At 47.9% G+C, this 60,948-nt stretch overlaps 12 protein-coding genes and 2 non-coding genes across 18 annotated transcripts; 3 read left to right on the forward strand and 11 right to left on the reverse strand.

Annotated features, from left to right (window-relative positions):
• Positions 1-14,430: 14,430 nt before the first annotated feature.
• On the reverse strand, positions 14,431-15,289 carry LOC108165303. The gene is made up of 3 exons (XM_017301337.1): positions 15,131-15,289; positions 14,668-15,071; positions 14,431-14,611 (listed from the first exon to the last, which is right to left on the reverse strand). The coding sequence occupies exons 1-3, from the start codon at positions 15,287-15,289 to the stop codon at positions 14,431-14,433; spliced, it is 744 nt and encodes a 247-aa protein (XP_017156826.1).
• Positions 15,290-15,650: 361 nt separating this feature from the next.
• LOC108150862 lies at positions 15,651-16,991 on the reverse strand. The gene is made up of 3 exons (XM_017279164.2): positions 16,400-16,991; positions 15,905-16,329; positions 15,651-15,838 (listed from the first exon to the last, which is right to left on the reverse strand). Exons 1-3 carry the CDS (start codon positions 16,568-16,570, stop codon positions 15,667-15,669), a joined length of 768 nt encoding a protein of 255 aa, XP_017134653.1. The 5' UTR covers positions 16,571-16,991; the 3' UTR covers positions 15,651-15,666.
• Positions 16,992-17,003: 12 nt separating this feature from the next.
• Positions 17,004-18,056, forward strand: LOC108150884. The gene is made up of 4 exons (XM_017279193.2): positions 17,004-17,125; positions 17,176-17,295; positions 17,352-17,635; positions 17,724-18,056. Exons 1-4 carry the CDS (start codon positions 17,021-17,023, stop codon positions 17,872-17,874), a joined length of 660 nt encoding a protein of 219 aa, XP_017134682.1. The 5' UTR covers positions 17,004-17,020; the 3' UTR covers positions 17,875-18,056.
• A 10,618-nt stretch (positions 18,057-28,674) lies between these two features.
• LOC108151983 lies at positions 28,675-29,243 on the reverse strand. Its single transcript, XM_017280947.2, has 2 exons — positions 29,051-29,243; positions 28,675-28,990 (listed from the first exon to the last, which is right to left on the reverse strand). Exons 1-2 carry the CDS (start codon positions 29,136-29,138, stop codon positions 28,755-28,757), a joined length of 324 nt encoding a protein of 107 aa, XP_017136436.1. The 5' UTR covers positions 29,139-29,243; the 3' UTR covers positions 28,675-28,754.
• Positions 29,244-29,386: 143 nt separating this feature from the next.
• On the reverse strand, positions 29,387-31,352 carry LOC108151981 (syntaxin-12). Its single transcript, XM_017280945.2, has 3 exons — positions 31,244-31,352; positions 30,167-30,919; positions 29,387-30,092 (listed from the first exon to the last, which is right to left on the reverse strand). The coding sequence occupies exons 2-3, from the start codon at positions 30,831-30,833 to the stop codon at positions 29,914-29,916; spliced, it is 846 nt and encodes a 281-aa protein (XP_017136434.1). The 5' UTR covers positions 30,834-30,919; positions 31,244-31,352; the 3' UTR covers positions 29,387-29,913.
• Positions 31,353-32,125: 773 nt separating this feature from the next.
• On the reverse strand, positions 32,126-34,010 carry LOC108151982 (40S ribosomal protein S4). The gene is made up of 6 exons (XM_017280946.2): positions 33,941-34,010; positions 33,673-33,707; positions 33,286-33,544; positions 33,121-33,218; positions 32,719-32,890; positions 32,126-32,485 (listed from the first exon to the last, which is right to left on the reverse strand). Exons 2-6 carry the CDS (start codon positions 33,673-33,675, stop codon positions 32,232-32,234), a joined length of 786 nt encoding a protein of 261 aa, XP_017136435.1. The 5' UTR covers positions 33,676-33,707; positions 33,941-34,010; the 3' UTR covers positions 32,126-32,231.
• Positions 32,547-32,689, reverse strand: LOC117186864. Its single transcript, XR_004471737.1, has one exon. It is a non-coding gene; the product is annotated as a small nucleolar RNA psi28S-3327 (small nucleolar RNA).
• Positions 32,952-33,095, reverse strand: LOC117186863. Its single transcript, XR_004471736.1, has one exon. It is a non-coding gene; the product is annotated as a small nucleolar RNA psi28S-3327 (small nucleolar RNA).
• Positions 34,011-34,620: 610 nt separating the features above from the next.
• Positions 34,621-38,901, reverse strand: LOC108151979 (serine/arginine repetitive matrix protein 1). Its single transcript, XM_017280944.2, has 4 exons — positions 38,466-38,901; positions 37,062-38,326; positions 36,324-36,958; positions 34,621-36,257 (listed from the first exon to the last, which is right to left on the reverse strand). The coding sequence occupies exons 1-4, from the start codon at positions 38,475-38,477 to the stop codon at positions 35,191-35,193; spliced, it is 2,979 nt and encodes a 992-aa protein (XP_017136433.1). The 5' UTR covers positions 38,478-38,901; the 3' UTR covers positions 34,621-35,190.
• A 684-nt stretch (positions 38,902-39,585) lies between these two features.
• On the reverse strand, positions 39,586-46,730 carry LOC108153520. Its single transcript, XM_017283578.2, has 5 exons — positions 46,390-46,730; positions 40,811-41,001; positions 40,521-40,678; positions 40,209-40,392; positions 39,586-40,144 (listed from the first exon to the last, which is right to left on the reverse strand). Exons 1-5 carry the CDS (start codon positions 46,423-46,425, stop codon positions 39,961-39,963), a joined length of 753 nt encoding a protein of 250 aa, XP_017139067.1. The 5' UTR covers positions 46,426-46,730; the 3' UTR covers positions 39,586-39,960.
• A 2,060-nt stretch (positions 46,731-48,790) lies between these two features.
• LOC108152832 (eukaryotic translation initiation factor 2A) lies at positions 48,791-51,892 on the forward strand. Its single transcript, XM_017282437.2, has 4 exons — positions 48,791-49,056; positions 49,268-50,432; positions 50,500-50,774; positions 51,115-51,892. Exons 1-4 carry the CDS (start codon positions 49,017-49,019, stop codon positions 51,570-51,572), a joined length of 1,938 nt encoding a protein of 645 aa, XP_017137926.1. The 5' UTR covers positions 48,791-49,016; the 3' UTR covers positions 51,573-51,892.
• Positions 51,814-52,329, reverse strand: LOC108152833 (small integral membrane protein 8). Its single transcript, XM_017282438.2, has 2 exons — positions 52,115-52,329; positions 51,814-52,048 (listed from the first exon to the last, which is right to left on the reverse strand). The coding sequence occupies exons 1-2, from the start codon at positions 52,211-52,213 to the stop codon at positions 51,890-51,892; spliced, it is 258 nt and encodes an 85-aa protein (XP_017137927.1). The 5' UTR covers positions 52,214-52,329; the 3' UTR covers positions 51,814-51,889.
• Positions 52,330-52,549: 220 nt separating this feature from the next.
• Positions 52,550-54,530, reverse strand: LOC108153263. 2 transcript variants are annotated; one of them, XM_033387882.1, is made up of 5 exons: positions 54,438-54,530; positions 54,009-54,375; positions 53,577-53,942; positions 52,822-53,515; positions 52,550-52,758 (listed from the first exon to the last, which is right to left on the reverse strand). In XM_033387882.1, the coding sequence occupies exons 2-5, from the start codon at positions 54,221-54,223 to the stop codon at positions 52,642-52,644; spliced, it is 1,392 nt and encodes a 463-aa protein (XP_033243773.1). In that variant the 5' UTR covers positions 54,224-54,375; positions 54,438-54,530; the 3' UTR covers positions 52,550-52,641. The 2 variants fall into 2 exon arrangements, with proteins under 2 accessions (XP_033243773.1, XP_017138614.1); XM_017283125.2 differs by lacking the exon at positions 54,438-54,530 and having other exon boundaries at positions 54,009-54,383.
• A 394-nt stretch (positions 54,531-54,924) lies between these two features.
• On the forward strand, positions 54,925-58,375 carry LOC108152827 (nucleolar protein dao-5). 4 transcript variants are annotated; one of them, XM_017282427.2, is made up of 4 exons: positions 54,925-55,124; positions 55,354-56,766; positions 56,850-57,023; positions 57,300-57,885. In XM_017282427.2, exons 1-4 carry the CDS (start codon positions 55,026-55,028, stop codon positions 57,801-57,803), a joined length of 2,190 nt encoding a protein of 729 aa, XP_017137916.1. In that variant the 5' UTR covers positions 54,925-55,025; the 3' UTR covers positions 57,804-57,885. The 4 variants fall into 4 exon arrangements, with proteins under 4 accessions (XP_017137916.1, XP_017137915.1, XP_033243771.1 ...); XM_033387880.1 differs by lacking the exon at positions 57,300-57,885 and adding an exon at positions 57,948-58,375 and having other exon boundaries at positions 54,928-55,124; XM_033387881.1 differs by lacking the exon at positions 57,300-57,885 and adding an exon at positions 57,948-58,375 and having other exon boundaries at positions 54,928-55,124; positions 56,853-57,023.
• Positions 58,376-60,948: the final 2,573 nt, after the last annotated feature.

Raw genomic sequence — 60,948 nt, forward strand, 5'->3', positions numbered from 1 at the left:
TGATGTTTATATGTACAAAAGGGGGGGGGGGGGGGGGGGGGGGGGCGCGGTGCCTCCTCCTTGGGGCTTCTCCTTGGGACGTGTGGGGCTGCCACTGCGCCTTCCTTTCGCCTGGAGAAAAGGGCACTGAATTTCGAACACTTACTCTTTGCTTTTTGAGTTGTAGATTTGCCTTTGGAGAAAGTATTTCATATTTCAGTCTAGCAGCTGCCGGCATTGGCAGTGGAGTGGGAGAATCGCCAGTGGACACCCAGAAGCTGATCAAGGAGGAGAAGCCCATCTCCCAGCGAAGATCTGCCGGCAGCCCTGAGCAGGAAGGACGTCAGCCCCAGTCCCAGAGCGCCGTCAGCCCCAGTCCCAGAGCGCCGTTTGCCTTTCCGATCGACCAGAGCCCGGACAGAGTGTGGCACAGGATGATCAGGAACCACTCTGGCTGGCTGAGTGAGATAGCCGGCTGCGACCCGCACAGCACACCTCCTCCCTCCATCGATGGGCGGCTGGAGGGCTCCAACCCGCAGATGTCCGGCCCCCAAGCGAGGACACCCAAGCGCTCCGCAGTCCCTCGATAGCACGAAGGTCCTCTTCACCGTTTACTGCTACTGCGATTCGAGGGACTGGTGGGGTTTGGAAAGTGCTTTCACTTGAATTTTGGCACTGAAGATGATGGAAATAAATTTACTTTGTATATAAAAGGAGAACTTGGGCAGGGAGCCTTTTCCACCGATGAAGTACTCGGCGCTATAGACGCTGTCGAGCCTGGAACCAAATATTTCATTCACAATCTGAGACGACTTGTAGCGCACACAACTATTCCGAAAATTCCAAATTTTACTAGTCGAAAAATCACACACAGGCGACAATATGAAATCCGTTCTTTGCTGCTTTCGCGCGTACCTCCATCCATCATGGCTGGCATGGGCGTGCATTTTGTAATATAATTTGTTTTGCTTGATGGATCCTGGGCTACACTTTTATGATACTCGTACGCCCCCGGCATAATCAACATTATCCTCAGAGTCAAAGGAGCAGAGGAGCACAGGAGCAGGCCCAGGGGAGGGGGGTGGGGGGACTCCACGCAGAGAAAGCCCCGGTCGCATTATCATCTCATTGCACAGGACTTAATCCTGCGGCAGGTTATTAAAGCGTAACGCGTTTCGGTCTTGTCCTTCGGCTCGAGCTCCTCCTTCCCCCCCCCCCCCCTTTTATTGTTCGCATTGAGGGAGCGAGGGTGGAGGGTTGAGGGTTTTCTGGCGACGAGGACGACGACGACGACGACGGTGCCGCCTTAATGCTAAATGATCCAATATCCTGTTTCCTGCATTTGTGTTCTGCAGCGTTAAAAGGTCCTTTGTGGCCTCGGCTCGCTATTATTTGCCTTGGCCAACTCCCCCTCCCCCACCCGCTCCCCCTGCCGCTCCTCGTCCTTTTTTTTTTGCCTCAATTATTTGCTCGGCAAAGAAGCGAAAGGCAGTAGAGAACCCGAAAAGGAACGACAAGTGGCGGACGGGAACATCATTTTTGTATCTTTTCTTTGCGCACAGCAACTCAAATAACGGAATGTAAAGTTTTTAATTATGCAACTCCAACGGATCCAGCGATGACGTTGTCGCATTGTGCCCCAGTACCCCCCCCCCCCCCCCCCCCCGCTCCCCCCACCCGCCCCACGCTTCAGCCAGAAACTTAAAATACACATAATTAGCCATAGTACTAGTACTTTCTGGTAGTCGCAGTTTTAGGCACTGCCGCGCTCGGGCCCCGCTTTTTTGTGTATCTTTGGGATATCTTTTGGGCTTTGGGCTTTGGGCTTTCGGCTTAGTCCCTCGCTGGAGCAAACTAGGCCAGTTTCGTTGCCAAAAGTTTTCTGTTTAGTTTGGACTGACAAAGGCCTCGGCTAATTAAATGAAAATATTAATTGTGATCCAAATGAAAATGGGCCCCGTGGACCAAGGGCCGGATTGAAGGCAGTGCCGGGAAAGAGTCCGCCAGAGAGCTGTCCAAGGGAGCGTCTGAGGTGCAGTCCCTAGGATAAGACCTGGCAGAGTGTCCTCCTGGATCAGGAGGGAACCAGGAGATTCCTCTCTTTAGACGCAGGCAGGCGTCTCATCAATCAGCTTATCATATCCAGTCTGGCGGAGAGAAGACAGTTTAAATGTCAATTAGAGGTAGGGCCAGAGCCGAACACAGATCGGCCGGATCATTAAATATAAATTATGAGGGTCTTGGCCAGTAACCAGTAGCCAGTGGGGGCCACTGGGGGCCTCTGGGGGCCTCTGGGGCCTGGGGAAATCAATCAGAATTATGTTAAGCAGTTACAGAAAACCTTTCCAGAGGTGGTTCTGCGCCCGGGTGTGGCCCTGGGAAAGCATTTTCAGCATCAAGGACGCAGACGACGCGACAAATCGTTGCCAATTCGAGCGTTCCACCAAAAATCCAAATCACAGCACACACAGAGGGGGAGTGGGGGGTGGTTCTGACGTTAATAAATGACCGGAAGGACATTGTATGGCATGCCATGGCGTGGCAATAAACAAACAAAAGAAGGACGAACCAACGGACGAGCCTGGAGCCTGGAACCTGGAACCTGTTCCTGGAGGTCGAGGTCCTGTTGCATTTCTGGCCAACCGGAAGTTTACTGCAGCGTCTCGCACCCTTTTCATTCTTGCTGGTGTTTGTTTGTTCCTCCCCCACACCCCCCACTCCCCCCTCCGTTCCGTCTCTGTTCATTCTCGTCTTTTATTGCCTTTTGCCGATGCAGAAATTTCATTTCTTTGGCGAATTTTTCACAGACTCTGCGCCCAAGTGCCGCAGCTGCCGTCCAGGATGTGGCAACCGATTCTGTTGGCAAAAATCAATCGCAGCTAGTCGGAAGTACTTGCGCACAAAAATCCTATGCAATGATTAATTGGCATCCTGGCTGTCGAAAGGAAATTGCCCTCTGGTCGAAGGGGGCAAAGAGGATTTCGTAGGACTTAAAGCTCCTGCAGGGAACATGGAGCATGTAGGCTACTCGAATATTGATAAAGGAAAATAATTCGACGTCGAATCGTTTCAAATATGCCAGTATTTGAGGCACTGCGGCGAACGGTGCCGGTGGTTGGGGCACGCCCGGCGCACATCCTGTTAATGGCAACAAACTACGTAATAATAATTGTCAATTGCCAACACGTACGATGATTACACATGTTGCAAGGCGACCAGCTGGGCTGGGCTGGCTGGCTGGAGGAGCCATTTAATGTAATATGGGTAATATGTGAGACAGGCCCCTAAGTAGCCTTAAGGCAGGGGATAACACTGGCATTACAAAGCGACACAGACACCAGGCAGGACACCAGGCAGGCAGGCAGGACACCAGGCAGGGAGGACACCAGGCAGGGAGGACACCAGGCAAAAGGAGTTTCCTGCTCCGGTAATCCCCAATTAAATTTTATTCTAAAGCAATTTGCCAAAATAGTTTTCCTTTTTGGCCGAAAGATAAGCAAACAGAGATCCGAGAACAGTATCCCTGTGCCCTTTTCGATTGTCATGGGCGCGCTGCTGTAAATAGTCTCGTAAACATGAGGATTAGCCCCTCGGAGTTTTGGCTTCTTTCTTTTCCACCGACACCGACACAGACACAAAGTCCTGGCCAAAAGTGTCACTCACTCGCAAGACAAATATTGCCTTTGGCCCGAAGGAAGCGGATGTGTCGCAAGATTTGCCAATGGCCAAAGGAGGGACGGAAAAGGGACGGAGCAGAGCTGGACCAATCTTTATGTGTCATTCACAATTGTATGCATGACATTGATGGGCCACCACTCCCCCCTGCCACTGCCTCTCCCTGTCCCTCCCTTGCAACATATCCGATTGCACAGCTGCCTCGTCCAAGTAAATATGAAACAAATGTACGATTTCTGACTTTTGCCCGGAGGAGATCCCCCGGAGACATGGCTGCTGCTGCTGCTGCTGAAAAATTGTCATGAAATTGGCCAACAATGAGCAACGAATGCCCTGTCATCCGGCGGATTGCAAGGGAGCAGGTAGTCAATGGGTGTTGCATCCGGTAGGTAGCCGGATTGTGTCATGGCCTAATAAGCGTCGCTAATGTCTTGCGGAAGACTTTTGTGGTCCGAAGATGACACAGGAAGTTGGCTGAGACAAATTGTTGGGATTTATAGCCACCGTTGTACTCCTTTGAATGGGGTTTTCCCTGGCCGGACCCTGCAGTCGCTGCAGCCTCTAGACTAGAGCTAACCACGTTCTTAGGACCTTCTAGCCCCAGATCTGGGTTTTCTAAGGCCACAACTCATCAAAATCAGCGAAATTCTAACAATGAGAGAAAAAATCACGACCCAACGCCGAGGAGAACCCGTCTGGGAGCCGCATTTTGCTTTAATTAAGAGAAGATCCATCAAAGACAATGTCTCAAGATGATGATGAGTGGACGACAGGTAAGCGGGTAGTCCCTGGGCCTACCTTTAAGGATAAGACACGCCTCGAAATCCAAACTTGAAGTCCGTTATTAAAAAAAAAAAGGTATTGAGAACCTGTTTCAATGGCCGTCAAGAGCACACGCAAGCGATTATAGAAATTATGGGGTCCCAGGTCCCAGGACAATGCGTGAAGGTATTTCCTTCAGTGCCAGTCCCAGTCCCAGATCCTTATCAATTTGTTCAGCCTTGACGTTTGCAGGTGCAGGTTTTGGGAAAGTGTTTTTCCTCTCAGTGCCGCCCAAGATTATATACAATTAAAATTGCCAAAATAGTTGGCTATTTCGCTCCCCACTGATCCACTGATAGACAGTGGCCAGTGGCTGGCCAATTGCCAATTGCTTCGGTTGAAACGTGGCCTGGCCCAGAGTCCAAGACAGCCACCATTCGGCTGATAACGGCATGAATAATGTGTCGATGCATTGCTGCATTTGTTGGAGCCATTGGAGCCGGGCCAAGACCATATGCGGGTCATTGGCACAGACCCGAGTGCCTGGGTGCCCGTGCCCGGGTCTGGTCTTTGTTTTGGGTTGCTTTGCTTTTAATTAAAAGAAACTTCAGTTTAGATAAGCCCCACTAGATAGGCCAAGCGATTGACATTTATCGACAGTCGGTCGGTCGTCGGTCGTCGGTCGTTGGGGAATATTTAATAAACTTTATCATTGAATTACGGCCCTGATTCGAACCGAAAAACCTTAATTTCCACCGGCAAAAGACATTCATAATGTGATTGTTGATAGCAGCAAACAGGTTGTTCTAGACATGGGATGGCCGGGAAGACCAGTGAAAACCGTGTGCCACAAAGAAAGTTTCCGAGACACGTGAGGGGTGTGGGGGAAATAGCCTGATCGGTAGTCCAAGAGATCATTGTTCTAGCCATCCTCTGGAACCCTCCTTTCACCTGCCTGTGGTGGTGGTGGTGGGGGGTAAGTGCAATTAAACTAATTGAATGCCTGGCATTTGAAATTCAAATCACAAGAAACATCTTTCGGCAATCATTTTGTGATGGATGATGATACCCGAACGGCTGCAATGTCAAAGGATATCCATCCATCCATCCAAGAGGGCCGAGCCATGCCCACAAAAAACAAATATCGGCCTGTCTGTGTCTGAGTCTGAGTCTGAGTCTGAGTCTGTGTCTGGGTACCCGAAAAGAAGAGAAGAAAGCCAGGCAAAGGCAAAGAACAAACGAGGAAATCCAGGTGCATTTACAAATTTGACGCCGCTGGCTTTTTCTGTAAAACCCAAAACGAGTGAGGGCCAAAACACACACCGAGACCGAGAGTGAGAGAGAGATGCAGAGGGCCAGATAAATGCCACGATGATGATGTTGGTCGGTCGACCACGAATGCGGTTCCAGCAGAATGCACCTTGCCGACCAGAGGCCCAGAACCAGTTCGAAGCCAGGCCCCGAAAACCCGGCTAATGATTTCAAATGCTAATCGAAGGAGACACCAAACCGGGTCTGGGCACGCGTTTTTGTACCTGCTGCTCCATCAGAAGGGCTGCCCCGTTCGATTCCTTCGAAAGGGATGCAGGTGGAAAGTGATTTTTCGAAGCGTCTTCTTTGTTTGTCGAAGGCGTGTGTGAACCACTGATGGGCCTGCTCTCAGGAAACTCTTGGAAACTTCTTCCTTTGATCGCTAATTGTCAGGATCGCTCAACGAACTGAAGTTCGCATTTCAATTGCAGCTTTCTTTGGCCATTTCGAATGGCATTTGTGTGAATTTATGCATAAAATATGAATATGTCTAGGCGAAAAGTTTATTGAAAACGTGTCTCCATTACCCTGCCCCACTCCACTCCACTCCCCCGCCCCCCCTCTTGGCCCGTCTTTGCATGCGTTATAAATCACGCAAAAGTTTCCCAAAAAGAGCCAACTTTACTTTACGCAGCCCCAGCAGAAGCCCCAGCAGAAGTTTTATGTCATCAAGTTTGGCAGGCACTGCCTCCCCCCCCCACACATCCTTCCCCGCCCCCCTACTTTCACAGTGTGGCAGGGGGTGGGGGGGATCATAGTTCAATGAGCAAATTGCACGTTGATTTGTTAGACTTGAATGCAGGCGACGACTTGCCCCCCGGAACTCTGATATTTGCCCTCTTCCTCGTGGGTTCTCCTCGGACCCGGTGGCTGCCTTTGTGCCTTGTGATTAATGAGCTAAGACCGCCGAAAAAGAATAAAGTTTACCTTGAGTCGGGGCAGAAACTTTTAACTTTTCCTTCAGGACTTTCCTTTTTTTGCGCCCCCCCGCTGAAAGTTATTAAAATCAACGAACCGTTGTCGGATAGGGTAGGGTAGGGTAGGGTAGGGTAGGATAGGGTCCTTCGTCGTATAATTAAGCTCTCCTCGCAAGAAGTTCAATACGAAATCAAAGTTAATCGGCCTCGTCTGCATTTGACTCGGTTTAAAACCAAAAAAAAAAAGAAGGTTGGATGGTTGCGTGACAAATGTCATTTGACTTTGAGTTGCCTCGAAATGCCACCAAGTGGAGTCGAAACTTTGGTTTTCGGTGCAGGGGTATAATTTACCAGCACGCACCCCCTCCCCCAACCCCTCCCCCGCCTCTGTCCCGCTCTCATAATCGTCGGTGAGACAATTGTTGGTAATTACGGGTTATTCACAAAACAAGAAGAAACAAAATCAAAATCAAATAGCATTTCATGGCATTTAAATGTAATTGGAGTTTGATGCGACCCCCAGCAGAAACAGTGATTAGCTAGTAGACTCTCAGAGCATAGGGCAGACCATGGCAGGATGGGTCCTGGAATAAGGCAAGGTCATGGCTAAGAAGCCGATTGGGTGGTAGAGAGACTTAGAGACATGTGTTCTTAGTCCCAGGAAGGGTTGGGCCAGGGATTCAGTGATTCAGTGATATGCAAAGACTGCACTGGATCCCAGGCGGATGCCACGCAGCCTTCCTCCTGCCTGACCGGCCAAAGGGCGCTGCTGCATGACGCGTACTTGCTGTATTCGGGGAAAATGAGAGCTAAACCGAACTAAAGTGACAAATACTTATACCAATGAGGAGAACGGCATGTAAGTATGACTAATTCTAGATGAGGAATGGAATAAGAGGTAGATATAATACGGTAGAGATAGCTATTCAATCTACAAAGCGAAAGAATCTCATAGAAATCGTAACCAGTCTGAATTTACCCAGAAATACCTTTGATACTGAAACTTTTCAGATCTCTCCCCCAAAGATCTTGAGTACTTCCAAGAAAACCCCATGATTGCTGCTCTCTAAGCATACGATCTTCCTTGGAACTCAGCTTTCTTTCAATTTAGTGCCGATGGGCTTACAGTTTGTCTCCCATTCCCTGCTGATCTAACAAATCAAAGGGAATCAATGGAAATCGAATGAAACCCTAGCTGCAGCACAAATATTTAGACCACAAGAAAGAGATCTTTTATGTTTCATGGCTCTTATCGTTTGCCCAAAAGCCGGAAATTGTAGAGTGCACGAATAATTTATGCGATTTGATACGAGAGACGAGAGACGAGAGACGAGAGACCGAGTGGTGCCCGATGGCCTCGCCTGCTTAGCATTTAAATGGTGGTCACATTTCCGTCCTCAAAGGTCTTCGTGGGGCCCCCGCCACGGGGACAGAGTGATTGAAATAGTCTTGAAATAGGAGGTACACAATCTTCGAGTGCGATTCGAAGAGTGCCAAAGAGTTGGACTTATTAACATTTAATTCGAAATCAAAGTACGAGTAGCTCCGGCCGGGCAGGCCACTGGCCGGGCACTGGCACGGCCCCAAGTCAAACTCATTACGAATGCATGTGCATTGTGTCCTGGTCCTGGTCTTGGTCTGGCCTTTGTCGGCAAAGCGGAAGGTGACAGAAGTTGGCAGGTGACCAGGTAGTAGCCAGGGTCCCCAAAGACATTCATTCATTAGCATTTCCAATGGGTTCGGCTACGGCTTCGGCAACGGGACACTACTCTCTGGCACTCTCTAATGAAATTTAAACAGCTCTGAGCCGGGATCAACTCTTTCTCTTGCCTTTCGCCTGCCCCGGGGTTCAATAGGTCGTCAGATTGTCTGGGGTTTGGCTTTCGACGGTGCCCCGCTGGCAGAATTCGTCGTTTTATGGTCTTATGCAAATGCCGCCAGAGTACGGCCGAACAAAGGAATTATTTAATTTACACTCCCCCCCCAAAAGGGTAAGGAACAGGGCTGGGGATCGCCTGGGTTGTGCTGGGGATTGTGCCCCTTCTCAGACACTTTACTCGATTCGCATTATAATTTACACGCATGTTAGGCGCTCGTCTTTTGATGGCATTTCTTGTGGTTTTTACATAAATATCATTCCCTTTTTTTTTGTCGTTTGGGGAACTCCTTTGTCTGGGTCTCACAAAAGGGGGGATTGTTGGGGATTTGTTGTTTGTGCCGTGATAGAAAAGTTGTGAAAAATTGTTATTGATTGGAGGCGACGCTGGGCGATCTTTATGATCTTTTGGGAAGCTTAAGAAACTAACACCTTCTGTGGCAAGGGAGGGGACTTCGTTTTAATGGATCTCTCGCCCAACACAAAAGTTGGCTTAAATGAGCTGCGAGACCGGTGGACCTACGGCTATCATCAGCTGCCTGATGTCGTCCTGTGACACATCAAAATAATCCTCGACAGCTTAATTATGTACGCTCCTGCATCGCCCTGTCTGCGGGAACAATAACCCAAGAGAAAACACATCCTTTCTTTCATTGTATGGCCACAGTCCGTGTGTGTGTGTGCTCCGAACCCAACGGAATGAAAGGATTTATGCGCAAAATGCCACCCGCTAGTGCCCGGAATATAGCCCAAAAAAAAAAAAACCCCCCGTCGGAGGTTGGTCGTTGGATATTATGAATTTTCACAACGCTCGGCTGAGTGGCTTAAACGTCCTGGTAATTATTTGCCAGCAGCACAATGAGGACACACATGGACGGGGAAGGGGCGGGGTCTGGGCAGCGGGAAAAAAAATGCCTTAAATGACAACAATTTTCACTGGCGGCCACAACTTTTAATGAGAAAAATTACCGCGTGAAGAACGAGCTGTGGTTTCTGCGGCACAACGAGACACAAAAATGCAAATAATTCTTATCATTCGGGACTGTCAAATATCACACCCGAGCAGAGGAGCAAAAGAGCCGCAGTGCCGCAGGCGATTGGCCTAACACCTCTCGCCGCGCATCCTCTTATCAACCGGGGGGTGATAAAAACAAATTGCCGGGATCTCAGGACCAACAGCATCGCAGGAGGTGTCTCTTATCACCAACCAAATACGAGGACTGTCTGCATACATCTGGCTCTGGGTCTTGGGCTGGGGCTGGGGCTGGGTTTTTGGGCTGGGTTCTTGGATTCGTGGGTGTTTGGTGCGTAGGTGTTGGACAAATGTTTGACGAAGATTTACAGAGACGGAGCGGAAGTTTTCTTTCTCCTTCCTGCTGCCTGCTGCCTGCTGCCGGGCTGGCGGCGTGTCTTAAGTGTTCTTCCAGCTAATCCCAAGTGTGATAATTTTCTGTGTGTGACATTGACATTGTGCGCACAGTGTGTGTGTGTGTGTGTGTGTGTGTCTGGAGATAAGTTTCGGGTAACATATGTTGCCAATGATTACACCGAGTCTGAGGCTGAGTCTGAGGCTGATGGATGTCGAAGGGAAGCCCCCAGAGCCCTAGTGGTTACCGCATCTAATGGCGGGGAGGGTGTGGGCCAAAGTTTTGAAACCTGCCTGGAATGAACTATGACTGGAGTCTGCATTACCATCCGCATTAATCTGTTGCCAATGTCAAAGGCAATCTGCATCGAGCTAAAAAGACGTTAATAATCGAAAGACATCCCATTCGTTAGGGGCTGGATCGATGGCGGCGTTATCACCTTTTAGGGACAAACACAACCCAGGAGGTCCTGCAGGACTCGTTAAAATATCATTCGTTTGCCCTTTCATTAGCAAAGCTGTGATAATTTTTACCCAGAAGACGCCGAAGAAAGAGTAAGAGAGAGGCAGAGCGTCGGCGAATGGAACTGATCTCATCTGATCTGGTTTAAATATTACAGTGGCTGCTGGCGGCAGTTCAAAAGGATCCGCCGGCCAGAGATAGAGACAGAGAGAGAGAGAGAGAGAAAGAGGGGCGCTGCCCTACAACACATTTTGATTAAGCATGAAGTCGTGTCGGTCCTAGGTCTATGGGTCTCTCGCTCCCTTTTGTTTTTTTCCGCATTAAAATTCTTAATTTATTTCAGTCAGAGCATCGGTTGAACTTGAGCAAACAGTGTGCTCAAGTGCAGGGCCGCATTAGGCACAGTCATTCCCATCCCATCCCATCCCATCCAGCCCCGAAACCATTCCCCGAATCATGCTCTCCAACTCGGAGATCATTCTCTATGGTTCTGGATATCTGGGATATCTGCGATATCTGGGTGTGAAGTGCGGCACATTTTCCGTTCAAAGGTGTGGGCCCGATGCGTGAAGTGGGCGTGCCGGCGCCCTCTCTGCCACACGGAGGAACACAGAGGAACACGAAGGAACACTTGTGATTGTGCAATAAAAATGCGGCAAGGGCATTGCAAATCGTTCGCCCGCCACAGCTGTGGCCCATTCGATTCGCTTTTCATTTTCGATTATTTATTTATGTTTCCTTGGGAAGTTCTTTGGGAAGGTGCCAAGTCATCCGGCGATCGCTCAATTTGCCAAGCATCTGACGCCAGATGGCGCCCGGGCTAATGCCTAACAAGACAATAACAGATTTCTTGTAAATGATGCCCTCGTAAAAATGAGATGCGGGGCGAGAGTCGCCCCCATATCGAAAGCATTTCCCCCCGAATTCTAAGGAAATCTTTCCGATTTAATTAAAATTCCTGTAACCCTGGGGGATCTGTGGGGGGGGGGTGTGGGGTGTGGCTTGTCAAAGGAAAACCTGGCTTGAATGCCACAGCCACAGCCATAGCCATGAAAAGCCCAGACAAATGTTTGCCCAAGCCCGTGCTCGAGATGACGGAAGACGGAAGGCAAACTGAATGCCAATGACAAATTTATGTATAAACTTTAGCGCTAAAGTGCCACTAACTAACCTCTTCACACACACACACACACACCCGCACACTCGCACACACAGGAAGGACCCGTGCATTCCCTTGAGAAGAGATGAGTGCAATGGCACGGCGCCTCGATGTGGACTTTATGAATGGGGCAGCAGGCGAGGCTCTGAATAGATGCACCTCGGGCAGGGACCCACAATGAGCACTCCCCACGTTGATTACTATTAAAAGAGCGCGGCCTTATGAAAGGGGCCTCTAGTCCTAAGGGGTGGGAGGAGGGGGATGGGGGATGGGTGATGGAGGGGGCTCTGTGAGTGGGTGAAAAGCTTCTGACAATGTCAATGTGCCTCCGCTGCGCAGCTTTTAATGATTTATTTGAGAAAATTTACACGTGAGCGCCGGGGACAAGGAGGAGGGGGTGAAGGAGGGGGAGGGGGAGGGGTAGGGGGAGGTGAAAACAAACACTAGCACAGACGCGGGCAAACAGAAGATGAATGGAAATGAAACCCGCATGAGGCACACATGGTAGGGGCAACATATGCCAGGCAGGCAGGGAGGAGGAGGAGGGTGTGGGGTTGGGTGTGGGGTTGGGTGTGGGGCTGGGTGTGGGACTGGCATCCTGCTGAATTAAGTTGCCAGACCATGAAATGCTTTGGCACGTACGTAGCGCCAATTTCGCGAAGCTTTTTGCATAAACAAAAGGTATCCCTGGTGCGGGGGGGTGTCTAAGGGGGAGTTGCCCTTGCTATCTACCCTTCTCCATCGCCATCGCCATCGCCATCGCCATCTCCATCTTTTTGTATGTTATTTCAGTTACAATTCGCGAGTTTTTCATATTCCTTTAACGATTTATCATGCGAAAATTGTCTGGGGCCCAAAGCTGCGCTCACTTTGCATATGGCCAGCCCCACACACACACACACACACACACACACACACATACATATATGTACAGTGGTTCACACCGAAAACCGCCCTCCCTGAATTCATGGCTCGATGGTGGAGCTCCTGGGGGCTACCACTGTGCAAACGTTTACTATTATTGTTTTACCACCTGCGGGTGTTTTTTTTTTTTTTGTCAGCCCAGTTTTTTGGCTCCTTTTGCACTACGTAAATTTAGTCACGTTGTTTAAATAATAAACTGCAGTTCACAGAGGAAATTATGCAAAGGCAAGGAAAAAGATTTAGTGTCTGAGAGCCACAATCAGAGACAATGGCCAAAGTTATGATGACAATGTGCATACGTCATGGTCTCAGAGGGGTCTCAGGGGGGTATCAGAGGGGTCTCAGAGGGGTCTCAGGGGGGTCTTAGAGGTTGTGGGCTCCCGTCCCACGGTCTTGATTTGGTTTATTTCAACCAAAACCACCTGAAACTGATTCCACAGATATGTAGATACAGATACAACTCAATCAGGGACAGGTTAAGGGGTTGGGGGGGGGAGAGGAAAAATAACCACAATTAATTATTGTTTATCGCTAAACAAATATCTTTTAATTAGCATGAAATATACGGAATACCCGATAAGATCTTTGTAATTTGATGGCTCCCCGAAAAGAGTGGGGGGGGGGGGGGGAAGTGCCATCAAAAGTCATTTGGTATTGAGCGATAAACCACCTAATGGTCCACCGATGATGAGCTGAAATGGTTTGACTTTTTTCCAGAGTGGAGTGAACTTTAACCCCACCCCCCTTCACCCCTTCGCTGGAGTGGATTTGCATTCCCTTCAGGTACAACAATTTGTTACATTGTGTGGACCAAGAATTATTACAGAGCATAAATTCCAGGAGCCAACCCCCTCCCGCCCGGAGGTTACCAAAAATAGCAAAAAGCCAGGCCATATACAGAGAGGGAGAGAGGGAGAGAGGGAGAGCATCCTCCTTGGTCTCACATAAGGCCATAAAATAGTTGTCGCTGCCAGCCAGTCATCGGATAAGCATCTGGCCCCCGCTTTTTGGGGGGCTGGCCTCTGATCACTTCGTTAAGTTGCATGTTCCTACAAATTGTGTTCCAAAGAAAGGCAATGAAACTACAAAATGATTGTCCTCTAGCCAAAGGCAGGAGGGGGTCAAAGGTAATCACAGCACAACATGAAATGTTGTGAAAGGTGCCTCTCGAGGGGATCCCGTATGATCTTGTTCGCAGAGTCGCAGACACATTCATTCCAGTGTCCGTCCGGGGTCTCCTGTCAAAATATATTCCTCTCCGGCACGCTTATCAGAGTCTTGTCATCACAGAAACACAGGCACAGGCAGAGAGACGACGACCTAAAAGTGCCTCTCCAGTCTGGGAACTGGAAATGGGAACTTCATTAGAGAAAGTCCCCCCCAAGAGACCGGGGGACCCTTGTGCTACTAATTTTTAGTAGCTTTGTCTTTTGTCAAAGCTAATTAGTACGTAAAGGCATTAACAATGCAGTCCAGCCCCCAGCACAGTGATGAATATATGACTGAACCCGAAACCCAAACTCCGACTCGAACCCCGAGCTGCATTTCGAGCTGTGAAAAGCATATTTTGTCTGGTTTCCCCAAGTCATTATGACATTGGCATTAGCATAATACGCGTATTATATGCGTATTAATTACAGCGCAGACATTTGCATTTAAACGCCTATTTGTTGGCCAGGCACAAGGGAGCCCAAACGGAGATGGTGGTGGTGGGTCCCGGTAGCCGAAGCTCGAGCTGTAATTATTGAATTAGAAGACAATAGACCCTAAACAGGGAGCAGCGCTGGAGACCAGAAGACCACCCGAGCGTAGAGAAAAACCCACCCAAAGATGCTACCAGACGAACAAAAAGAGTTATTATGTTTGGATATTTGCATAAATTTCACGGCCCAAAACAAATGAAATGAACCCGAGAGGAAGTCCAGCAAGTTCTCAGATTGTTTGGGGAAGCTGAGAGAATCTTAATGTAATCTTTAGAGCTATACCTAGGACTTGGAATCAGCGCAGCATTTTCAGGAACTCGCTGCCCAAATGATGGACATCGCTAAAGTGCTGCAGCAATGATTTGGGGCACCTCTGGAATACCTGATCGCAATCAGTGCCGGCTTCGCCGAGGCGCTCCGCCTGCAGATAATCATTGTCCGAATGCTCCGACAGGGGATCCACTGAGCTGGAGGGTCTGCAAGGAAACGGGGGTATAAGGAGGCCAGCTTTGGCATTCAATAGAGAACTCACGTGAGCAGAATGTGGAGCAGCTCGCCCAGCAGGCCATTCCTTTCATCGAACGGAGCCGCCGCACTCTCGCAGATGCTCTTCAGTACGCACTCGCGGCCAGTGAGGTTCATGCGAATGGCCAGGGCCTGGAAGGCCTCGTACACCGACCAGCGATAGGTGGCCAGGGCCTGGGCATTCTCCTCCATGTCCCACGAGGACACGCCCAGCTCTTCGTCCGTTTTCTGCATGATCTTCTGGAAGATGGTGGCGTTCGCCGGCAGCCTGCGGGCAGTGATGTCATGGACATCCTTGATCCTCAACTGTTGGGCCGAATAGGGCAAATAGTACTGCGCCTTGAACACATAGCCCGTGAGCACAGATTCTATCTGGAGGTCCTCCACGGGTATGCCAAAGCCAACGATCATCTGTGAGGAGTAGGTGAGTGATATATCCCTGGATCGATCCGGGATGTGTGGTCGCTTACTTGCATTCTTGTGGGGTTGGCTCGCGGAAAGATCAGCGGCAGCCAACGGGCCTTGCGCACCAGGAGCTCGCTCTCTGTGTGCTGGCTGTGGGTGCCACCATTACCGCACACATACAGGACACCCACAACCACTAGAAATACCGAACAGATGGTGTACATTCTGGGATCCTTGGCAGCCTAGCATAGACCTCACAGCAGCAAAGGCAAACTGTGACTAGACGCGGGACTGGCGAATCTTTTCCACTTTAATAACCAAACGAATCGAGCTTCTTACTTTCTTTGATTGGAAAAACGAAAGTGCCACTGGACACTGGACACTGGACAATGTGGAACACTTGAGTCACGATCTAGACGCCATTGATCTGACCAATATATGGGACGTCACTGCGGCCCCAGAGAACTACACGTTCTGCCAATTAGCACCCGAGCCGAAGAGCTCCACATTTGGTCTCTTTGTTTCTAATCTGCGTTTCCAAGAAGAACACTGAACGACAGTTTTGGTTTTGGTTTTGGCTTGGACTTTTGGTTTATTACCCTCAAAACAAGACCTTATTCAAGTTGTGGTGGAGCTCGCTGAAGTGATGCAGCAGGCTGAGGCGGCACTCCTTGAACACCCGATCGCAGCCGGCGCCGGACTGGCCCATCTTCTCCGCATAGTAGTACTCGTTATCCGCATGCTCCGACAGCTTGTCCACCGAAGAGGAGGGACTGTAAGGCAGGGAAAGCCCCGATTAGAATGGGTTCTGGCTGCAGCCCGCCCTCTACGTCACTTACGACAGCAGAATGTGAAAGAGATCGGCCAGGAGGCCGTTGGCAAAGTGGAAGGGCTCCTCGGCGGCCTCGCAAATGCTCTTGAGGACACAGATCCTGCCCTGATAGCCCAGGCGATCGGCCAGACCCTCCAGTCCCTTGTAGACAGTCCAGCGGTAGCTGCTCAGCACCCTGTTCGTTCTCGTCAGGATCTTCCTGGTGCTCTTGCCCAGCTCGTCCACCCCGACCAGGAAGTTCTCGAACATGGGCCTCCGCTGCCTGCGCGCCCCGGTGACGCCTGGCGTCGCCACCTGCGTGATGGGCAGAGCTGTGGGTGTCCTCAAATCGTCCGGCGTGATGGGCAGCCAGTACTCCACTTTGAGTACATAGCCCGTGGTCACGGCCTCATAGTTGAGATCCTCCAAGGGCAAGCCAATGCCGCCAATGAACTGAAATCAATAGAATTAGATCGGGATCGGTATCGGAATCGGTATCGGTATCGGGATGAGCTCTACGAACCATGACACGTGTGGGCGATGTTGTGGGAAAGATCAGCCAGGGTATGGGCGATCTCTTGCTCCGCTCGTGCTTCGAAAGGCTGCCCAGGGGGGCCAAGGCCATGGCCATGTGCAGCATCTGGCAGAGGCAGAGGAGGCCGCCCACCGTAACGGTAGCTATTCTGTATTTCATTTGATTCCTTTTATATTTTGTATTTTTTTTTTTTCTTTGATTTTCCTAGAGCGATTCCCCCAGGGCGTTGTTACTGCCAGCTCTGGCAGGTCGATACTAAATAGTGTTCTTTTTCTAACTCACGAATTTTCTTTTTGATTTCGCAATAAAACGGCTCGATCCCAGAGCTAGAAGCCATCTACTTTCTCGAGAGAAGAAGAATGTTACACATTCTATCAATTAGCACCTCTCCGATTGTGGGTCTCAGAGATAGAGACTTTCAGAGACGTCCAGAGACGGGGTCATGTGGTAACTGTGTAAATCTTGCACATTCCGGTTTGGTTTTAGCCGCCGTTTCTCACTCGTTCAGGGGAGGGGGAGTCCGAGCTGCCATTTCTGACGCCCATTTCTTTGGCCTTTTGTGCAACGTTCAATTTGCAACTGCCACCTAGTTCGCTGAGAGCTTGCCACATGATGGGTTCGTCGCGCCGGCTGCTTTGCTTGGGTCTCCTGATGGTCCTCGCTGCGAGGCTCTCGCAGGGATTTCTCTTCTTTCCGCGCCAGGGATCGTTTGGGGTAAGGCAAGTGCAGTCTCGTGACCGAATTAACCACTGACTTGTCCGCAGTTGCTGGCTGCTGTGGCCATACCCTTGGACTTGTCGCCCAAAAACGTGTACATGGCCTTCAACTTTGAGTCGAACTATGCGCTGCCCTCGAACGACTCCTACAACCAGTGGATCGATAGGGTGAGTGGAGTCGCAGAGGCAGTGGGGAGCAGCAGCAGCTCTGACGTTTCTTTCAGTGGGATCTGGACGATCACTTCCTCGGCGTGCCCGGGAATGTGACACCGATCAATGCCCGGGATGGAGGCGCCTCCGACAACGATGATAACGAGGTGAGACGCCGCTCGATGCGATCCCCGCCGCCGTTCAGGCGCCACGACTTCTATCGGAGCATTATCAACTACCTGACCCACTACGGGTACAATGGCTCCTCCTGCCTGCTGCGAACCATTTGCGAGGTCAACGAATCGCCTCTGGATGCCCACAATGGGGTGCTGGGCAGCCTATTCCAGATTCTATTCATGTGAGTGGCCGTTGGCCGTTGGCCGTTGCCTCTGACCCACCGTGGGGTCGCCGCTAATCACCTTTCGGTTCATCCTCTGCTCCGCCAGGCCGACGACGAGTGCCGCAGAGCGGCAACTGCAGCACGTGGACGAGCTCTATGAGGCCTCCGATGCGGGCACGCGCGGCCTGGGCTGCTCCAAATACGTGTCCCACTGTGGCCACAGTTTGCTCGACCTGATAAGCACTGTGGTGTTGTGAATAATGAATAATAACAAACTGAAAAGTCTACGTGTGAAGCTAAAGCCAGGCCCGCTCCCCCTCCATACGATGTAGAACGAACTTTATTCCAGCTTAAAGATGTGAAGAGTAATCAATAAAGTTCCTTAAAATGTGAACCCCAGTCCCCCGTCCTGTCTGATGTTGCCTCCTGCGGCGTGAAATGTTTTAATTTCGCTTAAAGCGCTTAAAGACGACGACGAGGACGACGCAGTGCCACTGCCACAAAGCAGATGATGAGCTCAGAAAAAAAAGAAAAGGAGTCCTAAGCTGGCCGCATGGATATGGTTTGGGTTCGGGGTTTCGGTTTTGAGGTTTGCTTAATGTTGGACATGTGTTGAGAGTCCCTGCTTTATATTTTGAGATGCCGATTCTGTTCTTTCCGCTCCGCTCCTTTCTTGGGCCTCTTTGATCGCTTTTTCCGCTTCTTTTGTGCGAATTGTACTCCCCTCCGGCCTTTGTCTGGTTCGGGTCCGTGTTTTGTGGTCTGCGGCTCTTCAGGAGCCTGTCTCTCTACAATGCCCGTTGGTGAGAGGAGTCTCTTTCATTTTTTTGTTTTTTTGTTTTTTCTTTTTTGTTGTTTATTTGTTTGTTTGTTTGCTATTTCTTTGATTCGATTTGCCGCCTTTAGGGAGCCTTTCGTCGCTGTCCGCTCATCCGTCCGTGCGGAGATGGTGAGAGCGAATTACGCCTTCTTTGATTTTGGCAATCCATTGAAATCATAATTAGAAGACAAATGATTCGGTTCCATTCGGATCCACTCCTTTCTTGAGCTCCACGAACAATGCCAAGGCATCGAAGCTGAAGTGCTTATGAACGCCAGAGTTTTGAGAAAGGTCTACAGAAACTTGAGCACTAATAAGCTAAGGCGAGGTGGAAGGGGAAGGGGAAGGGGAAAATATCTTAAAAGAGTAGAGGAACTCGTGTTGGGGGTACTCCCCGAGGAGGGCAGGAGGGAAAAGTCGGGGTTTAATGCAAGCTGCGCCCACAAGCTGGTCTGCTAACTCTCCTTCGGGTCTTATTTTACGCTTAGCTCTACGGAGAGCGCTTGGACGCCATGTTTGATGCGAACGAGAGAGAGGAACGAAGCTTGCTGTTGTCTTGGAGCAAATAAGACCTGAAAAGAGAGCGCGTTGCATGAGCCCGCTGAAGAGCCGTGGGGATGGTGAGAGCAAGCTCGTCGCTAGCTCGCTCTTAGAGCGCTCTCAGAGAGCGGTTACGAAGGGCGCTACGCGGGATCGGTAACAGGCTGTTAGATCTAGATCTCCATACGTCTTCTTTTTTTGAACATTTCTGATCCTGCTAATCCGTCTTGCCATATCTTCCCATCAAAGATCCTTAACAACTCTCGAATGGCTCACTCATCAAAAGTGATCCATCTCTTCCGCCATAAATATCACTCTCGTATCTATATGACCCCTCCATGCCAGCCCAGCTAGTTCTGGTTGTGTCTCATCTTCTGTACATCTCAATTGCTGTGGGGATGGATCATAAACCTCACGCACACACCCATCAAATGTGATCCATCTCATCCAGTTTCCAGATTCCAACAGTTTTATGAGGTTTCTCCTCTGCTCTTTTCGTCACTTGAACATGGGAGGATGTCAAACGTTGTCTCCTCCACTGATTTACGGCCAGGGCGAGTTGTCAGCTCATTTGGTCTGTTTTTAAACTTGGCATTGACATTGGCTCCATAACATTTTAATAGGGTGCTGGCAGGTGCTAAGGAGGTTCTTTCCTGTCGCTTCCTGTTGCGGTTAGTCCCAGCCGCAGTCTAGGGGGAATTGGCTCTGGTTTTGGTTTCCCTTTTGCCGTTGCCTTTGCCTTTGGGGGCTGGTACAAATTGATTTGTAATTAGTTGCAGTTGCAGTCAACAATGTGATTATCTCTCGGGCTCTCGACCACAAAAAGGAGCCTGGAGCCTCCAGGGTGGAGGTGGAGCCGCGGCAGCTGGGGGGCGGAGTGCGGAGTGCGGGTCTAGGGTTACACAGATGTGCGCAGGCGTGGCCCAGGCCTCAGCCACTTGAGGCTCGGCTGTGCATAAATTACATACATATATCCAGGCAATTGACAGCTCCCTTAAGTAGTCATCTATCCATGACACATGGAGTGGATGGATGGAGTGGTTGGGAGGGCTCTGAGTGTTGTAAACGCATCTGTGGCCAGGGATCCTGTGGACAGCCGATCCTCTGCCATGTGTCAGCAACTGTGGCCATCCATAGCCGTTGACAGTCGTCGGGGTCGGGTTTGGGTTCGGTTTTTGTGGTGTAAATCAATGAATGGTATTTTGTCAACCATTTTGCGGTTTCCATTTAATGAATACTTTGTGTCCTGTGCTGTGCTGTCCTGTCCTGTGCTGTGCTCTGTTTTGTTGTTTTTTTTCCACTCTTAGAGCAGTTATTAAATTAGAGCTTAATCCACTTTGGACACGGCTCTGTGCACATTAATTGAATTCATAAATGAGCGAGCAGTTCATATGATATTTATAAATTAACTAATTACCGCATCATTCGATTGTTCTCTCTCTCTCTCTCAACAATTGGATTAAATTCATAATGCAAACTGGCAGTTAAAACACCGCATTTAATAATAGCATTTAACAAAAAATCAACCAAGTTTCAGCATTTGCCAGCTTGGGGATTTTCGGTTTATTTTAATTAACTTAATAAAATGCATTTTGATGAGGTTTATGGCATATATGTATGTACTATTCGATTATGTTGGGAATTTGTAATCGCATTAACTGGAGTTCTACCGAATGAATTTTTAATGCCAGAATGGCCTTTGAGAGTTTTCCTTAATATCCCAGTTCTTAATGAAGAACTGAGCGAGTTCTCCCATGAATTTTGTGATTAGTTTCAACTGGCTTAACACACAGTATCCTAATAACCATTTCAAATTGATGGGAAGTCCAAAATCATTAGCTGCAAGGTTCATCAACACCTTTTTTATTTTTTTTTTTTTTGCTGTGGCTAAAGGCATCCCCGTGTCAGTGTCAGCGTCAGCGTCGGCGTCATCATTCATATTCATTGTGGGTTATTCATATGAATAATGTCAAACAATTTCATTGCATCAGGTTAAAGGGCAACCCCAGAGCTGGGGGCTGCATTTTGATCGATTGCAGGCCAAAAGCTGAAACTACTTTGACATTAATTGACTACCAAATATGCACAAGCGCATGAAATTATGGAAAATCTTATTAAAGTCAACCCAACACAGCCCCAGGCCCCAGGCCGAGCCCGAGCCCACAAAAAGTAGACTTTTACTCGTCCAAAGTTCATAAATGCTAATGTGCCCCGGAGCCGTGACGATGATTGATGGTCTCAGACGCCGGGCGAAGGAAGTGCCACAGAATGCGCAAAATTATGCGGCCAGCGACAGAGAACCAGGATCAATCCTTGATGAAATGTATACACATTTCGGATTTATGCCCGGCCGTGGGTGCTCCGGCTAATGCTCCTATTTAAGCCAATTTAATCCCTAACCGGCTTAGGACCTTACGATCTGGGATTAGGCCATGTTGCAACATCTTTTTCGCCAAAGATTTAGTTGTTATGCGGTGGCAAATATTTGGCCCGAGGGATTTCTGTTTGTAGGCGGTGTTCCTCTAATGATCTTGGCCGAAAAAGGAAATCACATTTTCCAGTTCCTGGGAAAGTAAAACAGAGAGGAGGACCGGCCGTGTCTTTTGTCCTGGGTCCCTTCTTCAACTCTTATCGCGGTGGCCTCCGGCACGTGTCCTGCGGCAGACAGTAGACTGTCCGCCCACTGCCTGGTTTTTTTTTTTGGGTGGGTTTTTTTCCCCCCATATGTTTATTGTAGTCCGCATCGCATAATTTTTCACTCGCTCGTTTGCTTGGGTTATTTTTTACCATATTTTTCCCCCAATATATATGTGTGTGTGTGTGTGTGTGTGTGCTGATAAATTTGCTTAGATTATTATCCTGTATCCTGGTGGATCCTGGTGTGCGGTCTGCTTTGCTTGCTCGCTGTTATCTCCCTGTCGTAATTAGTCTCGAGCTTGTTTGCGCCGCATTTACACAAAATGCTTTTCCAGGCGCCTCACGCACCCAGTGCCAGTGGCCGTAACCGGACAGATAGATGGGCTAGCCCTGGTGCCGGGGCCGGGTCCGGTGCCGGGTCCGTGTGGTATTTTGTCTAGGCAAATTGCTTGGGCATTCTCGTTTTGTTCGGCTGAATTCAGCTACAGCTACAGGAATACTTGAGGTTCGTATAGATAACCCAAGACATACGGCCCTCAGAGAGAGAGTGTGCAGAGGTCCCACCTACGTCAAACTTACAACCTTTTAGCATAAATTTCTCCAGTCAGGCACGACAGGAAGTCGCCGGCAAACGCTCCTCAACGCCCTCAACCTCAACCGCAGCCGCAATTTCCATTAGCAGCCTAGGAGAAGCGTCATATGTGGATGGTCCCCAAGAACATTTGACATTTTAAGGAGCGCCAAGTGAGTTGCAGGATCGCAGGTAAAATGTAAAGGTAAAAGCCCCCAGACAGAGCGCCTCCCGCCTCGCCCCTGGATATGTCAACTGTTTTTAGCACGCACAATTTGAGGGAAAGGCAAACACAAACACAAACACAAACACAAACGAGGGCACAAAGGGCAGGGAAATACATATTCTCCAAGGTAACATGAATATATAACCGATGGACTCGAGCATTAAACACACATCAGAGAGATTGGCAGGCAGGCAGGCAGTACCTGCTCCGGCTCCCCCCCCCCCCCTGGAACCCTGCCCACACCTGTGGGAAGAGCTCGAATTACAAATGCAATGTTGAAATAGAAATTAAATGCCGGGGAAAACCGCATTTTAGACAAATGCCAAAGCGAGAATATCAGCTTTCAGGAGACAGGAGACAGCATCCCCTCCCCGCCCCGAGCCGAAGCAGGTATCCTCTGAATCAACCACAACATATACACCTACTTCCTCTGCACTCAATTGACACCCGAGAAGTTTGCCAAAAATGGAAACCAAAAAGAAAAAGAAACGTAGGGAGCGGTACAAGGATTCCGACCACAATGCCAAGGAAGTGGCGGCCCGCAACAGGAACCAGCCCGAAGACCGAGTTGGCCGAGAGGAAACGCGATCGAAATGATAGATAGGAAGTAAGTCCCTTCCTTGCTATTGATTTCGAATGCGATTTGCGATACGATTTTGTCAAAGGCAAAACCTAAATTGAGTGCACAAAGCGGGTTGGCCAAAATGTTAGCTGAAGATTGATCTCCATTCGAGGGACTCGGGGAGGCCGCAATCCAACCTCAACTACGGCTACCGCTCTTCCGAGTAAACTCACAAATCAAACGCCGCTTTCTGGACAGTCCACATTAATAACGCCTCAGTAGAGGCAACCGACAATGGACCGAGGACCCAGGACACAGGACCCCTACCCCTACCCGTACCAGCAAATGCTTTTCAATAAAAGTTTACCAAATCGATGCCGACAAAGGATGAGGAGTGGCCTACAGAACAATTGGCCCAACAAAAGGAGCGCACAATTACAGTGCACATTTGATTGCCGAGTGTAGAGGAGACTCCTGCTCTGTCACACGGGCCACAGGAGTCCCCACGACAGAGCGGCAGAGCGGCAGAGACGGAGTCCAGGCCAAGAGTCGGAACAATTAGTCCACGCCCTCGAGAGCTGTTCTTACACCTGGTAATTGCTCCGCAAAAACTTCTTGTAATTTTTCTTTAACGAATCTCAAATGACTTTTCGACCCTTTTGTGCTGTCCGACCCCGTACCGACCCGCTCCGTCCCAGCCCGTCCTGGCCATTGTTGACCGCATCTCCCGTGGACGCCTGTGGCTCGCACTTTGGGTTTTTCAGCTGCGGCCTGGGCAAGTGTGAAGACTCGTAAAAATCAGCTTACTTTATTAAAACTGCAGCGGCGACATTTATGGCATTGATCTACAAAATGTTCATTCTTCTTGTTGGTCCACTGATTGGCCCTGGAATTGGTCCTTGATGATTAATGCATTGTCCCCCCCCCAACACCGACCAGACGCTTCTGCAAAACTCTGTTTCTATTGCCGCATTGTGCATCTGTAGGCGTTGGTATGGGTCTCCTTTCAGATCTTTTGTCCTTGAGACCAGAGCACCTTTGGGTATCCTTAATTCTTTTACAATTGACCGGGAGATGACTTTGACAGAAGATATATTCTTTGGCAGCAGCTGAAAGTGATTCCAGGGAACTTCTTCTGGCCGTTTTCTGTTGTTCTGTTTTTCTTATGACGGCTTTCCCACGCAAGCTTGGGGGCCCTACTTAACTTTCCTTTTTCTTATTTCTTAATGAATTTCCACCGCCACATATTTCCACATCTGTTTTTTTGGGTCAATCTGGGGTATACCCTGTAATAAGCAAGGGTAAAACTTATTGATGGATTTTCAATAAGCCCCCCCCCGCCGTCGCACCGAGAATCACTTTAGTTGATGACAAGCCTCATTATGGACGGACGGAGTCCAGCGGGTCCGCGCTTTCGCAAAGAGCCCAATTAGAGAGTGCAAGATGAGTTTTAAATTGAATTTAAAATGCATCAGACTGTTTACCGTAATAATATCGACACATTTATGGAACGATCCAGACTCCTCGACTCCCTCGAGGGCCCAGGCGCAGGCGCACTGCACTTCGGTCCTGGTCCATCTTGAGGTCCAGGTGCTATACCTTAATGAGCTTTTGTTTCTGACATTCAGGGCCCGGCGGCTGCTCTTCCACCTATCTGTATCTGTATCTGTCTTCATCGCTTCTTCGGACGGGTTTAAATAAATTTTAAGCCAGGCGGATTTCGGTTTACTCCTTCGAAAGGGGGGACAGATGTTTCAGTTTTGCTTTTTTCAAGCTTTATGCGTCTTTTTTTTGTTGCCTCGCTCTCCCTCTTTCACCCTCTCTATCTCTCCCTGTCTCTGTCTTTCTCGTGCCGACTGAGTTAACTGATATTATGGATGCTTTATTATTGTGTGTGCTGTGTGCTGTGTGCCTGTGCCACCGCCACCCGCCTCCACCGATGCCCGGCCGGTGTGTATTCCTGCATCTGTTATCCTGACAGCAGGACTCTTCCGCACCAGCACCAGCGACCGCGCCCGCTCCCGCACCCGCACGCTGGGGAGGTAATCGATCTCATGTGGTTTATTTACATCCGTTATGGAAATTCACTTTTCGCTCGCTCTGCTTTTGTTTTATGAATTGGCTTTGTAGTGCCTTCGTCCTTCGTCCTTCGTCCCAGGTCCTTCGTGCCGATATCCCCGCTGCTTGTATTGATGACAATTGCAGTTTTTGGCATGCAGCTGGACACATTTACATCCGCTGTGTGTGCGCCCCTCTTTTAACAACAGATTTTTTTGTCGCTCTTCTCTTCCCTCTCGCTCGCTCTTTGTTATTCTTTTTTGTGGAACCACCAGAGTATATACGGATTCACTCTTTTTCATTTTTCATTTTATTTGCAGGCAAGCGGAAATGAAATACTTTTCCCAGTGCTTTAATATTTTAGTTTGGCAAATAATGTCCGGATCGGATAGCGAATAGATATTTTGGTGAGCCCTACACGTCGTACTACCACAGGTATTTTCTGGCTAAAAGACATTTCAGATAATTCATTCGTTATGGTATATTACGTGGAAACTTCTTTTATCTTTACACAGAAGTTCTCACAATGGTTCTCACATTGCCGTTCAACCCTGCGCTCATCTAAATGTAAATGTAAATGTAAGTCATTTAATGTAATCTTGAGACATTCAAATACATGCATGTAGTATGTTTTATGGAGCACAACGCGGATATCAAGGAGGATATCAAATTGTATCTACGAGTCCAATTTAATTATAAGCCACGCAAGGCTCATCAAAGTTTCAGCGGCGACTGTGGCCGGTGCTGCAGGTGCAAATGCAGAACCTTCCATCGCCTGACCAGTCGCCAGTCGCCAGTCGTCAGTCGTCAGCGATCCGAGAGCTCATTTTCGGTTCCACATTATTATTATCCACGCTTTGAGCCAGAGCGCTAAGTCCGGTTCGGGTTTAGGTTCGGCTTCGGGTTCGGGGCTGCGACTGGGGACTGCCGACCGCGGACTGTGGACTGTGGACTGCCGACTGTGGACTGCGGACAGCGGACTGTGGACTGCCGACTGTGGACTGCGGACTGCGGACTGCGGACTTTGGACTGCGGACCGCTCTACAATTCATTTGCAAAGCGTATCCAAAAATGTTGATGGGATTATTATATGTTGTTGATCTCGGGACTGCGACTGCGACTGCGACTGTGACTGGGGGGACTGGGCACTTCGAACTGCAGGTGGAATCTCTCAAGGCAGGTCTTTATCTTTTTAATGCTTTTGGATTGCTTTGTGTTTCCCCCCTGGTTTTTTGGTCGGTTTTAAGCATTAATTTATGTATTAAAAATTAGAAATCCGTGTGGACAGGTGAATCTTTCCCCCCGGTAGAAATGTATAATTTAAAGTATAGATCGGTCTTGAGGAAAGAACAGGTATGTGGGGGATATTGAATGAAAACCTTTCCCAGAGCGAATCGGTACAGTTCTCGCTATTTATCCTTTGAATATTTTCCCATTTCCCATTTGAAAAGAAAGAAAAAAACCAAACAGCGGATAACTGAATACCCGAATACATTCCGTTGCCGTCTAAATCCTAGCTCATTGTCATTCATCATATAAATCAAAATTCACACCGAGACAGGACATGGGCCTCCGACTGAACCATGAACCAGGAACCAGGAACCAAAGCATTCGATTGTATGCAAAAAAAAAACGGCAAAACAATAATGAAAATGGATTTGAATGGAGTGAAATGCCGCAGGTGGCCGCAAACAGTCGGCCGGCCGGCCTCTGTCCCGTTTGTAGTCGTCGTTCGCTTTTCAAGTGTTTGCCTTTGCAGTTGGACAAATTTACATGCGCGCCTCGCACACAATGAGGACGGCGGCTGACCATGCCGACCGAACGGGATGTTGGCCAGGGCCTGGCCAGGGCCAGGATGGGGCGACTGCAGGTAGCCAGTGGCACCGCATCGTACACGGTAGAGAGGAGAGAGGAGAGAGGAGAAAGGAGAACGGACAGCTACTACATACTACTATCTGGAATGTCCCGACACTGGGACACACGTCGATATTCAAATAGTGCCCCGACCGACCAGCTGAAGGCATCCCAGCAAATACACACACACACACACACACACACACACACAGATATCTGGCTGTGTGTGGCTGTGTGTGGCTCTCTGTACGGGTACATCATTTAAATGATGGAAAAATGTAAAGGGATGTTGGGTCGGGTCGTGTGATTTCCGCTTTGGACATTGCTTTATCCTTTGTGAGTGCGAAAGTGCGTGAAAGGTGTCCGTTCCCTTTGTTGAAAATATTTTAATTAAATGGACTGAGTTAAGCCCTGTGGGTAGCCGGAGAGAGGTAGAGAGACGGAGACGTATCGGTCCGCTGCAATGGCAAATCAATCAATTCCAGGCAAATGCGGTCAAAATGCAATGCTCCATTAAATAAACCATAAAATGAAAACCAGACCAACAAAAAAAAAAAACAATTTCTTTGTAGTGGGCCAGGCAGATTCCAGCCAGGGTTTAAGGTTGAAGTGAGTTTTTAAGAGCCTTTTCGATTGCACAATTTGCCAAGTGCTGCTGCTATTCCCCGCAATTTGTTTGCCATTTCGAAAGCGCTTACGTTATGACAGTTGATCAAGTGAGACGTTACGTTAAAAGCATGGCCAAGCGGTTGCAGACCCTTCGATACCCTACCCACCTGATACGTATCGCGGGCATGGGTCAAATGGATTTTGATGCATTCTCGATGAATGCAAATCTGAACCAATGGACACTCCCACGTAATTGAAGAAGAGTGCCTGCCAGTTGGGGCTAGGTGTGCACAATATTCCAAATGCCTGCTATCAAATGCTCCTTTTCAACACTCGCACTAAAATTGCATATCAAAAGGGCCACGCCCAGTCCCCTCGGACTCCCCCACAGTGAGTGCAAAAATGCATTTGCATGCATTGCTGAACAAGCAGGGAGAGGACACTTGAATTTTTCGCAGCCAAACTAAAAACGCAAAACGTTCAAAAAACGACAAAAGAGCATCAGGGCAGAGCCCGTCGGTTGGGGTGGGGCTTCTGTCACCTGTTTTTGCCGCGAGATGAGCAAGGGTGCTGTGCCGTGCCGGAGAGAGGGTACGTGGCGGCTCATTTGCATGCGATTGAAAAGCGCGGAATCAAAGTGCATAGAAAGGAAAAACAACAAGCAATTGGCAATGGATTTTCCTGCGTTTGAGTGTGGTGTGTGTGAGTGTGTGTGTGAGTGCGGGATGCTGGCTAATTAAAAGCACATCAAAAGCGCACAGAATTTGCATAGCAAACGAAACGAAACGAAACGAAACGCGAAAATTAAATAGAAATTGTTAGTTGCACTTTTTCCTTTTCGTTTCGTTTCCTCAAAGCTTGCTGCCAATGCCAAAAATAAAAAGTTTCTCATGAATAGCTGTCGTGGGTTTGTCGAGGAACACGCGGCAGGGACAGATCGTCCAATAAATGTCAGCGGAACAAACTTTGTTCGCCAACTATTTTTATAATTAAACAAACTGATTGTGATAAGTAGGAAACTGAATGCAAAACTTATTTCAATGGCCCACTGCAAGGTCTGAGCGTAATTAGGAAAACGTCAAAGTTCTCAATAGCTTTTTTTTCAGCCCAAGGCCTTGAGACATCATCTCGACTCGGCCGCCAGTTGGCCTTTGACAGCCCTAGCGACACACTCATAAGCTTCTGTACAGTCATTGGCATACATATGTATGTATGGCTTTAATTGAGTTATATACAACTATTTTTAAACTATCAACTAAACTATGCTACAGGTTTGCTTGTGCTGGCGCTTGTGCTGGTTGCTGCTGCCGCTGCCGCTGCCGCCTGCGAGGCGTGATGCTTGGCCACAGCCTCCTGGGCCTTGCTCAGTTGAATGTAACCTTCGTGGGCCCGGGATCGCAGCTCACTCTCCACGCTCTTGTTGACCGACTTGGAAATGACTGCCTTGATTTTCTGTGTCTCATTGAACTTGCCCTTCTTCGCCTGGATGGGTGCATCTGTAAGCGAAACAATTGATGCACAATGCACTGGGCAGCAGGCCACTTGTTGCTACTCACTGGATCGTCGTGTGAATGCGGCTTGCTTTTGCTTCTTCTTTGCCATCGCCGCCGGCATTTTGGCTTTCTTGAATTTCCCCTGTGGCATCTTTAAATGTGTTGTTTTTTTATATATTGTATTTATAAAACGAAAATAATTCGCAGCACGTTGTTTTGGTTGGTTGTTAGTGTGGCCGTTCGCTGAGAAATCGATCACTTTTGCGGGCTGCCAACTTGGCTCACTGCCCGAACAGCTGTTTGTAGCAAATGGGCGCGCACATTTAAAAATCTCAGAAATAGTTTCCAAACTTTGAGCCGCCTCTAATTGAATTTGCAGAAACATTTCAGAAATTCGTGTTTTGGGCCGTAGTTTTTTTGTTTATTTTCGATTGCAGGCTCGCTTAATTATAACTTGAATTATTTAACATATATTTTGTTTGCATACTGCTTGCTTTAAACTAATAAACTAAATACAAGGGGGGTTACATTCAATGCCAAACTTAAGTTGTTCGCAATAATCGTTTTTTAACAAGAAATGAGTAACATTTAAAAGCGCTGAATAATTTGTTTATATGCCAGTTAAATGGGATTCATTATCCTTGTATGTTTGTGTGAGTGTGTGTGTGTGTACATGTATATGTATATATATATTTATAAATATTGTATTTCCGTTTAGTTCTCTTCGATTTTCTTACTTTTGTTGTTGTCTTTGCTCACTTGGTGATTAAACAGAGTTTTTAACGTTCATAATTTTCTTTTTTTTTATAAAAATTGTTTTACAAAAATCATTATTTATACTCATATATGTATGCGTGTGTCTGTGTGTGTGTGTGTGTGTGAGTGTGTGTATGTTTTGGGCTTGTATATGTGTATAAATAAAACAATTAACTGCTCAATTTGGCAACAATAATGCCAGTTACAATTAAACCTATTATCACAGCAATCACTAAAAGGATCAGAATCTTGCGACGATAGCTCTGACGACTTCTAGCCGCCTTTGCCAGCTCCGAATGTCCGTCCTCCACATTGGTGGCGGTCTGCTCAATACTGTTCTCAATGAAATCTAGCCAGTCAATGAAAATTGTTAGAATTGCATCAGTTAGAATCAAGGCTTTGCACTCTGTTTTGGCCACTCACCCATTTGCTCGCCCTGCTCGTGCACGAGTCCACTCAGCTTGGTGAATATCTGGTTGACGTCGATGATATCAGACTCGATCTGCTCCACTTGACGATGCCGCTCGACCAGCATGTCGTGCTCCTGCTGCAGACCAGCCTGCTCCTGGCGCTGCTGCTGGAGTAGCTCGGCTCGGACAGATACCTCCGCCTCGTGCTCGGAGCCCAGGGCCTGTTGGTAGCTCTGTCGCATAGCGGATGAGATCCGCCTCTGCAAGTTTGAGTACTTCTCGACCACGCTATGGAACTCGCGCGTCAGCTTCTCCAGCTGGAGCTTCTGCTGGCGATCGCCGTGCCTGACGACGCCCTGCAGGCGTTGCAGGTCCACGGTGATGGTCTGAATCTTGGCGTTCGTCTTTGTATTGATGCTGTGCACTTTGTCCCGCAGCGTCGGCAGATCTTTGGGCGTGCCAATCAGCTTCAGTTGCTTCTCCAGCTGCTTGGTGCTGCTGAGCACGGCCGTTATGTTGTGCCCAATGTCCTCGCTGAGGGACATGAACTCTGTGGGACTGAAGCCAGAGGAGCCGCCTGGAGCGGCGAAGCTCACTTCGGGCGTGATACTCTCTGCCGTTGCCCCGTAATCGCGGTGCGGGGCACCACCACCCGTTGGATTGTTCAAGGCCTGGGACATGACTGCTCTGCTGCTGCTGCTTTTGCTGCTGTTCTGTGTTCTGTGTTCTGTGTTCGCTGGGCTGGCTGGATGACGCGACTGTGCGGCTATGTGGAGTATTAGATAGTTGAAAATGGGGCGACAAATAAACCCGCAGACGGTTCACGTTGCCTCGCTCTGCATTACACAAACAAACAAACAGACAAATCCCTACAAATGATTCACATATGAAGAAGTGCTCGTTGCTTTTGTTGTTCTTTCCACACACGAACTTATCAACATATGATGTGTAGGCATTGGGCTGTGTGAGTGTGTGTATCGGTGGGGCCACTCGCACGCACTCACACAGCCACACGCGTGCGGGTTAGTAAGCAGACGGAGAATAGCAACAGCTTTCCTATGGTTTCCGCCTGGCAGCAAGATTTAGTTACCTAGGATTTACTTCGAAGCGAGTTTTCTTTTCTTCTTTTCTGCCTCCCCAATTGTCAATGTACAAAGCAGTGTGTACAATGTACAAATACTGAAATCGATAAAACTTATTTCTCAGCTGATTTTTAGCTCGATAACTGAAATCGATAGAGCTTATTATCCAGCTGATGTGTAGCTCGATACAAAAATTCAAAAATCCACCAAAAGGACTTTTACGTTCCTTTTCCTCTTTGTTCTTACTTCCTTTTTTCTTACTCATACATGCACACATGAGCTGAGCACATTGGGTGTGCTCCACCCCCGTGCACGTGCCGATTGCTGCCATCCAGGCGGGCCTCCGCATCGAACCTGTAGAGGCCCAATCAGACCCGAGTCCTCGATTCGCTACACGTAGGAGCCACTTCAACATGCATCTTATCCTTCCTCTTTAGTGTGAAAAAACAACATCTTTCGACAATGGGCTAATCGATTTCTATCGTATTCCTTGATTTTGTTATTCGGTTGCATATTACTAGCTAAATATAACCCTCAGCACTGAATATATAATTTTAGCATACAGATCAATCCATTTTCTACAAGATTGGCTCATTTGAAGGACTCCCTTGTATTGGATTGTTTATAAAATAAGTTTTAAACAAAAGCAGTATTGGGTCGTTCACGAACCAGAAATGAACCAAATGAATAAATTCACCCACTTGCAGTGTGCCCAAAGCTTTTGGCGGCTCATCGATGCTGGCGGCAAAAAAGCTATAAAATTGGGCGCCAACTTTCGCACAGAAGGAAATTTATGGGTTTTATATGATCATGGAAGCGATTCTTTTAGGTGATTGGGGAGGGGGTGACAGCCCTGGCTCCGCGAGCATCAAACAAAAAAAAACACATGCTTTACGTTCTTGGTTTTTAATTCCGTAGCTTAACGTACAGAGCTCTGCAACAAGGTAAAAGTCCTTTTTACTCCTGTCCCCTATCCAGCATTCGCTCTTATTTTTTTTAGTGGGTCTTGGCGGCCAGACGCTTGTCGCGCTCCTCCGAAATGCTCAGCTTGACACCCTTGCCCTTTGGCAGGGAGATGTAGGGCTTGCTGCCCTTGCCAATGATGAACACGTTGGTCAAACGGGTGGCAAACACATGACCCTGAGAGTCCTTGATGTGCACAATATCGAAGGATCCGGGATGACGCTCACGGTTGACAACGGTGCCGACACGTCCCAAATTCCTGCCTCCGGTGATCATGCACAGATTGCCTATGGATGGAATTGAAAATACCTCGATTAGTTCTCAACGAAATACGTAAAGCGCGAGTTGAGTTGTAATTGCACGTAAAGTTACTGAAACGGCTGTGGAATGCTCAGATCAGAGACCGTCGTGACAAAAATTGCTTTTGGCTTAGTATTTGAACCACGCAACTTGGAATTTTAGCGCTTTGTGGTCTTCGAACCAGCCAGAGAGGATTTCTGCTCCGTCCAAGGGCGCTTACCCGAATCGAACTTGATGTAGTCGGTGATCTTGCCGGTGGCAATGTCAACCTGCACGGTGTCGTTGGCATGGATGAGAGGATCGGGGTAGCGGATGGTGCGACCGTCGTGTGTGACCAGGAATGGAACACCCTTGGCTCCCAACTGGTTCTTCTTGACCTTGCACAGCTTGTACTGCAAAAGAACATTGAAAAGTACATTTAGTTACTTTCACACGTAGATGGGTTTTCAATTTGAATGTAATTGCACGTAAAAGTTACTGAAATGGCTGCGGAATGCACAGATCAGTGACCGTCGTAACAAAAATTGCTTTGGGCTTCATTTTGAACCAATGAACGTATTGCAAATGACATAAATCGGTCTTCGATAAAGCCAGACATCTTTTCACAAGTTTTTCAACACACCTTGGCCTCCTCAGCGGAGATGCGGTGAATGGTGAAACGTCCCTTCACGTCGTAGACCAGACGGAAGAACTCACCGGTCTTCTCGAGAGTGATGACATCTATAAAAGTGTAGAAGAATATGTTAGCATACAAATCAGTTTGTGGCTATCTCCGGGCAGAACTTACCCATGAAGCCAGCTGGGTAGGTGGGATCGGTGCGAACCTTTCCGTCAACCTTGACCAGACGCTGCATGACAATCTTGGTCACCTCAGCACCGTTCAGGGCGTACTTGAGACGATTTCTCAAGAAGATCAGGAGGGGCAGCGACTCGCGCAGCTTGTGTGGGCCGGTCGACGGACGTGGGGCGAAAGCTCCCCCAAGTTTGTCCAACATCCATGCCTTGGGTGCGGCTAAACGCTTCAAATGCTTCTTAGGGCCACGTGCCTGCAAAACAATTCCCATAAGTTAATACACTAACACTCAATTCCATGGGACTCTGCGATGGGCAGCACAAACAAAATTTCGCTCATTGCATTCGTTTAACTTGCAAATCAGCACCCGGCGATGCTTACCATCTTTACGTTTCAATATATTGTGCGGGCGGTAACTAAAAAAAAAATGTAAAAAAAACTTTGAGCTATGTGTAAATAAATATACTTTGAATGTCGACTTGTAAGTTGAGCCGCTAGAAGCCGCTTTAATACAACCGATTCACTAGGCTTTTATTTCAGCATAACATCACTGTTAATTGGGGTGGCCCATTGGCTGCCCATTTTATTTGTCATTCTACAATAATAAACAGTGATGGCCGAATTATAAGCGAATTATTTTAACACGTACCGTCCGTCTTGCAATACAACAGGAAAAGGAAGAGTAAGCGACAGTGTGACCGCGGACTTATCGATACAAAGTACGGTCTGACCCTCAAAAATATACTGAAATATACCGATGAAAAATATACCATCGACGTAGAGGGGGAAAAAGAGAGCAAGTCCCAACAACAGAGAGCAAATATCCCATTAAACGGCTACCGATAATATCGACTGCTGCGCGACAACTAGAAATTGTTTGAAATTGAATCGGTGCTAAGGATATGAATGCTAATTTAATAAATTGATGAAAAGGAACAGTCAGCGATGTGAAGTCTTTGGAGACTAGAAAATATGAATATGGATACATTTTTCATCATTTATCATCAGCGGAGTTCTTTTAACAGTCCAGAAAAATCGAGGCTATTTTTTTTGTTGTTTACATGTGTTGTATATCACCAATAACAGCGACTTTTGCTTCTTCTTATCGGTGCACAGGGTAGCTTTAGAAAAATATTGGTATTCTTGTGGGCTAAGTATGTCGATAGTATTTTTGGATAGTGTAACCAGAGCAAAACTGCGGGAAAAACTAAAATATATATAAAATAATACTGATTCTTTTTATTTCGGTATTTTGTGTCGAACACAGGGCTTCGTTCGAATTTTATTAAAATACTTCAGATGTTATTCGAAATTTTAGCAAAACTGGCACTAATTTTACAATTGTGTTTATTTCTCAATAGTTAATGCTCTCTCATACACACTCTTCTTGTTTTAGGCATTAATAATTACATTTTGTAAAACCTACTTATAAATTAAACTGGAGGCAACATTACAAATTGCCGAATAGATCTTTTCTTTCTTTTATAAAACCACTTGGGGGCTGCATATCGTGTATGGGTTATTATTATTTTCTTATTTTTTTGTTTGTTTGTTTTTTTTTTTTGTTTGTACATAATACAAATTGTATTCATTTGCTTAATGTTTGCGTGGTTTTATAGTAGCTATCCTGTGTTTAGGCAATGAACTTAAAGGTATGAAATACATTTTCAGAAATACAATGTATACGATCAATGAATGTTGTTTAGTTGGTGTGTATGTAAATGTAGTTTTTAATAATTTTAATGGCTTCGTTCGTCTGTCTGTTCTTTGAGGGCTAAGGAGTTCTTCAACTGCGTGCGTGCATGTGTGTGAGCGGGCGATTGGGTGCAGTGCATCCAGGGGGTGTCTGTGTGTCTGGGCATGGGCAATGCAATTATTTTCGTATAGTCTGTGTGTGGTTCAGTCCAACTTCTTCATGGATTTTAATGCGCGCTCCCGCAATTGTTTCTCCAGATCTTCGTTAATGCCCCCCGGGCCGGTTCCGCCAGCGATCAGGAGCGGCAGTTTTCCGTTGCGCTTTGGCGCCAATCCCGACTGCTCCTCCTCGTCGGTGCTTGCTTGGGAGCTGGAATCCGGGCGGGCCTTTCCGCTGCCGCTCTTCCTCTTATGCTTCTTGTGTTTTTTGCTTTTCTTGCTGTGTTTTTTGTGTTTCTTATGCTTTTTCTTCTTTGACGAGTCCTCAGAGTCGCTGTCGGATGTGTCCGCCGCCTTCTTGGACTTCTTGCGCTTCTTTTTGGGCACATTCTCCTCCTCGGAGTCGCTGACATCTCCGCCCTCAGTTCGTCGTGGTTTCTTATGACTACGCTTGCGACTGCTTCCTGGTCTTGCCTCTACTTCAACGCCCGTAGACTCCTCTGCACTAGATGTAGGGCGCTTGAGTTTCTTCTCCGAGCGCCGTTTGTCCGGCTTCACGGCCGCCACTTTTTGTTGCTGTTGCTGCTGCAACTGCTGCTGCTGCAGCTGCAGCTGCTTTTGTTGCTTCTTCTTTTTCAAATGATCTTCGATGCTCGAGTTGTCATCGTCGCTCTGGTCGCTGCTGCTGGAGCTCTCCGAGCTGCGTTGCGACTTAGACTTCGACTTTGACTTAGCCGACTCCACGGGAGCTGGCAGCTTCTTTTGCTGTGCCTTGCGGCGCGCCGGCTGATCGTCACTGTCATCACTGTCGGCGCTGCTGTCGGAGCTGCTGGTTTGACTCTTGCGGGATTTCTTTGGAACAGCCTTGGATACGGAGACGGCGGCGGTAGCGGCTGATGCAGCGGCCGCCGAACGCTCGTGCGGTTTAAGGAACGGTGATGGAGTGCGGGACAGGCTGGCATAACTGCTGCGTCGTACTGCGGCTGTTGGCTGCTCGATAACCTTGAGCGTTTCTGTATTGGATTTACGCTGCTGGTGCTGCTGCTGCTGCTCCTCGCGACAGAGATCGATAGTATTGACGGCCGGGCCGCTGAACTCCACCGAAGAGCGCTCTGTGGAGAGGCCATGTTTATGTACTATTCCCTTCCCAAAGGGAGCAAACTTTAACGGGGACTTACCAGCAACAGGACTGTCTCGCTTGCGGCTGGGTCGCGGACTGGAGCGGCTGCGGCTTCTCACATGACTGCGACTTTTCTCGTGGCTGCGGCTGTGACTGCGGCCCCGCCTCTCAGCGGGACTGGCACTGCGATGTCGTTGCTGGCGTCCGGCCGGCTCAGCTGAGCTCTCCGACGTGGATCGTCGATTCCTGGCCGGTGGCGGATTGTCCCAGCGATTGACATGACCACCAGGCGAGCCGCGACGTTCCCGAGAATTGGGGCGGCGATCGCGTGATGACCGACGCTGCGGTGAGGAAAAGCGACGCCCTGGCCCGGAATGGGGTGAAAATTTCCGGAAGGGCTGTCCTCCCTGTGAGTCCGATGGGCGATGATCGCGCGTATAGCGGTTCTGGTGCGGGGATTGGCGACGATCAAACCGCCCCATTCCACCGCCACCTCGTCCCCCACCGCCGCCGCCAGGACTGTATCTCGCCTGCCAGTGGATTCGACCGCCGCCACGCATGTTTGGTGAACCACCGCGATGCTGCCACATCTGGCGATGACCACCACCGGCGCCGCCGCCGCCACCGCGTCCACCGCCACGACCTCCTCCACCCCGATAGTGCATCATGGGCGACCGACGGCGGTTATTAAATCTGTTTGTATTGAACGAATAAGTAATGGAAACCATTTTCAATGAAATTTCAAGCGAGCGAGTAGATGAATGACAACTGAATCTCAGACTGATTTGACACTTACCGCCTGGGGGACCGAGAGTATCGCATGGGAGAACGGGAAAGTCGACGGGAACGTGAGCGACGTCTCGAGTTGGAACGCTGGAAACGCCCTCCGCCGCCGCCAACGCCTCCGCCATTGTCCTGACGCATGGGACTGCGGTTACCGCCGCGCGGTGAGAAGCGCCTTCCGCGACGGCCGCCGCCTCCTCCACCACCAAACTGACGTCCGCGATCATTACCACGCTCCATGGAGCTGGCCGAGTCCCCGCGATTATTGCGATATTGACGTTTGTTTTGGACACTGTTCTTGTTGCGACGATGCTCGAACTGATCCTGATTGCGCTCGGGGGACAGAGAAATGCTGCTGGAGCGGCCACGACGTCGGCTGCGTGGCGAGGAGCTGCGAGAGCGTGAGCGCTTGCCGCTGGACCTAGAGCGACTACGGGGGGAACGTGACCTGGAGCGTGAGCGCGACGACTTTTTTCCCTTGGGCTGTACGGGGGACTTGTCCCCTGAGTGACGTCCATTGAGAGCCTTAGCTGGGGGTGGGTCCAAGGAGGATGCCTTCTTGCCAGGGGCCGGCGAGCCAGAGCGCGTCTTCTGGCGAGAGCGGGAACGTGGGCGGCGGCTGGGACGTCGCTCCCTGGAGGCAGGACGGGTGGCCGAGGGTGAGCCGCCGCGTTTGCGAATTCGAGCCGCTGCATTGGCGGCCGCCTCACGGGCGGCACTTGGTACCGAGCCATTGTTGGCTGGCTTGGCCGATCGCGAGCGCGAACGGGAGCGGGACTTGGATTTGCCGCCATTTGGAGATCGATCACGTTGACGGTCCCGCCGGGAATTCCCGCGCGAGGAGCGAGAACGTGAGCGGGATCTGTCGCGCTGGCGTTGCTGTAGCTCCTCCTCGCGCTTGAGTATCTCGTCCTTCTTTTGCTGTATGAACTCAGCCGGGATGCCGGAGTCACTGTCCTGCGCGGAGAGCAGCAGAGCCCAGAGCTCGCCCATAAACTGGCGGGCATTTTTGCCATTGAGGAACCCGGTCATATTTATTTGCATTTTCTTGGGACATGGATACTTTTCCTCTTCCAGCTGGTTATATACAAACTCCACCACAACATCGTCTTCGATGTTGAGTATGTCGGTGATTTTCTTGCTGATCCACGGCCGTAGCACGTCCAGCTTCACCTTGGACATGTCCACGCGCTTGCTCAGACAGTCGCCGAACTTCATTTGTTTCATTAGTTTCTTTTCCTTGTCGCTGAACCGAGTGTCCTGCTGCTGGTTGGTGCCCTAAACGAGGTAAAGAAAGGGCGTTCGAAAAATATGTCTCTTATCGATTGCGTTCAGAGCATCGCATCACACCGAAGACTACACACAATATAGTCTTTGGCATCACACACACACACACATTTCACACCATCTCACTTACCGTGAACATCATCGCTAGACTGTGATTTTGCTGTCTGTTTTCGGGGTTTTCTTTAAACTGCCGCCAATTTGTGGCCCTTCTACTGCATGCACATTTGTTTTGGCAGGCCCACGAGAAAAATTCAATAAAAATATGTAACCCGGCACCACGCAAGACAGTTGTCTATACACACACACACATGCAGCGTCTTTTCGGTGTGTGCGCCCAAGTGTGTGAGTAAGTTTAAGGATGGCCGGGGGATGCGTTGCGCTTAATTGCTTTCGATGGAAAACCAAAGCGGCGAAAAACTTGTGCTCTTCGTTCTTCGCAAATAACACCAATCGCAATTACATACAATCCGTTTTTAATTGTATACGGCTTGTATTTTTTCTTCGCGAAAAAAAAAATATATGCGTGAAAACGGTCTGCACCAGTGGTGGCAGAGGCAGAACAAACCACGGCTGCTATATACATATCAATTAATCGCGAATGGCACTATCGATGTTTGTGTGCGATAAACGGCAGTTTGGTTTCAAGAGTGGTCAGCGAGCGTAAATTTGTTATTGTTGTTGCCAAACCACATTTGAGGAAACAAGAGGCGAAGAAGGCATTCCGACGGTCAGGCGCGCCATTTGTTTACCAAACTTTAGCCCCGAAGCGAGTCTTGAATGTAGCAACTTTATTTGCGGGTCTAATTTATACGTTGCAATTGTCGTTTATTCAAACGCACAGAGTCATTGAGATAGCTAACATAGTCCTATTTTATCTGTTTTTCGTATACATTTTATTTGATGATCGGGAATACTATGTGCCCAAGTGCCTGAGTTTATTATAAATTTTCACTCCCTGCCCATGTTGCTACGAAAATAGAAAGAATATTTTTTTAAATGTAACAGCCGGAAAACCGACGATATCATATGAAACAGGGTTGCATTTGGTATGGCGTCATCGAAAATTCAAATTTAAAAATCATGTAACTAGTCTTGTTTAAAGAGTTTTTGAAAATAATGCAATCAAATCTTATTGAAAATAGTTTTATTTATCGTATACAATTATTTGTTCATTAAAAATGCTGCCTCAACAATCTATCGTGGGCGGCAAACAGAGAATATAGTTAATATTACCCACAAAAATATCCATATTAACATTTCGAAAGGAATGCTTTTATTTAGGGGCTCTAATAATTATAACTATAAACGCATGAATGCATTAATTTAATTTTGTTTAAATGTAAACTTAAGATTAGCATTTGATTATTTTTCGAGCAAAATTGCATTTCAATTTTATACAGCTGAGAGTGTTGAGAAGAAATAGGAGATTAGAAAAAAAAATTAAATAACATTGCAAAATTGATTTCGCTACAAAAAATAATTCCTTGTTTAAGTACATATTAATTTAGCCAGGCAGCCAGCCGCTGCTCAGCTTCGACCCTCGACCAAAACTCGCTCAGTTCTTTTGGTTGCTGTTTGTGTTCCTAGTGGGTGGGCGTAGTACTGGTGGTAGTACGCTCCAACGCCTACGGTATCATGTTGGGCTCCTGGGCGGCGCCCGTCGAGTACTTCGGCTTGCAGACGCATCCGCTCTCCACGAGCACATAGTCCTGGCCGGTTAGCGTCACGGGACCCAGGGGGATGACCAGGAACAGGTAGGGCACATAGGTTTGCGTACACTCGCCGCGAACCACATCACATTCAGAGGACCTGTTGCGGACGAAAGCCAGGGCTAGATATCGGTGATCCTGATCGGCCGGATGGAGCTACTTACTCGCACACTTCGAAGACGACTTGCTGCAGGAGATCGGGGAACTTCTGAACTATGGTGACCGGCTGGCCAGAGGTCAAACTAACGCCATACATGGGTGCCGTGGTGTTGTAGCGCGTCTTGCACAGACGCGCCGGTGTATCGCTCTTGCACTGATGCGCCGGCGAGGCATTCTTCAGGGAACGACCTGCGTAAAAGGAAAGACAAGCCGACAAACAGACGGACAGACAGTCAGACAATCACTGGGTCAATCAATCAATTGTGCGGTCAATCAATTGCGGCCGCACCGTACCGTCATTAGCCTGACCGACTTACCATAACGATTGCTTCCGATAGCCTCATTGTTTACCTCATCGTAGGCCCTCAAAAGTGCACTCGTGGTCACAGCGGGATCCATAGTGGTCGGCAATTTGCTCTGGCGTCCACGTCGCGAATTTCCGTTCCAGTTGGAGAATGTGCGCGCAACGGCCGCACTGCAAATGCAAATGGTAATAGAAATGTTAAGGGGGAATAGTCGAGGTAGAAGAGGCGTTAGAAAAGAAAGTTTTCCGAATGCTATGATCGGCCACTCTGAGCACCGTTAAGTCACCACGTGACTCACTCACCTGGGATATGGCGCATTGTTGGGGCCCAAACAGTCTGGCGAATCCGTCAGCGCATCACCGGATAGGTATTTCAGTCCACGCCCTCCGGCGCATCTGCTGGAAGGCGCATCGTCGCTGCTGCTGTAGCTGGGCCATAACGCCGCATTGGCGCATGTGAGTGCAATACTGATGACGCAGAGCGCCGTTAGGTGCTGCAAATACATACGATATCAATAGGTTATACCCCTGTGATAACGGGCATGCCATGGCACGCCAATGCAAGCGCTGTGTCATGCAAAAACACAGCCCGACCAGGTTGTGGCGTCTCCAGTGTTTGTTGTACAACTTTGCTTGAGGTGTTGTAACATGTTTTATGTTTTGTCGTTGAACCCACGACCCTGACCATGGCTAGCTTCTGACTCTGGGGGGAACTTTTTCAGAGTTCTAAGAACTGGACGTAGAAACGTACGCCACTCCACTCCAGACCGAAAGCCAGTTATAGGAGTTTCTTGACTGCTATGACGGGGAATTGTCGGTGCCCTGAGCTGATGAAAAGTTTCTATTTTCACATACTTGACCCGCTTAGACTCGAAATCCATAAACAAATTAATTAAGCTCATAAATAACCATCTCGTGAAGCCACAACCACAGCCATCGCCCCCGTCCGTACGTGAAAGTAAAAACAAAGAAGAAATTCAAATCGGACAGCTGCCACGATAGAGGGAGAGGGAGAAGGCAGGGCAAGAAGAAATGTTAATACATTTTTCAACCGCACCGCATGTAAAGCTGACTTCTAATATGGTCTGAACTTTTTTTTATTGCCTCTTCTTGCAGTATAGTATTTTTGTTTTTTATTTTATTTGCGCGCGCGCGCTGTGTTTTCTTTCACTTTCTCTGTGCAGATTTTTTGTTGCTGATCAAGTGGCAGGCAGGCAGGCAGGCAGTCAGGCAGGCAGCAGCCGAAAACCAGTTTCGATTGAATTAAAATTGCAGCACAAAAATTTTGCCATTTTTCTCTCTGAGAAAATCGCTGCACGTACGACATGATGCGCAGAAATAATCGGACAGGTCGGACAACGTGCCATCCCATCCCATCCCATCCCATCGGGCCTTTGTCCGATTGTCGATGGAAAAAATACCGTAAATACTCGTAGCTTTTTTAATTGATATAAACATTTAATATTATTTTCCTTTCAGTTATTGTATTGTTTGTGGCCTGGCCTGGTCTGGTCTGGTCTGGTGGGATGGATGGTTTGTTCGCACATTTTCGTAAGAGATGAGATGCCCAACAAACCAAACTTTCTTTTCAGTTTAAGAAATTTGACAAAAAAAACGAAATGTTTGTGGCCTAATGGTCATTGCGTGTTGGTTCGCTGCTGGGAAATGAAAAATGAAAGCGAAATTCTATTATTTAATTCTTTTCACATTCATTACAAGAAATTAATGAACTTGCTTCGTGCCGCCAAAAGGAGAGAGCGGGCGGGCGGGCGGGTGGTCGGTCGGTGGGAAGGCAGTTAGGGAGATCGTGTGACAGGGAGAGAGAGAGAGACACGCGGTACACTCTCACCGCCTGTAGCCCGAGCGTCGTGTCGTGTCGTGTCCGTCTCTCTGTCTCTCTGTCTGCATTTGGCCTTTTGTCAAATTCTGTGTGCTGTAGTTGACTCGTTGGCTCATTAAACAAGCTTTTCTTGCCCATTGTCATTTGGTTTGGTCGTCCGTCCGTCCGTCCGTCTGACTTTCCGTTTTGATGGGATGGCCCTCCACCAACAATTTCGTTTAATAAATGCCCGTGGTGCTCTGGTCTGGTCCGGTCCCCTCTTGATTCGACATTAAGGCAAGACCAAGCCATTGCCATTGCCATTGCCATTTGAACCTGTCACAAGACATTCATCTGAGTACGTACAGAGTATTTTTACTTGGTAATTGCCATCTTGATTGGGTCTCGACGAGACCCTCTCCTCCTAATGAGGCAACTTTCTTAAGTAGCCGCCCGTCTGTCTTCGGGGTTCGTTTGGTTCGTTGAAGTGATTGCGGCGTGACTGTACCAAAAACAAAATATCACAAATAAATGCAAATAATATTTGAGCTGCTTTGAAAAATCAGCAAATCACTCATTAATCAAAAACCCATTGACCATTGACCATTGACGATACGGCGACAGTTTGAGTGTGTGCCGTGCCCCGTCATTAGTTGGGCTTACATAACACGCTCATTCATACCGTTCAACGAAGAGGCAGGGGGGGAGCCAGGCGGCAAGCGGCCGGAGACTTGCACTAAGTGTGGCCGCTAGAAAGAATCAGAACCCAGCCATGCCATATGCCATGGCAAAAAGAGACAAAGCGACGACGAGCAAAACTGTCAAGAGCAGCGCGCCGCTGTTCGTGTATCAGGTGCCGTTATAACGAGGTTAACGACCCACATCTCCATCTCTCTCTCTTAGGCGTCTCAAGTCTCGCTCTTCGTCGGCTCTGGCTCTGGCTCTGCCTCTCTCTCTCTCTCCCTCTAACACACGCACACCGCCAAGCCGTGGCCGGGAGCATGTTTCGGATCGCATAAACAAACATTGGGACTTTGGTAATAAATGAAATTAAACGCTACAATATTATTGGACCACTACACCAAGTGAAAATTGGTTTGGGTTTTGTTTGGGAAAGCACCGACGGATTATTGACAGCTTACAAATAGCCACCAGAAGACTCTGCAACTCTGAGACCGTTGCACGCAATGAGTCTTGAAACTGGTTTTATTGATAAGCGTAGCCTACAGCCCCGGGTCTCGGGTCTCTCGATCTGCCTGCCACCTCCTCTCGCTAGATCCGAGCCGCCCTCCCCGCCCCTGCTGCTGGTCGCTGATCTGATCGTCGCTTGTCTGGCGAGTTCCACATTCTCTCAATGGATGTCAGTGATAATGTATTGTGATTGAAACGAATTGAGAGAGAATTGTTGGCTTTGCTTGACTGACACAATTTCCCAAAGGCCTTTTGTTTGATTGTGGACCAGTTGGTCAGGAAAAGTTGATGAAAAGCTTGGCCAATCCAATCGGGCATACATATCCACTGAAAGCAGGACCACACCACACCACACCCCAGGCATCGGCATCGGTATCGGCTTCCCTGCGGAACATGTTATAGATCGATTGTGATCTCTGTGCTAATGTCGGTTCTCAGCACCGTTCTTTGCGCTTTAGACCCGTTCGTTATTGCTTTTTTCCGTTCCGCGACGAACAACAAAGCTCGGGCCGTGATAACCCCGAAGCGACAAAACTTTCAATGGGTTTTTTTTTTTTCTTCTGGTCTTGTCCGCTATGCAGATCACGTTTTCCCAGACCACAGAGCACAGACCACAACAAAAACAACAGAAAACAGCACTGGAGGGGCCTGGGGCCTGGGGCCAGCGCTAGAAAGAGACAAGAGGCAAGTGCATGGACTCCGACTCCGCTCCGACTCAACTCGATGCCTCTGGCTTCGTTTCATTCCCTCCCCCAATGCGATGACAGCGGCGCTTTCATTTTTGGGCTGCTTGCCACTTCGCATGCGCGACGCGACGTGAGGCGACGCGGCCATTGTCCAGAGAGCGTGGGATGTGGAGGAGGAATGGCGCGTGGAAATGGGGCTAAAAATTTCGCTGACCAAAACTAGAACCGAACCGAAGCATCTCATAATGGCAATCAGACCCAGACCCAGACCCAGGCCGAGGCATCCTCCCCCCCTTAACCCCAACACTTTTACTCATTACGCCCTCAATTGTATTCATATATTTTTGTTTGGAGTTTCACTGGATAATTTGCATCATTATTATCTGGAGGCGACTCGGGAAGTACTGTTAGTTCTTGGCGCTACATTAAGCAGGCAATTAACACAAATTTATGACAATTTTTGGTCCCTCAGTGTTTTTTAAGAGGGGGGAATATTTGACCCAGAAGAAATCTTTTGTTTTTACAGTTTATAATGCCGTTTTGCAAATAGTTATAGCCGCATACGCATACCCGTGGCCGTACCCGTCGTACTGCTGCCTATGATGGCTCTTTAAGGTTGGGTTCTTCTGCCATGCCACTGGCATGCCACTGCCTCAACCAAGAGGTGACACGCATGAATGAGAATCTTTCTACCTGTGCGAGTGAGCACCGGGACCGACCGGCTCTCAGCAACAGAAACGGAGACAACAGCAACAACCCATAAAAAATCAAAGTATGAATATATTTAGCCTACTTTTTATAAAGTATTTTTTGTTGTTGTTATTTTACTTTTGCCCGCGGCAGCAGCAACGCTCAACGGTTAGGGCTCGCTATGGGAATTCGTTTTGAATCATCGTGTGGTGGCAGGGGCTACCGGACAAGATGATTAAATTTCCGACTGACTCGTGCTTGAACCAAGCCAAATGAAATTCTCTCTGGGCCAGAAGATCAGAGGCAAACAGACAGCCAATACGAGAGTGTCTTGGCCAGACAGAAAGACACTCATTAATCGGGGGCACACACCACATCAAATCGGCTCAAAGAAATCAACATAACTCGATCCGATATCCCCAACGAAATAAGATTAAGCGGAGGCGGAGGAGGAGCCGTGTTTTTGCTTTCTACGTTTGCTTCCTTGATTAGCATTTTTGTGGGTCAAGTTCACAGAGAAACAAGACAAGAGATTTGGAAATTCTTTCGGGCTCTATGGGGCAGCAATTCCTGTTGCAGCAAATGCGGTTCCATTTCTCGCGATGGATCGGGTATCCACTCCCAACATTCCGCTGGCTTTCGAGCCAGAGTATGCCATATATCAGCAGGGCTCTCCAGCCCACACGGTTTTCTGGCCAATTTCAGAGCCAGGCTGAAACGTGAGGTGACTGACAACACGAGAATGCTCAGACATCTACTCGTATACGACCGGCCGACAAGAAGCCTAGTAAAAGTTATTTGGCTAAAGCAAATTCATTAAAGATTCGTTAAGGCCGAAAGCAGCAGAAGACCGACACCGAAACCGACTGCAAAAAGAAAGTCAAAGAAAGGTGCTAATTCCATCGAGTGATTGGGCGAGACTTGGCCAAGGAAATAGGTCGAAATGGGCGAATCAAGCCGAACCCGAACCGAACCTGAAGCGAGTCAGAGACTGAATTCCTAAGGAGAACCCAGCCTCGGCCCCAGCCTCGGCCCAACCCAGCTCAAGTCCCATCCCATGCCGTGCCATTCCAGGCACTTAGTGGACCACCGAAGGTGTTGCCTGGCTGTGGGTTGGGCCGACTGCACTCAGTTCGAGAGTACATATATAGAAACCCATATGGTATGGGATGGGTTGGGATGGTGCACACCACACAGCTATATAAGTTTTAATGCCATACTGGTTTCCAAAAGGAACCACCGACCAGCACTGACGGCAACGGCAACGGCGACGGCGACGACTCCAGAGAACAATGCCAAGTTCAAGCAAAATACAAAAAACAACAAAAAAAAAAAAACGTGTAAGAGAGAAGTGTAAGAGATCTTGCAGCTGCTTCTCCTGCTTCTCCTGGTCTGGTGGTGGGCGCTTCTTCAGCTGCAGCTTCAGCCCCAGCCGCAGACTCAGCCTCGTCTTTGGTATTTTCTTTTATTTTTTAGTGCTTATTGGGGTCACTTACTTTGACAGAACTTCTACTAAAGCACCGGTATTCCATTTTGTAGCTGTGTGTGAGTTGTAGGTTTTGTTGGGTGTTGTATTGGGTTATTGGCTGTACTTTTGGGCACTTGTGACTCGGTCTCTTTGCGACTTTATTGGATTGGCTTTGCACACAACACTTCACGAACTATACAGAAACGTATCGTTCTGCCAGCAAGAAACGGAAACCAAAAAAAATACAGACTCTGGGTGTAAGCCTTGCTGCTGCTACTGCTACTGCTACTGCTACCGCCTGGGGTATATTGGTGGTAACACGCGTCTCTGACAACCGGCCAACACGAGCGCTCAACTTGAACTGACGGACCAGGTAACGTTTACCATTCCTTAAGGTGTCGTCTTGGCGACGGCAACGGCAACGGCAGCAGCAGCGGCAGCAGCGACTGCGCCGGCGCAGCTGGCCTGGCCTCTGCCGCTAGCTGGTGGCATCGCATCGCATTGGCATTGGCTTGTCGTAACCTGTTGCCGTCGTACCACCACCAAGTGCTGCTGCTGCTGCTGCCTCTATTCGTGGCAGGGGCGATGGCGGGAGCGGTGGCAGTGGGGGCGGAACTGGAGCTGGGCCACGCAGAGCGCAGTCGCAGTCGCAGTGGCAGCAGCACATGCAAACTATGAATACGCAACAGCAGCAGAGGCAGAGGCAGAGGCACACAAACAATACAATGGAGAGCACAACCGACAGGATTATACTTAGAATTACAGTCATTATGCCAGATTTTGGACTTGGTTCTGACAATTGCTGAAAAGCGATCACAGCAACGGAGCGGAGCCCCTCAACGGTTTAAGGGGATACTCAAGGAAGTCGTCGACACAGTGTTATTGATGCATCAAAAAAGTATGGGGTATGGTCGTATCGATATTGGACATTATCCTATACGGAATGATGGATGCTTCACAGAAGCTGGGATGATCGACTGCCCAGGCCGGGCGAATCGACTCAGAAGGAGTTCCAGGAGCAGCACCGGCCTTACAAACAAGGCGAATTATCAATTTGATTTGACTTTATAATTGATGCGTTCTCCATTAGTTTATTGAGCTCTTTTCCTTTTCTGACATATTTTAATACGATTTCTGACCGTCACAGCTAAAACAGCAGCAGTAGCCGACGCAGAAGAAAAAGATTAACAAAAGCAACAACAGTGCGATGAAGGCTCCTATTGTTTCCAGAGGTCCCACCTTATTAAAGAGTTCATCTTTTAGCATATGTCTCCGTAAATCCATATTTGTGCTGTATTTATTTTGTATATTTTGACAAATGAAATTTAGTTTAATAGCTGCTGAGACTCTAGGGTTCCGTAGCTATATGATGGGCGAGTGACAAGCCTCCATGCGATTCTTTTGAATTGCGGTTATTTCGAGGCCAAAATTTAAATTTAGACGGTTATTAATCGATTATCGATCTAGAATTGCGTATCGGTGTTTTATTGAATTTTCTGCTCGCATTGAGACCCCTTGTACTCTATTGGAGATTATGAATGCGGTTTTCACCTTCATGGAAACCGAAAGCAGCGCGAAATGGCTTAGCTGCTTACACGGGTCTATTGGTAATTGATTGCCGATTAATAATATTACATAATATTCCCACATTCTCCAAATTTCTATCTGTTTCTCTGGCGAACTGTGTGATTTAAATGACGCTTTTCATTATTTTCTTTTGGGAAAGTTATCAAGTGAAGCTATATTAGTTTCAATTTGTGATGGTTATTATCGAAAAAATGAAGAAAAAGCCAAAATGAATGTGCACAGAGCCCACAGAAACTTTCATAGTTGTTGTAACTTTTCTCTTCGGCCGGCCAAATGCGAGACATTTGAAGTCAATTGCCGTCGCGTAGAGGCGTGCAGAAAAAGTACTGGACTGTGCGGTATAAATAAAATAAAATTAATAGCAACAATTGAAACAAGCGTTGCGACGGACCAGCCAGGGCAACAATAAAACTTCGGACATTGTCTGAACTGGACTCTGACTTAGACAGGGGGGGATCTGGGGGCATCTGGGGGCCTCTGGCTCTGGCACGCATGCGCAAAGTGCCACCGCCAAGTGTCAACGACAGTCGGCTGTCAGTCTACATGAAATTTTTCAGCGAAAGTGACTGAACAAGTTCCAATTGTGCATCGGCGCCGCTCTGAATGCTTTTATTCGAGCCTGACAATTAACTGGCGTAATAGTTGCCAAAAGAAATGAAAACCTGGGCCTACCCACTGAAAAAAAAACTATACAAATGTGGGTGCGGGGGGTGAAAGTAGGATTTAGGGAAAACAGTAGGCATCTAGATACGTTTGAATGTGCCGTCTGAAATCTTAGATCTCAAATAGTCAGTATTAAAATGTTTTTAAATTCACGTAGAGCTGAAGTTTTGTTGCGGTTCTAAATATTTGGTTTGGTTAGGTAACATACATGTTCAAAGTGTCCGTCATCGCGCCAATTCATGTAGATAGGCGTCTATCGATAAACACAGTACAGAGCGACCGTGTGAGTGCACAACCAATCATCTGTTAACCAACACCGGCTGCAACAGAGCGCGAGTACTAGATAGCAACAACAACATCGCCGTGCGTGTTCTTCTGTGTGTGTGCGTGTGAGATTGGAAGACAATGGCTGCAGCTGCGGACGGTGTTGTTCCTACCCTTGCAAGTAAATATAATCCCGCAGATTCGATACAAAACTAGTCCCCAAACACTGCCCCCAATGCCAGACAATGTGGGGCACCAGCAGCATTGCCAGCCCCACCGCCTGGCAGGACTGTGCAAACTCAAGAGTCATTCTCTGTCGTGGGGGGTGGGGAGGGGGGAGCGCTACCTCGTGTATTTCTCTGGTAACTAATCTATCGTGCCTTCGTTTACAGTTCGCTCTAGCGTGGCGGTTGAACTGTGGTCATCGGCCGGACCTAAGTTGCCATATGAACACAAGTCAAACTTGCCGCGAGAGGAGACGAAATGTTCTCGTTCGATCTGCTTCAGTCCAGATGGCCAATATTTTGCATATTCCAACGGCCGGGACGTTAAGGTGCTCGAGGCGTGCAAGGATGGTGCCGGAGAGTGGCCAGTGCAGTGCTCGTTGCCGCGCCCCAAGGCGTTCTACCTCAAGTTCTCGCCACGTGGCAATTATTTGTGCACCTGGGAGCACTATGCCATCACCAAGGACCGCCCAGAGGGGTCGCCCAATCTCCTGGTGTACGATATCACCACGGGCACCGAAGTGTTTGCCATTGTCCAGAAGAACCAATCGAATTGGGAGCCATCTTGGTCGTCGGACGAGACCATCTTCGCTCTCGTCGTGGGCGGCGAGGCTCTGTTCTATGATCTGCCCGAAGGATCGGCTAAAGGATTCGAAAATACCCAAAGAAAAATAGGCGGCAGTCGTGGGGGAATGTTATCTCTTGGTCCCGGCCACTGTCCGCCGTATTTGGCCTTCTACAATCCCGGCGCCAAGGGTGCTCCGTCCATGTGCAAGCTGTACAAGTATCCCGCCCTGGGCCCGAACCAAACGGTCGCCTGCAAGAGCTTCTTCCAAGCAGACCGCGTGGAAATGTTGTGGAACAAGAGAGGCACTGGCCTGCTGTTGCTAACCAGCACCGAGGTGGACAAGAGCGGCGCCTCCTACTACGGCAATCAGGCTGTCCACTTCATGGCCACCAAGGGCGACACTTGCTCCGTGCCGCTGTCGAAGGACGGACCAGTCCACTGTGTCAAATGGAGTCCCAAAGCCACCGAATTCGTGGTTGTATATGGCTTCATGCCCTCCAAGGCAGCTCTCTACAATCTCAAGTGCGACGTGATCTATGACTTTGGAGAGGGTCCACGTAACTGTGCCTATTTCAATCCTTTTGGAAACATCATTGTGCTCGCCGGTTTTGGCAATCTGCCCGGAGCCGTCGAGGTATGGGATGTGCCCAAACGGGAGAAGCTGGCCAGCTTGAAGCTGGCGGACACCACTGTCTTCGAGTGGCATCCCAATGGCGAATGGTTTGTCACAGCCACCACCGCTCCCAGGCTCCGCATTAGTAACGGGTAAGTTGCTTCCCATGAAATATGCTTGCGATTCCGATGCAAATTGTAATTATTATTTTACTTGCAGTTTCAAAGTGTACCACTACTCCGGAGCCCTGCTGCACGAGACCATGTGGCCGCAAAGCCAGGAGTTGCTCGGCATCGAGTGGCAGCAGTATGCAGATAATACCTTCAGTGAGCCAAAAATCACCAAGGCCAAGCATGAGGGGATTAAATCCAGTCAGCCAGAAGCGAGCAAAAAGGCCTACACACCGCCCCATTTGCGTTTGTTGAAGGAGGGAAAGAATCCAGAGAAGTACTTGCCACAGCCAACCGTACCCGGACTGGCACCAGCATCAGCAGGTAATGGAATGCGCAAGATTTGGAACAGGCAATATGATATGGACAATCCGATCGTGCGACGGAGCGAACAGGGTCAATGCCAAGTGCCGAGTGGCCGTGAGGGTCGTGATGCATCGACAGCGACATCGGTAGCTGCCGCTAACGTGCCAAATCGGTCCAACAGACGCTGTCGACCCTATCAGTATAAACGATACTAGAATTAACGATTCATCCTCCTCCTTCACCCCCTTAAACATTTCGTAGTACATGCAAATTAGGATTAGAGACTTATATTATGGCAGTAAGTAGGGCGGGAAATGTATTTGCTAATTGCTGTTTGCGTTTCTTTTGTTGCCTGCAGGTGGTGCCAACAACAAAAAGAACAACAAAAACAAGCCAAAGGGCCCACGGAGGGATGTAAATGTAAAAGCTGTGAATGGTGGCGATGTGGATACCCCAGCAGCCTCTGCTGCGGTACCGACGACACAGACAGTGACTGTGACGGGGGAGGACCAGCAGGTATCCCAGACGCCACATCACACACACAGAACACGACCACAGGCGCCCAGATATCAACAGGAGAATGCTGCCGACCAACAGCGCCATCATTATCACCATCAACCACATCCCCAGGCCAATGGCCAAAATTCGAACGAGAAGGAACGCAAAATTCGCACCGTTGCCAAGAAGCTCTCAGACATTAAGAAACTGAAGTCGCGCCAGGACCACGGCGAAAGTCTTGAGCTGAATCAATTAAATAAAATTAAAATGGAAGCAACTTTCTTGGACGAACTCAAGATGCTCAAGCTGTCCGACTAAAGGGAGTCGCCGAGCGAGAGAGGCAAGAGGAAAAGGACAATACCATTGATATGTGTGATACACCCACAAGATGACACCACAATTTGCCTTCTCTCCTCCTCCCTTCTCATACACTGTTTGTTGTTCTTCCCTTTCCTGCTGTTTAACGCTCATTTTGCGAAAAATATGTGTCGCAAAAAGTTTAAAGTTAAAAACATTTTTCTACTTTTGTGATTTCTGAACACTTTTGGCAAACAAACAGTTACTCGAAACAACAGAAATTTATGTACCAAATTGTGCTATCAAGCGAATAAAGAAGTTTCCACAAAGATACAATGCTACAACTCCCAATTTGATTTCTTCTTGATGAACTCTTCCTTTCCGTCTTCTTTGACGGCCACATAATAGCCCAAACTCTGGTATTTGTACCGCATGTAGGCAATATATCCAAAGACTCCAGTTATAGCTGTCAAGCCCAGGCCCATGACGACCATGTTCTGCAAAGAAAACAAAACCTATTAAAGAAAGCTCTGAATGTTGACGGGTGCATCCTGAACACCCACCGGCTTTGTGTACAGTTCAAAGTTGATCAAACGGAAGACGCCCGTGCTGCGCATGGAGCGGATGCCATCGCCAGGCTTCTGTTCCTTTCCGTCACTCATTTTCTTAAAATGCTTTTATTGAACTTCGAATGCAATTAGTAAAATTTTTACCGTATTTGTTGCACAATTCAGTTTTAAAAGCAAAAGCGTGAATAAAATGTCAATTTATCGATGGTTGCTCTATCGATGATTTCAACGATATATCAATACATCGGCACTCCACCAAAATTCATTTTTTTTTTTTAATAAAACGTACTAATCAATACAAATGTAAATAAAAAAAAAAAAAAAATGAAATATATCCTAATACATAATACATTGTGTAGACTAAAGTGTGACAGTGTTGCAGAGAAATATCGAAAGCTCTCAACATGAGAATTCTAAAATACCAATCGATACTGTTTCATATAATTTAATTTAACATCATTAATTTATGCAACATAATTTTGTAATAATTAATCAATATATATGTACGTATGTATCCGATATTATATAAATTCGAACTGATAGCCGCGATCTACAAAGCTAAGCCCCCGCTCCGATCGGACTGGGAAGTCTGGTTTAAAGACGATGTATTCCCTGTATTCTGGAGAGGTCTTCAGGTTCTGCAAGGGACAGTACAATGAGATTAGTTAAATCTGAACAATAAACGGGAACAATGTAATCACCTCTTTGTCGACAAAGTCCTCGAACCCACTGAGGACATAGTAAATAAACAACGGCGGGGTCTTGCTGTATCCCGTCTGTTGTCTATGCGGGTCTTTTTGCTTGAGAATCTTAAGGGCTCGGGAGAGAAAACTGGGTGTTACCTCTCGACAGTAAGAGACGTCCAGGTGCTGCAGACGTGGGCATAGATCAACGAATTTGAGGAGCACATCATCGTTCAAATGGGTACAATTTCGTAGGCAAAGCAATTGCAGATCTTTCATGCAGGTGTAGCGCTCAAGATAGTCGGTAGAATGGTCCCAACTGCAAATGGCCAGGCGCTGCAGTTTTTTATGCGTCCAAATTGGCAAATCCCTGTCCCAACCCGGCTCCAGTGGCATGTAGTAGCCATCTACGGCCACGCATGTAATTTCCTTCGCCTTGTGCTCCATAATAGCATAGAACTCCTCGACTTCTCGTATTTTGGGATCGTATTCGTCCGGGCAGACCTCTGCGGGAATGTGCCATTCGGAGCAGAGGAGAACTACCAGTTGTTTGAGCGACGGCAGCTTCATGATTTCGGGCAGTACAGACTTGATCGTGGCCAGATTGAGCTTGAGGGTGGTGAGACTCTGGAGAGATTTAACGCAGTTGTTGAGGCGCAGCTTACTGATCCCATCGAATGTTCGTATGTCCAGCACTTGGAGGTCGCACCGACTGCGGAACAGGTGACGAATTAGGAGGCAAGCTGGCGAAGGAGCCGCAAATCATTACTTACTGGCACACCTCATCCAGATACTGCTGGCGCAGCTCGTAGGCCTTGTGCTGATCCTCATACAGATGAAGTTCTTTCAGATGCTTAAAGCGGGAGAGATACCGCCCATCTGTAGGAGTGGTTAGGCGAAGTCTACGCACGCCAGGCACAATGAGGGTCAATTTGCGTATGCTGCGATTCGATGGATAACAATCCACGTCCTCGGGATCGTAATAAAAGCTGGTCACCTGGGGCAGCTCCGTAATGTGTATTTCATCCAAATCCTTGAGCAATGTGCAAAGACAGCTACTGACGTACATTTCCTTTATATACGGCTGCATCAAATGGATGAAGTAATATAAATCATCAAAGTTGGGCAGCAGTTCTCGCCTATTAAAGGATTGACACATTCTTGATTATAATCAATAAATATTTCGGCTGCAATTATACATTTACCATTTTTCCAGATCCATCGTGTCATAGGTATGCCTGATCCGCCATTTTCCCAAGGCAATGTTTTGAAACCTCTGGCAGACTTTGGAGAAGTAAATCTCTGTAGGCAAATCCTGCAGCCGCTCGAAAATCTCTTCCAGGCAATCGTCATTCAGCTTCAGTATCTCAGAGATGGGGCCAGTCGAGGACAACGGTGGATCTTCATTGTCAGACGCCATGGCCGAGGGAAATGAATATTGTTACACGAATTGTATACGGTTATTGTTTATTTTTATAGAATTTTCTAGTGTCGTCTTGCATCAAACGCAAAACTATCGATAGTACTATCGATTGCTGCGAACGATTGGATACAGTCTGGGGATTCCTGAAACTGAAAATTACTAAATTAGGAATTATTAAAGAAAGTCTATGCAGTTGGCGATATGACCATACTGTTTTGTGCTAGTTTGAATTGTTTTTGTGCTGTTTTTGAATTGGTGACATTTTGAGACTGATATCATTTTGATATGTTTTGAGATCAAAACAAAAGTATTTGTCAAAAAAAATAACTAAAATATGTGTTCACACTGACGGTCCTAGCTAGCTATTAATACTAAACCGAATATTAAAATCTAGTGATATGATTTTCGGTAATTGAGAGCGATTAACCCATTGACGGCCAATGGGTATTTAAACACGCTCCACGAAAACTATGAAACTTGTAGAATTTTAGGGCAGTTTAGGTGAAAGATATCGTGGTCTCTTTTTTGTAAGTAAAGAAGAAGGATAGGATGGATCTAAAAGAATTTACAAACAGTATTGTTTTCCGCGGTTTAACGCAAGTTGTTCACCTGTTTAAATAGAGGGGGGTCAAGTGGGTTTTTTTCATCGGTATATTTTGAAAATGAGACGGTATATTTCTGAGGGTCAGACCATATATCTTATCGATAAGCCCGCACAAAACACGTGTGTATTTCTTTTTATTTGTGAGCAAGCGTGTGCTTGGTATTAAAATTTTAGAGTGAAACAATTGAAATAAATATGGCGGACCTATTGAAACTAACCGACGCTATCGTATTAGAGTACATACAATCTAAGGACAAGAACCTGGCCAAGGTGTTCCAACAAAAGACGAAGGCAGTAAGTGTATTTTTTTTCTATGTGGCTAATGCAGCTTCTAATGCACTCAAAAGCATGCAGCTCGTGTTTTTGCCTGCAGGTTGCTGTTTGAGACAGCAGGTTGAACATATCTGGATGGTTCTGAAGAGTAGACATACCGTTCTTGTATATCCGAATCTTCCTGGCTCGTGCATGCGACCGCGACCACGTGCTATTTACTAACCAAGAATTTCATACGTTTGTTCCACAGGCCACAGTGGGAAAGAACACGCCAAAGCTGAGTGAGATCTTACAGTTTTACCAGACCAAGAGCTCGACAAAAATTCCAGCAATTAAGGCAGCAGCTGCTGATAGTGACAGTGATTCAGACGACTCTGATGAGGCGCCAGTGCCGGCGAAGAAGCCAGCCGCTGTTGCGTTGACAAACGGCAAAGCTGCTAAGGTGGTCAAGGCCTCGAGCAGTGATGATAGTTCCTCAGACGAAGAGCCACCAAAGAAGCCAGCAGTGGCAGTAAAGGCCGCTCCGGCCAAGAAGGCTGCTGCTTCCTCCAGTGAGGATAGCGACGACTCTGAAGAGGATAAGAAACCAGCTGCCGTGGCCAAGACACCAGTCAAGACAACTCCAGCCAAAAAGGCGGCCTCCAGCAGCGACGACAGCAGCTCCGAGGAGGAAACGGCCAAACCAGCGGCCAAGGCACCAGCAAAGTCTGCGGCTGCCAAGAAACCCGAAACCTCCAGTGAGGGTAGCGATACCGATGAGGAGCCAGCCAAGAAGAAGCCTGCACTTGCCCCGGCCAAGACAGCTGTGGTCAAGCCCGCCACCTCTTCGAGCGAAGATGACTCCGAGGAAGAAGAAAAGCCTGCAGCAAAGGCTCCAGCTAAGGCAGCCCCCAAAAAGGTTGCTGCTTCCTCCAGCGAGGGTAGTTCCTCGGAGGACGAGGCACCCAAGAAGGCAGCTCCAGTGAAGGCAAGTCCAGCCAAGGCTGCTCCAGCCCAGAAAGTCGATTCGTCCAGCGAGGGGAGCGATTCCGATGAGGAGCCACCCAAGAAGGCGGCTGCCCCAGCCAAATCAGCTGCAAAGGCCACTCCGGCGAAGAAGGTAGAGTCATCCAGCGATGACAGCGATTCCGATGAGGAAGAGCCAGCCAAGAAGCCTGCTGCCAAGCCAGCAGCCAAACCCGCTGCTACTCCAGCCAAGAAGGCAGGTGAATCCGAAGACTCTTCGGATGATAGCGAGAGCTCTGAGGACGAAAAGCCCAAGCCTGCAGCCAAGCCTGCAGCAAAGCCTGCAGCCAAGCCTGCAATCAAGCCTGCAGTTAAGGCGGCCAAATCGAGCAGCGAAGACTCCTCCAGTGACGATGAGGCTCCTGCTGCTGTCAAGCCGGCAGTGAAGAAGACTGCGGCACCGGCCAAGAAGGACGACTCCTCCTCGGATGACTCTTCCGACGAGGAGAAAGCACCAGCTGCCAAGAAGCCAGCGGCCAAGAAGGCCAAGGAAAGCAGCGACGACAGCGACAGCGATGACTCCGAAGAGGTGAAGCCTAAGGCGGTTGCCAACGGTGACGCCAAGGCCGGCCAGAAGCGCAAGTTCAGCGGCGGGGATGAGGAGGAGGCCACACCCAACAAGAAGTACAACAACTTTGTCAAATCGGGAGACCAAAAGGTTAGTTTTGTCTTTCCCTTTGTCCATTCCCCCATACAAATCCTGTCAAGCAATTGAGAGATTAATCGGTTGCAAAACCACAGCAGAATGGTTTCACCTCCACTCCCAACAACCACAACAACAGCCACAATAGCAGGCAGTTGAACAGCAGCGGAGGCGGTGGTGGGAGTGGCCGACGTCGTTCTCCCTTCCGTCGCGTGCGGACAGAGGAGGTTCTCGTCGATGCCCGAGTCCAAGACATGTCCTTTGAGGCCAAGGTGAGTGCCGCAAATGCATTTGAGTCGCGTCAGACGTGTGTGTTTGTGTGTGTGTGTGCAGAGGCATGTGGTTGGGGCTAGGGCTTCTCTGCAGAATTACGCAGCCAGGGGCGGGGGGCAAAACACACAAATTAGCAAGACAAGACGTCCCGACAAAAAACTCAAATCATTTGTGGCACTTGACGGCCAACCTTCGTTTCCTACTCATTCGTTTTATACATCTGCAAATCCTTTGCTAATTTGTGGTTTGCCCTCTTTGGCCTTTCTCCCTTGCAGAATGGCGACGGCTTCAAGAATCACCATGGACGCGGCGGACGTGGAGGCTCCGGCTTTGCCGGACGTCCGGATCGCAGCACCTGGGAGAGCAACAATCAGAACGGCGGCGAGGAAGGCGGCGAGGGCGGTGGATTCAAGAAGATGGGCGATCGCCGTAGCTTTGGTGGCTTTGATAAGAAGCCATTCGAGGGACGTGGCGGTGGACGAGGTGGCGGCTTTGGCGGTGGCCGTGGAGGTGACCGCGGCGGCGGCGGCTTTGGCGGTGGCCGTGGAGGCGACCGCGGCGGACGCGGCTTTGGCGGACGTGGTGGTGGCGGACGCGGCGGCTTTGGCGGTGGACGTGGAGGCGACCGCGGCAGCTTTGGAGGAGGGCGTGGAGGCGACCGCGGCGGACGCGGCTTTGGCGGACGTGGTGGCGGCGGGCGCGGCGGCGGTGGTTTCGGCAACAAATCCTTCGACTCCTCAGCGCCGAAGCCAAACAAGAAAATCACCTTCGACAATTAGATCTAGTTAAGTTCTCTCTCCATCCCCCCACCCACAAGCACGTACACACACAAACGCGCGCAGATGTATGCAGATTTGTTATGTAATTAGAATTAAATCTGTTTAAACAATTTTATACTTACGCGAACCGTACCCCCTGTATAGAAAAACGCTGCCGGCTCCTGGGGCGAACGGGCCAACATCGACCTGAAGCACACCCGCGGCAAGTCCTTCAAGCACGAGAAGACCAAGAAGAAGCGCGGCAGCTATCGGGGCGGCGCAATTGACACAGGCGTCAATTCAATAAAATTTGACTAAATTTACGAGTGCCCTCACACACTATATATAATATTCTATATTCTAACGGATAAGAAAACTTTGTAGAGTAGTCTCTACATCATTATATCAATATACAGCAGTTACACTATGGCATCATACGCAGTAATATATTGCCAATCTGTAAAATCCTTTCCTTCTTTTGATTTGATACGCCTTATATTATAGAGCCTACATTTTAAATTGAATTAATCCGAAATGAGAACTGGCGGTCAATAAAACCGTAACCACACACTAAATGATTGTTCAAGACTCTATTTCAATAGAAACTATTTTTTTTCTTATATAATATATATAATTTCACTAATGGGTTTCCTGAATATTTTTCAATTGACAAACATAGGACTTGCATTGCCATTTATAAGCACACGGCCTAATATATTCCAAAACTTCAATACAAATATCCGGTAGTCGAAAGTTTTGGGATATATTAGATTTGTGGTGTGAGGCCACTGCAAATTGATTTGTTCCTTTTGGTTATAATAATGACTCGATCTGATCCAGATTCGGCAATCTGGTAGATATAGGGGTACATTAGATTTGTGGTGAAAGTAGATGTGTGCAACACCCAGAAGAAAGCGTTTCAGACCCCGCAAAGTACACACATCGGCATAAGTATTTTGACAAAAATTATGCACAACGTATTCGGTTGTAACTTCTTATTTTTTCAAAGTAGAAACTTTATTCATTTATCGTAGAAAGGTATTATATTAAGCTATTAACAATATGTAAACAAAGTATGATAAGTGGGTTTATTGTTAAATGAAAATTAATTATTCCTAAACAGACGGTGGCATAAGTATTTTGACATTTTATAAAATGTAAAAAAAAACAAAAACGAATGGAACGAACTAACTTTTTATGATGAATCAGCAAAATATATATCCTCCCTTTGCCTCTATCACCTTTTGCAGACGTCTCGGAACTGACTCCACTAAGCTGTGGATATAAGCCAGCAGAATTTCTCTCCAGAGTGATTTCACCTCTCAGATTTTATTCTCACGGTTCCTTGTCAAATTTGGAGTCCGGTTTCTTTTTATATAAGACCAGAGATTCTCGATAATGTTTAAGTCTGGGCTCTGGGCCGGCTAGTCCAAAGTATTAACCCCAATGTCCTTCAAGAATTGGGTAACGACTTTAGCTTTATGACACGGGGCGTTGTCCTGTTGGAAGGTAAAGGACTCCCCAATAAAATGATCTCCAGAGGAGAAAGCGTGATAGTTTAGCACTTCCAAATATTTGTCTTTATTCATGCTACCATCAACAGGAACTAAATTTCGCGAGCCATTGTAGGCGACGCATCCATAAAACATTATGGTCCCACCTCCATGGATCGCTCTTACACATATAGGTGCCACTTTTTTGCGACGTTCTTTTAGGTTTCTTACGAAAACTTTTTTTTTTTTGAGCCGTGAAACTGAAAAGCACTTGCATCGCTCCATAAAAAATTTTTCCAAAATTAAAATTATTTGCCGATCAATTTTTTGGCAAATTCAAGGCGCTTTGACTTATTGCGCTGTGTTATTTGCAGTATAGCTCTAGTAATATATGTTCCAAAATCAGTTTCCATAAGACGTCTACGTATTGTCCGTTCGCTGACATCAAAATTTCCTGTTCCCTTCAAGTCATTGGCAACCGATCGAGGAGTTTTTAAGACATCCTGCTTAAATTGCCGCAAACTAAAAGTGTCTACCTTGGCAGTTGTCTTTCGTGGTCTGCCACAACGTGTAGCGTTTTTTGCAGTGTTGGTTTTTTTAAATTTGTTTTTTTTATAGCAGTTTGTCTGACGTGAAATATGTATACTATAATCTACTGATATTTTGCACTGAAATACCAGAGTTGAACTTCACTATTATTTCATTTTTAAGAGATTCACTGAATTCCTTTCGGTTACTCATATTTCACAAATTATTAAACGAAAACAATTTTTATCAGCATTTACAATCTCTAAACTGAGATAATCCGTAATAATGGTTTCGCTTTCTATCAACAGCAGATCAATGCAAATTAATTGAAGTTCTGACAAAATACTTTTGTCCAGCCAAGATCAGATTACGAATGAGAATAAGAAGCATATTAACAAAACGCAAAATGCAACTACGAAGATAATTTGCAATATACTTTAAGCATTCATGTAGTTAGCGGTAAATCAGATAAGAGAGCTGTAACACGTAGCAATTCGTCAAAATTCAACGCTAAACAAAATACTTATGCCGACGTGTGTATATAAATTCTTGATGCAGAGACCATACCTACCAGAGTGCCGGATCTGCTGGATCAAAACGTATCATTATTATTATAGCCAGAATGAACAAATAAAATTGCAGTGGCTACGCTACTCGTTCCACGCGCCTACTCATTCTCTCTCTTTCTTTTTCTCTCTCTCTTTCTCACACACTGTTAGTAATGCAGTGTGCGCGGTCTTACGGAAAAGAGCGAGATAAAGAGCTTTTGGTTGGTGTGAGAATAGAAAAAAAAGGGACAGATGTACAACAAAACTTTTAAGATAAAAAGAAGCAGATTAAATCTGATATATAAAAATGTCCCTAACTGTTCGGTCGATTTATTTTTTGGGTAAAATCATGTCCCATTTGGCTCTTAATGTTCCGGCGCATTTTTATCTACTCTACCTTCCTTTGCAATGTATTACCTTTCGCACTCTCTCTCTCTCTCTCTTTCACACACTGTAGTCGTGCAGTGTGCGCGGTGTTACGGAAAAGAGCGAGATAAAGTCAAAGAGCTTGTGTTTTCGGGAGAATAGAAAAAAAAGAGACAGATGCAAAAAAAGAAATTTAAGAAAAATGGAAACACATAAAATCTAATATATAAA

The sequence above is a fragment of the Drosophila miranda genome, chromosome XR, assembly GCF_003369915.1.
Source record: "Drosophila miranda strain MSH22 chromosome XR, D.miranda_PacBio2.1, whole genome shotgun sequence".
NCBI lineage: Eukaryota > Metazoa > Arthropoda > Insecta > Diptera > Drosophilidae > Drosophila > Drosophila miranda.

Coding starts and splice junctions, on each gene's coding strand:
- LOC108151981 (XM_017280945.2), bottom strand. CDS start 30,833: ATGTCCCAGGCCTTGAACAATCCAACGGGTGGTGGTGCCCCGCACCGC. Junction 30,093..30,166: donor CGAGCAGGGCGAGCAAATGG/GTGAGTGGCCAA, acceptor TTGACTGGCTAG/ATTTCATTGAGAACAGTATT.
- LOC108153263 (XM_033387882.1), bottom strand. CDS start 54,223: ATGGCGTCTGACAATGAAGATCCACCGTTGTCCTCGACTGGCCCCATC. Junction 53,943..54,008: donor ACGATGGATCTGGAAAAATG/GTAAATGTATAA, acceptor ATCCTTTAATAG/GCGAGAACTGCTGCCCAACT. Junction 52,759..52,821: donor AGGACTTTGTCGACAAAGAG/GTGATTACATTG, acceptor TGTCCCTTGCAG/AACCTGAAGACCTCTCCAGA.
- LOC108165303 (XM_017301337.1), bottom strand. CDS start 15,289: ATGTACACCATCTGTTCGGTATTTCTAGTGGTTGTGGGTGTCCTGTAT. Junction 15,072..15,130: donor CCAACCCCACAAGAATGCAA/GTAAGCGACCAC, acceptor TACTCCTCACAG/ATGATCGTTGGCTTTGGCAT. Junction 14,612..14,667: donor CTGCTCCACATTCTGCTCAC/GTGAGTTCTCTA, acceptor GTTTCCTTGCAG/ACCCTCCAGCTCAGTGGATC.
- LOC108151982 (XM_017280946.2), bottom strand. Junction 33,219..33,285: donor CTACCCAGCTGGCTTCATGG/GTAAGTTCTGCC, acceptor ACACTTTTATAG/ATGTCATCACTCTCGAGAAG. Junction 32,891..33,120: donor TCTCCGCTGAGGAGGCCAAG/GTGTGTTGAAAA, acceptor GTTCTTTTGCAG/TACAAGCTGTGCAAGGTCAA.
- LOC108151983 (XM_017280947.2), bottom strand. CDS start 29,138: ATGCCACAGGGGAAATTCAAGAAAGCCAAAATGCCGGCGGCGATGGCA. Junction 28,991..29,050: donor CGCATTCACACGACGATCCA/GTGAGTAGCAAC, acceptor TTTCGCTTACAG/ATGCACCCATCCAGGCGAAG.
- LOC108152827 (XM_017282427.2), top strand. CDS start 55,026: ATGGCGGACCTATTGAAACTAACCGACGCTATCGTATTAGAGTACATA. Junction 55,125..55,353: donor TCCAACAAAAGACGAAGGCA/GTAAGTGTATTT, acceptor TTTGTTCCACAG/GCCACAGTGGGAAAGAACAC. Junction 56,767..56,849: donor TCAAATCGGGAGACCAAAAG/GTTAGTTTTGTC, acceptor GCAAAACCACAG/CAGAATGGTTTCACCTCCAC.
- LOC108150862 (XM_017279164.2), bottom strand. CDS start 16,570: ATGAAATACAGAATAGCTACCGTTACGGTGGGCGGCCTCCTCTGCCTC. Junction 16,330..16,399: donor CATCGCCCACACGTGTCATG/GTTCGTAGAGCT, acceptor TATTGATTTCAG/TTCATTGGCGGCATTGGCTT. Junction 15,839..15,904: donor CTCTTTCACATTCTGCTGTC/GTAAGTGACGTA, acceptor CCTGCCTTACAG/TCCCTCCTCTTCGGTGGACA.
- LOC108152833 (XM_017282438.2), bottom strand. CDS start 52,213: ATGAGTGACGGAAAGGAACAGAAGCCTGGCGATGGCATCCGCTCCATG. Junction 52,049..52,114: donor TTGAACTGTACACAAAGCCG/GTGGGTGTTCAG, acceptor TTTTCTTTGCAG/AACATGGTCGTCATGGGCCT.
- LOC108152832 (XM_017282437.2), top strand. CDS start 49,017: ATGGCTGCAGCTGCGGACGGTGTTGTTCCTACCCTTGCAA. Junction 49,057..49,267: donor TGTTGTTCCTACCCTTGCAA/GTAAATATAATC, acceptor CTTCGTTTACAG/TTCGCTCTAGCGTGGCGGTT. Junction 50,775..51,114: donor ACTGGCACCAGCATCAGCAG/GTAATGGAATGC, acceptor TGTTGCCTGCAG/GTGGTGCCAACAACAAAAAG.
- LOC108151979 (XM_017280944.2), bottom strand. Junction 36,959..37,061: donor TACTCTCGGTCCCCCAGGCG/GTAAGTGTCAAA, acceptor CAATACAAACAG/ATTTAATAACCGCCGTCGGT. Junction 36,258..36,323: donor GCGAGACAGTCCTGTTGCTG/GTAAGTCCCCGT, acceptor GCCTCTCCACAG/AGCGCTCTTCGGTGGAGTTC.
- LOC108153520 (XM_017283578.2), bottom strand. CDS start 46,425: ATGGAATACCGGTGCTTTAGTAGAAGTTCTGTCAAA. Junction 40,393..40,520: donor TATCGGAAGCAATCGTTATG/GTAAGTCGGTCA, acceptor CCTTTTACGCAG/GTCGTTCCCTGAAGAATGCC. Junction 40,145..40,208: donor GTCGTCTTCGAAGTGTGCGA/GTAAGTAGCTCC, acceptor CGTCCGCAACAG/GTCCTCTGAATGTGATGTGG.
- LOC108150884 (XM_017279193.2), top strand. CDS start 17,021: ATGATGGGTTCGTCGCGCCGGCTGCTTTGCTTGGGTCTCCTGATGGTC. Junction 17,296..17,351: donor ACAACCAGTGGATCGATAGG/GTGAGTGGAGTC, acceptor CGTTTCTTTCAG/TGGGATCTGGACGATCACTT. Junction 17,636..17,723: donor CTATTCCAGATTCTATTCAT/GTGAGTGGCCGT, acceptor CTGCTCCGCCAG/GCCGACGACGAGTGCCGCAG.